The sequence below is a fragment of the Meriones unguiculatus genome, chromosome 10, assembly GCF_030254825.1.
Source record: "Meriones unguiculatus strain TT.TT164.6M chromosome 10, Bangor_MerUng_6.1, whole genome shotgun sequence".
Classification (NCBI taxonomy): domain Eukaryota; kingdom Metazoa; phylum Chordata; class Mammalia; order Rodentia; family Muridae; genus Meriones; species Meriones unguiculatus.
In genome coordinates, this window is record NC_083358.1 from 56,830,658 (window position 1) to 56,902,746 (window position 72,089).

The following is a 72,089-nucleotide window of genomic DNA, read 5'->3' on the forward strand; positions in this document are numbered from 1 at the left end:
GAGGCAGCCATGTACACATTAACAGAAATTATAATTGCCTGGTTTTTGATGATGTGTGTGAGTTTGACATTCCCACTACCTGTTTCAGTGAACAAGTATAAAATATTTACCACTTCTGGCATCTGACCAACTAATTACCTTCAAAAATTCAACTAGAGCCTGCATAAAATATAAAATTAAAACTTTCAAAATAGTTTTTCTTGCAATCTTTCACTCAGTATTCTCTTTTAGTTTTAAGAAATCCTTAGGGCTAAAAGTCTCAGGATGCTGAGAGACTTATCAAGTGATCCTGGAAAAATAAGTAAGGTTATGTTAGTGGCTTTTAAACACACTTTACATATTTAACTGAAAAATCACATTTCATTGCCTTCTTTCAGCATATATTGTATTTAATGCTATGAACATTAGCCCTTGGAATAAAGAAATGAATTATATATGAGTTGCTCTTTATTATGATTTTGAAGCCTGATTTAAAATTAATTTTCAAGACTGTTATGGAATACCAAATGTCGTATTCACTAGTACCTGCGAGCTGCTTCCCAATCTCAATGTGCTGTTTGCCACAGCCATCTGCTTCCATCCTCTCTTCCAACTTGAAGGAATATTGACAGGACCTATTTCAAAAAAGAAAGAATTAGGGATTTGAATCTCTCTTTTTTTTTCAGAAAGTTCACAAAAATTTGCACTCTGTAGACAGAAATTATACAAAAATATACAATTATAGCAACTAACATAAAATGCTTGGTGATATGCTTAGATGTGCCAGAAAAGTCTTCCATTAGAGTTAAGTAATATATCTGTTTTGCACACATTCTCATGAAGGTTGCAATATGGAGTCTACAGAAACAATAGCGAGTAGATAACACCCAGAGTGTTTTCAAGCCCCTTCATTTCACCGTAATTATATGCTTTCAGCAAGAACTATTCTTCCACGTGTAAATAAGGCCGTCTTGGTTGTTGGATCCATCAGTAACTGCAGAAGTGATGTCCTAGATAAGCATCTGACAACTTCAATGTGTGAAGTTGTGTCTGTCTGCACAGAATAGGTTTCTACAGTGAAAACTTTTGTAATCAATTTTTTATGGAGTAGTAATTTGAGGGAATGGAGAAAGTAGGAAAGAACACAAGAAGAAAATAATTGATAAAGTGCTTACCTTCGAATTTCCTTTATATCCAGTACGAAGAATATAGGCTAATTCACAGTTAGCAGAGAAAGAATAGAAAAATCATAAAGTCTAGTAACAAAATAACACAAGCATACCTCAGCTCTGCCAATTTGAAAAGCAATATATTTTATGCAGAAACTGTCCTTCTGTAAAGAAATTAATCTAAAAATAATAACCCAAGAAGATGTTTTCATGGAGTTTCCATATTCCCAGGGCAGATTAAGAAGATGACTTTGGCAAAGTTAAGTATATGACAACAGCATACACAGGAGGATTCTCCTTCCCTTGCTAATAAGTATAACAGGGCCAAGTTTCTTTCTTGAGACAATAGCTCACTGCTAGGGAAAGATTCCAGAAATGAGTGGAATCTGTTTGTGTTCTTAGGCCTATAGCTCACCCTATCAAGAGAGAGTATATCAGACTGGTTTTGTAGACATCAATTTTCTTAATACCTGTACATCACCTTAAAGCTGCATCTCTGTTAATCCTCGAATAAAAACAAACCATTCTTAATACAAAGCCCTGTGCAGTGAAGAAATGCCTTCTTTTTTTTTTTAAGCTCTGAACAAAATCTATTATTTCAAGATTTATAACCTGATTCACATTTTTGAAGGCTTTGCATTAGCTTTGTGCTTACTAATGTTTTGGCACTGGGTAAGATATCCATCTCTCTGATGGCACCAATCCTGAGTTAATGCGACTACGATCTTGAGCATTCCATGATATGCTCAGATAAAATAAGACTGGCTGAGTACTAATTTAATTTATTCTTCTTTCACACCTCATGATTTAAAAACTATGCTTTAATACAAATACCAGAATGACTTTAATGAAAACTCACTGTAGGGCATTCATATTATGGCCATGAAAACTTCTGGACAATCATTGCCTTTCCTTGTGGATATGGATACTGAACAAAAATGAGAACGATTTCAGAATAGCAGCAAGCATATATGGTTGTCAAAAATGACAATAGTCCATTCCTCCTGAGAGTGACCAGCATGCTATTTCATTAATTTACTAACACTGGGAATTGTTATCAAAGACAAAGATGATGTGCCGTGCACATACACACATGTGTATATTTAAAGTTATTTGGCCATTTACTGAAAAGAAATTACTCTAAATGGGACCCAAGAGAGCCAAAAGGGAGACACTAATGCCCATTTTTTCCTTCTCAGACCATCAAGTAAGCCAAAATAAAGAGCTTGATATATCAGACAGGGTTTTAGCTGAATGTGTCAGCATGAACCGCAGGCACTGTGGCAAAGGAGAATGGATTATATGTTTTCAAAAGCAGTGTACATTATGTGATCTACCCTGTGGGGACCGCAGAATGAGGCACATCAGGTGGGGATAATCAGACGAGCTTTGCCAGTAAACACTTCCATGTAGATTTTTTTTTCTGTTGAAACCACATTTCCAAGGATAGCTTTTATTCAACTCAACAAACTCCTGCTTTTAGAAAGCTTACTTAAACCTCTTTTTAAAAAACAATTCATTATAGACTGCAAAAGACTCTGCGAAGCATTTTGAAGTGGGCTTTGCACTAATGTGATAAGAGATAGCTTCTGAAAAATAAAATAAAATAAAGCCAGCAGAGAGGATGATGCTTACCAGTCAGACATTAATGTTTTTATACACTAAAACCCAGCAGAGAACACTGGATCTTCAAAGAAACAAACAAAAACCTTTATAAACTGAGATTGTTCCATCTTTAGGGAGCAACCTTAAAAGTTGAGTAGTCTATTAGGTCTCACCAATAGACTAGGATCAGAAGGAAGGAAAAGGAGATCTTCCCTATCAGTGGACTTGGGGAAGGGCATGTGTGGAAAAGGAGGAGGAAGGAAAGGATTGGGAGGGGAGGTGGGAGGGAGCTACAGGGGGATATAAAGTGAACAAAGTATAATTAATAATTTTTTTTAAAAGTTGCATAGTGAGAAACCTAATGTTAATGTCTGAACTTACTGTTTTATATTATTATTATTGCTTTCAGTGTTTTTTGAGACAGAATGTCATGTACCGGGCTGAACCTTGAACTTATGTAGCCAAAGATGACATTGAATTCCTGATCTTCCTGCCTCCCTCTGCAGTGTTGAGAATCCAGGTCCACTGATACCCCCTGCACGCACACACACACACACACACACACACACACACACACACACACACCTGCTTCCATTGTGTACCATACTGGCCACTTTGCATGTAATCTTCCACTGAGTGCTTGCCACAACTTTTCAGAGCGGGTACTATTATCCTCTTTTATGAAACATACTGGACGCTTTCTCAGCATCTTACAGCTTTTTAAAAGACAGGATCTATACTGTTGGAATCTTTATTTGTGGCCTCAAAACAAAAATTCTAAGCAAAATGCATGAGAGAAACCATCACCACTAAACCCAACAGACTCTCTATTCATAGACTTGATGGACAGGTCACTATGTACAGAACCGAACCTTGATGTACTTTGAATTTGTTCTGCTAAGCACATTAGGATATTCCTCCCCCCCCAAAAAAAAATAGCCCCAAAGAAAATCATCCTACCTGGAAACTAAAATGTTGAAAAGCCTAGAAAAATTCCATAACAGAAGGTATAGGAAACATTGCTTTACAACTTGGTTCTTCTTGAAATGGACATGCTACATGTGAGTAACAGAGAAACTAGTAAAGTGTAACGAGTGGATTTGAAGAAAAACACTTATTCAACTACATTCTTCAATGTGGATTATTCTACAGATTCCCATTTTAGCAAAATGCCTAAGCTAAGCGGAAGTAGTTGGGGAAAGCGATACTGTAGAAGATACTGCGAAAAAGAGAAATGGTGGACTTGCATTTGTGAACTGGGTGGATAACTTCATCTATGTGTGAACATACACATGGCAGAATACACATTTGGAAAGACAAGCCTTAGAGAAGAATACATGAGAAAGGGAACAAGGGCAACTCTCCGCTTCCCAGACTGTCTGCTTTCTCCTGTGTGTGTGTGTGTGTGTGTGTGTGTGTGTGTGTAGAATTACACAATAACTCCAGAAATAAAGTTTTCCATATGGGAAATCTAAATCCCAGAGTTTGAGCAACTACCCCAAGGCAGCATAGGTATCTTGACAGACATTTGATTTAGAAAACCTACCAAACAATGCTTCCTTCAGTACTTCATTCACAGCTCAGGAAATTAGTTTTTTGTTAAATGGATGCATGTACATGTTTCAGTCTATGTGTTCCACAGTTCTGAGACAGGTGCTTGCTGTTTAGCCAGGTGGCCTCAGAGCTGCTGCATTTTTCCTGTGATAGCATGCTGGGATCATAGCCCGGCACAGCCACACTCAGCCTATATGTGTCTTCCTTTAGCAGAAACCACAAGGACACTTAAAAATAATTGGGAATCTCAGGAAAATGTTTATCTACCCTCTTCCAGGCTTCCAACCATCTTCAACATTGACATTCCAGGCACAAGAGGGTCTCATATGGGATTAGCAAGACCAGATACACTATAGAATTAAAACACACTTACCTCTCAAGGCAGGTGGGATTTAAGACATATCTGAAACTTTCCTTCTGCGTAGGTAGAAAAATTCTAAATTCCTCTTACAATTGAGCCTTGGTTTCCCAAAGAGATACTTGCTCATTTATCTTTGCGACTTAATTTCATGTCCCTACTCGTTATTTTACCATTTTACAACTGATTCTAGACGTATGTCTCACACATACTACTGTCTCCATCTAATTTCAGGTCTGCCAATAAAGGAAACCTGACCTAACAGCCATCACAGGTGAGGCACATTCCATGCTTAACTTTGAAGAACACAAGCAGAATTACACAAAACTAAAGTCGAAGTGAATCAAGGACCTCAACATAAAACCAGATACTCTCAATCAGCTGGAAAAAAAAAGTAGGAAACAGCCTAGAACTCATTGGCACTACCTAGCAGTGTTTCAAAGCAGACACTAATCATAACCAAACCCTCGGCAGAGTGCAGGGAATTATATGAAAGAAGGGGAGTTAGTATGATATGGAAAGGATAGGAGCTCTACAAAAACCAAATATATCTGGGCACAGGGTCTTTTCTGAACACCAATAGCACAGGCTCTAAGAGCAACAATCAATAAATGGGACCTCGTGAAACTGAAAAGCTTCTGTAAAGCAAAAGACACTGTCATCAAAACAAAACTACTGCCTACAGATTGGGAAAGAATCTTCACCAACCCGTTATCTGACAGAGGGCTAATATCCAGTATATATAAAGAACTAAAGAAGCTGAAAAGCAACAAACCAAGTAATCCAATCAAAAAATGGGGAATGGAGCTAAACAGAGAATTATCCATAGAGGAACATCGAATGGCAGAGAAACACTTAAAGAAATGCTCAACCTCATTAGCTATTAGGGAAATGAAAAACAAAAGGACCCTGAGATTTCACCTTACACCCATCAGAATGGCCAAGATCAAAAACTCAAGTGACAACACATGCTGGAGAGTTTGTGGAGAAAGGGAAACATTCCTCCATTGCTGGTGGGAATATAAACTGGTACAACCACTTTTGAGAAAGCATCAATCTGGCGCTTTCTCAGACAATTAGGAGTAGTGCTACAACTCCTAGGTATATACCCAAATTTTGCTCAAGTACACAACAAGGACATTTGTTCAACCATGTTTGTAGCAGCTTTATTTGTAATAGCCAGAACCTGGAAACAACCCAGATGTGCATCAACGGAGGAATGGATACAGAAGTGTTGGTATTTTTACACAATGGAATACTACTCAGCAATCAAAACGGAGGAAATCATGAAATTTGCAGGCAAATGGTGGGATCTAGAAAAGATCATTCTGAGTGAAGTATCCCAGAAGGAGAAAGACAAACACCGTATATACTAGCTTATATAGACCTACAAGATATGATAAACATAATGAAATCTACACAACTAAAGAAGACAATCAAGAAAGCAGACATGGGTGAAGATGATCAATCCTCATTTAGAAAGACAAATGGGACATGCATTGAATGTATGAGAGGAGTCTACTGCAGAAGGCATCTGAAAGACTCTACCTAGCAGTGTTTCAAAGCAGACACTAAGACTCATAACCAAACCCTCGGCAGAGTGCAGGGAATTATATGAAAGAAGGGGAGTTAGTATGATATGGAAAGGATAGGAGCTCTACAAGGACCAAATATATCTGGGCACAGGGTCTTTTCTGAGACTGACACTCAATCAAGGACCATCTATGGATATAACCTAGAACTTCTGCTCGGATGTGGCCCATTGTAGCTCAGTAACTAAGTAGTTTTCCAAAGTAAGGGGAACAAGGACTATTTCTAACAGGATCTCAAGGGCAGGTTCTTTGACCTCCCCCACCCCAGGGGAGGAGCAGTCCTGTTAGGCCACAGAGGAGGACTTTGCAGCCAGCCCTAAAGATACCTGATAAAACAGGGTCAAATGAAAGGGGAGGAGGTCCTCCCCTATCAGTGGACTTGGAAAGGGGCAGGGAGGAAACCAGGGAGGAAGTGTGGGGTTAGGGAGGGAATGAGGGAGCGGGATACAGCTGGGACACAGAGTTAACAAAATGTAACTAATAAGAAAAATAAAATTTAAAAAATGTGAGCTATCTTCAATGAATAGAAACAAGATCTAGAAAGGTGTGGACAGGAATCAGCCGCGAACCAGAGCAAGCTGCAAAATGTCATGTATATTCTTAGCTAATTTTCTTCTTCCGGACAAGAATCTAAAACAAGTCATATATTCTCTCTGCCTTTATTGGTTGCACAGGGAAATACAACTGTTCTGTAGTTAACCCCTTCATTATGCCTTATATTATTCCAAAGTGGATGGGAGAAAGCCAAAAAGCAGATGTAAACCAACAGCCTAGAAATTTGAAGTTTCTGAAACAATCTTGTGGATATAGTTCTGCATAACAAAACTCTTGAAAAGGAGCAAGAGGAGAAAGGTATAGTGACATTTTGGTGTGTTGACTGATAAAATGCCATTTTAAGCCTCCTGACCATTTAGGATTTCAAGACAATCTTGTAGAGTGATCATTGATACTACTGCCTTATGGAGGTATTATTGCATATATTGGAGAAGAAGATTCCTTTAAAAAAAAAACCTAAAATGCAATCATAAGAGTTTTTCAACTGTGTGTTTTGATGACATGAAGATTTGGAGTTGAAATAATTTAAACTTTAGTAGAAAACAAAAATATTTTTAATATGTCCTTCTTAACTGTTAAAGTGAATGTGCTATTTTGTAGTTTGGAACAAAGAGTAATTAAAACTACAGCTTTAAAAGAATATTTGACAAAGGATTGATGGGGCTCATTTTATGTTTTTTTTTTCTTATGTTTTCAATTTATTTAGAGTCACCAGCCTTTACCCTGATTTAAGAATCTCAAAATATTGTCCAGCAACAAACTACAAGCATGTCAAACTGCAAGAGAGAGTACACAAAGCATGTGGTTTCCTGGGGCTCATGGCCAGGGCATCATGGAGCTCCGTGTCAGGTACCTGCATTAGTTACCTTCCTCATTGTTCTGAGAGAATACAGGACAAGCAGTAACTTAAGAGGGGTGGTGCTCATTTTGATTGATAGTTTGACCAGATAGAGTCCCTCATGGCAGGGGAAGCATAGAGGAAGTTCAGGGAGGCTTCTGGTCATTCTGTATCTGTGTCAGAGAATGAACAAGAAGTGGTGTGGGCTGTTGAACCCCCAGTGTTGCCCTGGCAGCTTAGGCAAGGCTTCATTTCTTAAAAGGTTCCACAGCCTCCCACACAGCAGTTAGGAACCAAGTGTGAAAAACATGAGCTTCTGGGAGATATGAAACATTCAAACCACAACAGGGAAATTTGAAGTTTAGAAAATAATCAGGTTTTCTCTCTTCTTGCTTCATGAGATAATTGGATACAGAGAAAAAACTTTCATCCTGTGCATACCATCCTTGTTCTGAATGACTATAGATCCAGTGACTTTGGGAGTCCTTGAAATTTGGAGATCATTAAATAATGAATGCAGCATGAGTTCATGCTGTTCACAGTGTTACCTTGAGGAAAGTATCCAAGCTTCCAAATGGTGCTTTAAGTGAAAACCTCACTGTACCATGATGCAAAAGAAGCAGAGAATCTTGAAAAAATATGGGCTGAAAAAAAGAGGTATTTTGTATTTTAGTCCAGTGGAACCAAAGAGACAAGGAGATGCTTTATTTTGTGCACAACACTGTCTGAGTAAATCCCGTTCCTCAATGGCATTTGGTGTAATGAAGTAAGTTTTGTTCCTAAAGTAACAGAAGCAAAGTTGAAATCTGCATTTTTATGAAGATGAATCTAGTCACTGTAAGATTTCACGTTAAATAAATAGATGATAGTCTACATTTCCTCTTCTCATTGTGAATAACTAGTTAATCTACACTCAAATTATAATTATATTTCTTATCTTAATAATGTCTCTAAAAATAGCTACGTCTTTAATAGCAATAGGTATTTTATTAACTCTTAATATAAACAGAAATTCCAAAGCCACATAAGGGAAAGACTATGGAAAATAAAACCAACTCCTTTAAAAATACCTTTGAACTCCAACACTACCCCAAACAAAAACTTGAGTCAATATGACTTTTATTATGCTTTTCACAAAATATTCAAATAATTGTCTTTTAATTCTCTTTGTCAAGTAACTAGGGTATTTTTTGTTGGCTCGTTTATTCGAATGAGTATGCATATGTCATTTGTCTGTATGTCTGAGCATTACATATATAAAGTGCTCAAGGAAACAGAAGACGGCATCAGATTCCCCAGGACTGATGGTTGTGAGTTGCAGATGGTTGTGAGCCTGGAAAGAACAAGTGAGAGCTGAACTTGCTTTCTCTGCAAGAGCAGCCTGTGCTCTTCACCATGGAGCCATCCCTTCAGCTCCTCAGGGGATTGTTTTCTGATATGCTGACACTCATATGCCTCATTCCATTACATAGCAAATATATATACATACACGGAAACACAGAGAGGCTTATTCCAAATGACTTATTTAAGGTGTCAAAAGAGGTTAAAATGAGATTATTGTATGGGTGAAATTTGTATTCTGTGTTCATCAAAAATCTAACAAAATTTACTTAGGTCTTCTGGGAAATGTGAAGACATTTTATATAAGATAGATATCCTAAGGAAAATTATTTCCATAGGTATTTTAAAGAAAGGGAGAACTATCTATAGAATACATGAATTACATTTAAAATAAGGTAATGGGGGTGAAAACATAGCTCATTTGTAAAGTCTTTCCTTCTCAAACATGAGGTCCTGAATTCAAACACCAGAACTCATCTAAAATGCATCTAAATGTGTCAAGCCCACTTGCAATCCCAGTGCTGGGAGGGTAGAAAGAGAGATATCCCTGAGGCTTGCTGGAACTTGAGATGTTTCTAATTTACTCTGATGTAATGCAAGGTAAGCTAAAGATGGTTTAATGTGAATCCTTAGAATCTGTGATGTATTATGTTGCATGGAAAGAAGAAAGAACGCTGTGCATGAATTGAAGGCGGTACTTCAGGAGACCTTTACTTAAGGAGAGGATCCTCCATAGTCGCCAATGAAGCCCTAGGTACCCAGGAGTTCTTCAAAAAATGCAACAATAAAGGAGGACTAGACATCAGTCTTGGAAAGATATTTTAAAAGGGTATGTTGTTGAGTTTGAAGACTGAACAGGAGAACCAGAGTGCAGGTTGTATAATCTAGAAGAGTCAAAAAAGTCTGCATCCTTCCAGAGAAAGAATCTTATTATTTTAAGGCAGAAATGCATATTTCAACATTACTTTGGTGAGTAACAGATTAAGTCCTGAGCGAATGTGCATTATAGAGATGAGCATGGCCTCAGATTCATGAGGATAATAAGGCATCCCTGAGTAAGGATGTTATCAGACCATTGACCTTCAGCTGACAACAGTAAGTGTAAAGAGTCCTGACTGCAGCTCCTTCACCCCAGGTGACTGAAAGATCACAACCCTCTGAAACCAAACCCCAGTAGGACTTCCTACGGAGAGTGGTTAAGGCATCTTCTTACTCACGCAGTATAGAGTAAACTCACTGAATATCTGCACTTCTGGCATCTCCATCCAATTGCACTACACACCGATCCCAACTTTACATTCCTTACGTCTGTCTTTCTTTGTCTCCCATAACCCACAGCCAGATTTTTTGAGACAGAGTTTTGCAGGCTGTAACACTCTACCTTTACAATTCCTCAATAATAAATCTGTGTTGTTTATGGCTAGTTAAATTATGCAAATGCATTGCAACCACGATAGGAAATTAACACAAGTACTCATCCACAGTGAATCTACTTTATCAGTGTGGCAGGTGGTCTAAAACATCTTGGAAGCATGGATGAAAGTGTGTGCATTACTGGAAAAATGACCTAGACTGTGCAGGTCCACAGGGCCCCTTGCTGCTCATTCGGTGAAAGCAACCTTGCAACTCCAAGGTCAAATAAGCAAATTCAAGATAGTTTATTGTCTCTTCTCTGTCCAGTACAGGTTCAGTTAATTTTCTTCTGCTTCAATTTATACATGCAGTACAATATTCCTAGTCTAGAAATGTATTTGTTCTTTGGCTTCTGCTTTGAATTGTCTGTACCGCCTCAGCAGCTTTCTTGTTAATGAGTTAAATAAAATCTTTCATCCATGCTTATTTTTACATGTCTTAGCTAGTTGTGATAATTTTTATTTTTTTAAAGTTTTTTTTCTTTCAATATAAGTGATGGAAGTTCTATGTCCATGTAAAAGAAGACCAGAAAGCTAAGAAGGACAGCAAAGAAATAGCAGTTTCTGAATGTCTCTTGTCTCAGTGTGCCCTTTAGATCCTGGCTTTTGGTATAAATGAATGGCTGCCCTCAGGATGGGGAAGTGCTTCTGGTTCTGTTTTATCCCATGGTGGCCAACTCTCAGAGAAATTCTGCATGAGCGAGCACAAAGATGATTTTTACATTACTGTACCACTGGGTCTCAACATATGTCTCTCAAATGCAAATACTCCATCCCTCTGGACTAGTTAAGTCCACAACTCATTCACACAAGTATAGATTCAATATCTACAATGTATTGTGATACTTTATCAAGAAACTTAGGGTATATCAACTCTCAAGACACCTTCAGCGTATGGATTGTATGTTTTATCGCTAATCAAAATAAATAATAAATCATGTAGCATGTGAGAAAAATGACAAGTCCTATGTTAAAAGGTGAGGTAGAAGGATCAAGAATATCAGGAGTAGGAAGCATCCTGTAGCATCTGTGAAGTGAGCTCCCTCAGGAAAATTAGATTTGAACAAAAATTAGAAAGAGATAAAGGAGAGAACCATTTGAGGCATGGATGGAAGAAAAATCCACAGGAACAGCCAACACAAATGCACTGCTACAGGTAAACTGAAGAAATCACCCAGGACTCTCAGTCACATCATTGTAGACGGAAAAGAGTGAGACAGTATAAAGGAATGTTTCAAGGAGAAAGACAAAGGGGGAATTCAAAGCAAATTATTTCACGTCTTTTGCAGAGTAGGAACAAAACAAAGGGTTCTATAATGATTCCACAATACTTGCTAAATAGAAAAGAAAAAGACTGAGTTGAGAATTGTGAGTGTGAGAATGAGACATAGAGTTTGTGTCTGATGTTCCTGAATTTGAGTAGCTCTGAGAAAACCAGATAGTGAAGTCAAGCAGACAGTTGCGGTAAGAGTGTGAGGTTTAGGACAGAGTTCTGGGCTAGAGATGTATACATAGGCATGATCAATAGAAATGTTTGTATTTTTTGTTTTGTTTTGTTTTTTGTTATGGAAAGAAGTAGAAGATGATACCAATCCTTTTTTAACTTTTATTTTATTTTATTAATTACAGTTTGTTCACTTTGTATCCCAGCTATAGCCCCTTCCTCCAACCCCTCCCAATCTCATGCTCATCTCTCTTTTCCTCTACCCCTCCCCCAGTCCTCCCCTTCCATCTGACCATAATCTATCAGGTCTCATCAGGACTGGCTTCATTGTCTTCCTCTGTGGACTAGTAAGGCTGATGCCCACTCAGCTCAACCCTGTTCATAGCAGCTTTATTTGTAATAGCCAGAAGCTGGAAACAACCCAGATGTCCCTCAGTTGAGGAATGGATACAGAAATTGTGGTACATTTACACAATGGAATGCTACCCAGCAATTAAAAACAAACAAAAAAAAATCATAAAATTTTCAGGCAAACAGTGGGATCTAGAAAAGATCATCCTGAGTGAGGTATCCCAAAAGCAGAAAGACACAAATGGTACATACTAATTTATTAGTGGATATTAGACATATAATCTGGGATAATCATACTAAAATATCTACACATAAGAAAGCTAATTAAGAAGAAGGACCCTGGGTAATATGCTCAAACTTCATTCAGAAAAGCAAATTGGACAGACATTGGAAGAGGAAGAAATCAGGGAACAGTACAGGAGCCTACCATAGAGGGCCTCTGAAAGACTATACATAGCAGGGTACCATAATATATGCTGAGACACACAGCCAAACTTTGGGCAGAGCGCAGGAAATCTTGTGAAAGAAGGGGGAGATAAAAAGACCTGGAGAGGACAGAAGCTTCACAAGGAGAGTAACAGAACCAAAAATTCTGGGCACAGGGGTCTTTTGTGAGACTGATACTCCAACCAAGGGCTGTGCATGGAGACAACCTAGAACCCCTGCACAGATGTAGATGATGGCAGTTCAATGTCCAAGAGGTTTCCCCAGTAATAGGAACAAGGACTGTCTCCGACATCAATGCATATTTTACTTGAAAAAGAGACAACATCAGCAGATAAGTGAGTATTTGTATTGAAGATAATCACTCTCACTCCGTATCAAGAAACTAAGGAAAAGAACTAGCTATATAAAGAAAAGAGAGACTGTTGCAAATTCAGAGTGGTTTAGCAACCTCAATGATGACTGTACCATGGAGGAAATGATCAGCTGGGTCAAAGAGTGCCGAGAGTCAAAGATGTGTTTAGACTAGAAATTAGCTATTGGGCTAATTGCAAAGAGACAGCGTATTGGAGTAATAAAATATGATATATTATTAGATCAAGTAAAAATGAGGAAAGCAGGTCTGGATTGTAGTGGCTTGATAAATGATTTTTATTGTTACTACAAAATAAGCCTGGGCAGTAATGGTACCAAAGAAATGTTTTGAGCATTTTTATAGCTTAAATACATATATATGATTATCTGTCTAGACTTGGTCAGATATACATATAAAATTATAGGCATTCAGAAGAGACTGTGTCAGACTGGATAATATATAATGGATAGATTTTTCTTTTTGCAGTTCTGAGGGCTAGAATATGCAGTATTTAAAGATCTACATCTGGCACATACTTCCATCCTCTTGTGGAAGGCAGAAAAACATGAGAGATAACAAAAGGCCATATTGTGGTCGAAAGCCCTCTTATAACTAGCTTTAACCCACTTAGGAGGTATACTATTCTAATTTCAGTTCTCCCCACCTGGTCAGCCTCCCAGTATTGTCACATTAGATGTTAGTTTCTGCTGCCTGCTTTTAGGCGTTCAAACCATAGCAATATCCTAAGTACAGTTTCCAGAGCTTGTATGATATGAATATTGATGTAGAAGCTGGAAGGACAGAAGAGTAAGGCTATTTCTTAGAGTGTGTTGGAAGATCACGAAACTATTACAGTTGCACTCAGTATACATCAGTTCTGTATTATGGGTTCAACAAACCACAAAAAGAAAATATGATTTCAAAACATGGGTGGGTTGAATAAATGTACACTTTTTCTTAACATTATTACCTATGCAATCCAGTATAATAATTTCATACACAGCATTTATATTAAATGAAGAGTTACAAGTAATCCAGAAATAATTTAAAAATAGGAGGATATGTGAAGATTACATGCAATCACAATACCCACAATACCATCTTATATAAATGGCTGTAGCATCCACAAATTTTGGTCCTAGTGATGGTTTGCTTTAACTGTCAACTTGGCAAAGCCTGAAACCATCTAGGAAAAGAGCTGCAAGAACAGATTTTTTCCATTAGATTGTCCTTATATATATTTGGGGAATCTTTTTTTTTTTTTTTTTGCATTAACAATCCAAAATAAGTCTTTTCTTATTTTTTTATAATTTTTATTTTTTATATTAATCACAGGTTTTTTACTTTGTATCACAGTCATAGGCCCCTCCCTCATTCCCTCAAAATCCCACCCTCCCTCCCTCATCCCCTCCCTGCCCTTTTCCAAGTCCACTGATAAGGGAGGTCCTCCTCCCCTTCCATCTGACCCTAGCTTATCAGGTATCTTCAGGACTTGGTGCAATGTCCTCCTCTGTGACCTCGCAAAGCTGCTCCCCCTCAGGGTGGGGAGGAGGGCAAAGAGCCAGCTATTGAAATCATGTCAGAAATAGTCCTTGTTCCCCTTACTAGGATACCCACTTGGATACTGAGCTATCATGGGCTATATCTGAGCGGGGGTTCTGGGTTATATCCGTACATGGTCCTTATTTTTTTTTTATTTTTAAATTACAGTTTAGTCACATTGTATCCCAGCTGTAGCCCCCTCCCTCATTTTCTCCCAATACTGGCCTCCCTCTCTCATCTCTTCCCGTGCCCCTCTCCAAGTCCACTGATAGGGGAGGTCCTCCTTCCCTTCCTTCTGACTATAGTCTATCAGGTCTCATCAGGACTGGCTGCAATGTCCTTCTCTGTGCCCTGATAAAGCTGCTCCCCCCTCAGAAGGAGGTGATCAAAGAGCCAGATACTGAGTTCATTTCAGAGACAGTCCCTGTTCCCCTTTTGAGAGAACCCATTTGGACACTGAGCTGCCATGGGCTACATCTGTACAGAGGTTCTAGGTTGGCTAACTATGTTAACTTATTAACTTTTGTGTGGTTCATAGTTATGGATTTGCAATTAGACAGGTTAGTACCATTGTAGGTTTATTTTGTTTATTTTTTTTTATTAATTACACTTCATTCGTTTTGTATCCCCCCATAAGCCCCTCCCATCTCCCCTGCAGATCCATTGTAGGTTTATATCCCTGATAAAATGTATTAGTTCTACGGACAGAGTAAGGTGGGTTGAATTTATCTACAGTTTTAGTGTAATTTATTTAGGGTTTAAATGAGTTTAAATTTCAGGCCACAAAATATATGTTTAACAAGTTTGTCCCAAGCATATAATGCTAAAGAAATTATAAGTATCTTGTGTATCATGCAGAAACTAAATGCCTTATCCCAAGAGCTTATGTACCCAGGGTTTGTAAGGTTCCCACATATCTGGCAAGATTCAGTAGCATGTGATAAACGTAATGTGGCACTTTAAAAGCTCACATATTAGTTAATTACTTGGAAGTAGTATGTATTTTAGCACAAGAAAAAGAAACTGTATAGAGATTGAGGATTTTAAAAGGAAAACTAGTTAGCATTGTATTGCCTCACTGACACCCGCTGTAGATACACACAGCTGTCATTTTTATTTAGTGCTACAAGTGCCTGTGTTTTATTTCCCAACTAGAGTGGCTGCTTATTTGAGGCAGCTACTCAGTTCTAGTCTTTTTATTCCCTGATGAATTTAGCATATGACAAAGCACACAGAAAAACTCTTCAAATACAATAAGAAAATGTTTGTTGATTATAACCATCAATTTTTTTTCTTTTCCAAATACTGTATTTGTGTCTCCAAATAAGGCCTCCACACAGTCAACCTAATAGTATGAAAACATCCCAATTTATTGTGCAGATTGTAAATGATCTTTAAAGGACATTCTTTAGTTGGTGGCATTTCTAAGTATTGGCTACACAAAACCATTTAAATTTGATCTCCATTAACACCTAGTATCAGTATATTAAATATAAGTCAAAGTATTTGTCATGCACACAAAAAACTTAATCTAGAAATAAGATCTATCACTAAGCAGTGGTCCTATCTACAATAAACTTTTGAAAACCATCCGAAGTAGATTTTAGGCTTTTACTTGTGGAAATGCTGACAGGAAGACTCGTATCAGCAGCAACGTGGGCAGGCAAAGCTGCAGCAAGGAACGTCATCAGCCAATTTACTTCCTCATTCATGTCTGTTGCTTAAGTGTCTAGTTACTGTAAATGCTTTGGATTTTGCATAATTTATGTAAATTATTAAACACCTGTTCTCTTCCTAGAAAACAAAGATCTGCATCAATCTCCTTAGGTTAATTGATTCCTGGCTGGAGTTCTGTTGTTGTTTCCCCAGCAACTACAAGGGTGTTGTTTCTCCCTAATAGTCACATACTGTTGAAAAATCAGAGAATTTAAGACTTGATCTTTCGACACACATATATGAAATGCGGTTGGGTGGACACGGAAATGAATGAGGGAAAATAGCAATGTCTCCTGAATCCATTGATAATATATGTATACTGTCAATAATACTTATTCTAAAGTACTTCTGCTGTTTGGGGTTGTTTTCTGCATTGACTTTTTGTACTTTCTGCATCAGGCTGAAATTTCAGAAGAAAAAAAAAACTAGCCATTTTCTTTAATAAGGCAATTTGTATTCATTTCTAAACATCCAATTCAAATTATTTTGAGTAAAGATTTCCAAGCATGAAATTTAAGAGAACTGAGCTTAAAGTCTAGAGTGAACTCAACATAGGCGAATGTGGTTAGGGAAGCGGCATTTACTTAAGGACTCTTTAGCTCTTATCATCATTAGTCTCTTTATTCCAATGCCAAAAGATTCTCGGAGCAAAATAATATTAGAATTACTTACCCACCATACACAATATACTAAGATACTTTTTCTCTCTGTGACGTAAATAGTAGAGCACTATAGACTATGATTAACTTAATTATATAGTTAGTTAGGGCGGGCTTGCATTTGTATATGTAAAATATTCCCGTAAGTTTGTTTTCTTTAACAGTTGATTTTAGAAGTTGTTTTCATTAGCAAGTTGTGTTTAAAATTGTTTGTAAGTGAGTAGTGAGGAGTAGAAAAGATGACTCTGCAGCTAAGAATATGCACCACTCTCGGAAACACGCAGGTGTGCTTCCCAAAACTAACATGGCAGCTCACACCTATCTGCGACTCTAAGAGACCCAAGGCTCACTTCTGACTGCCACAAGCATTACCGTCATATGCACACACATACATGCTCACGAACACTCAAACGCATAAATTAAAATAAATAAAAATTTATCTTAAAAAGCATAGCGGGTCAACCATTCTACCATTGGCAAGGGCTCAGTGGTCAGGGTGCTTGTGAACAGGCCTGACCAACCGAGATCAATGCCGCAAAATTAGGGTGGATGAAGAGAAAATGACTCCTATGACTTGTTCTCTAATTTCCACATGTGCACACGGCCTACACACACACAGACACACTTGAAATGAGCATCCTGAGGGAGGTAATCCAAACCCAGAAAGACACATATGGTATATACTCATTTATAAGCAGATTTTAGACATATACTTCAGGACAGAAATACTACAGTTCACAGACCCAAAGAAGATAAGTAAGAAGGAGGACCCAAAGGAGGATGCTTAAATCTCACTCAGAAAGGAAAATAGAATAGACAGCAGCAGTGCCTGAAGAGAGGGAGCAAGACAGGAGCTCAGCATAGGTGTCTTCTGAGAGGCTCCACCCAGCAGGGGATCAAAACAGATGCTGAGACTCACAGCCAAATAATGTGCCTCTTTATTGATGTTTTTTGATGTTACATTGCTGCCCCATACATCCTAGCTACAGCCCAAGACCAGCAGAGTCAAATCATGGCCCATATTATGGGTTTCCAACCAACACAACATGAGTTTAAGAAGACATGAAATAGAATATAACTGTCCCTTTTGTGTTCTCATGGTGAGCAATAGGATCTTGATGTGCATATATGTTCCTTTGGTGAACATTGTAGATAATTTCAGAAGACATGTTTCATATAAGCTGGGGGAAAAAAAAACCTCAGTATTTTCACCACATTCTTCCTGAGAATCTAAATACAGAAGGACTCTAAATTCCAGAAGCTTCCTCAAAAGAGGAAGTTTTCTGTGCTCACCTACTCCCAGTCCTAGGTTCTGTTCCTCTCACAGGTGCATGAATCTTCTCCAAGGACTCTCTGATCCAGACCATTCACTCTAACTAAACCCTGAAAACCTTTAGTCTCTCCATAGTAAAAAAAAAATTCACTACAGAATTATTAAGTATTTGTCCCAATATCCTTTGGCTTTTAGTAGATCAGCAAAAATAAGATTAAAATAAATCACTTAATACAGTATTTGTCCACAGTGAGTGTTCAATAGACAGCATCAGCATCATCCTCACCATCATCATCATCACAACTGTCATAACTACTTCATAATTGTACTATAACAAAATTAAATGCATTGACAGGCTATCACTTCAGAGAATATCCTGGCTTTGTCCTGAAGTAGCCATTTTTATCTATTTAACTTGTCTGTGCCATGTCTTTTTAATTTCTGAAGTGAAGATAGTAATAGTGCCTATATAAGTGGATCCTTTTAAAGATTAAAGGGCTTGCTCTTTACAAATCTGTAAAACGTTTCTGCCATGTAGCAGGAACTTATGATAATCCACAGACACCAATCCACAGGAAATCGTGTAAACGTAAGCATCTTCTCAGATTTGCCAAATCACAATGAAATCTGTCACTATTTAGTGTCAAAGTTAGACTAGGAACGTGTACCTGACACACAAAAGGAAGCGAAGCTTACAATTAGCATTTCCTGAGAAAGGTTCTTACCAATGTGGCTCTGCTATGTTCCTTTCTTTAACAATGAAACCATTAAAATAAGCATATCTGTCAGGGTAGATATTAAGGATTATTTTTTCAAATGTTATCTAAATTCATACTGAGAAAGGGAAAACATTTTTCCACCAATTAGCAAGGAGCCTGTCTGCTCTTTGAGTAAATGGACCTTAATTAATGTGTGGTATGGAGAAGTATTTGATTTTTTTCCTGCCCCACCCAATGGTCCTACCTGAGTCATTAAAAGGATATATTAGTTTTTAGTGTGGACACCTCTGGTACAGACTAATAGAAAATAGAATGAGTAAAAAGAAATTGCCATTCCTCCACCAGCATGTCTAGAAAACACATCAACAGTAAGGACTTCCCAGTATTCCAAACTTCCAAGGATGGCTTTGTGCTTCTCCCCAGAGGACATGCCCACCTCCCTCAATCAGATTGTCCTGGAATGAACCTTTCTTTCCTTTACATCCCTTAAACTGGGATAGAGGTCTCCTTAATGAGTTCTTTTCATAATCGCTGACTAGATCTTTTTATACATAAAACTAGGTGCTTTAGTTCATTTTTAAGAACACATAGAAAAAAAAAAAAGAACACATAGGGACACCACGCTGTGTTTGTCTATTTATCTGCTGCCAATTTTTCTCTTCTGCTCAGCATATACTTATAAATTAAAACACAGAGAAATGTGTGGAAACTTACATATCATTCTGCATTGCTGAAAACAGGCAATGTGAAGGCTTTATTATTTAATTCAATGTAGCCTTTTCCAATGGATTTTTTTAATATAAAATGTAGAATTCTATACTAATTTGTGTTCCAGGAAATTAAGTAAAAATTTGCATGTGCAAATTTTAAATATGAATTATAATCTTTTCCTAAATTTCTGTTCTCTACCTCTACTGTCATTAACATTCTGAGGTTTAATTTAGTTCTACTTAGGCAAATTGCAATAGAAATTATTCAGTCAACCAAAAAAATGCATTTTGTAGAATAGAAGCTCACCGATAATTGTTTAAGCAATAAAAGTGTGTCTTCCAGCAATAGTCATAACCTATTTGGGTTTGCCATGTGGCCTAACTGAGATTTGCTCTTGACTAACATGGCATTTCAGCACACTGCCAAATGGGGACTCTTCTAGTCCCAGCTCTCCGTGGCGCACTGCAGCATCACGTGAGAAGTTGAATGTGAAAAGAAAATGGAACATTTGCACATGACTTCAGAATGTTAGACTGTTGTTTCCAAACCTTATTTTCAACAAAATAAGCAGATACAATGCAAACGTAGTGGAAATTTTAGAAACTATATTTTCCAATATTTTTCTAATAATATATCTTTCTAGGTATATCACAACTTTTGGGTATATATCTACCTTTCCTGTTTTGTTTACCATCCATTAATCATGTATGCTAGTAATAGATTCAAGTACCAAAACTTTGACAAGACAAGAAGCTGCATAAATCTTTTTTTAGAAATCCACTTGTTAAAACCGCATGGTTTCATGTGGTATTTATTATCAGTGGGGGAAAAAATCTCTCATTAGTAGTGCTGTTAGAAATTTTGTTCTGCTAGCAGCATTGATTCTTCTGTAGGATGTGGGCAATTCTTTCTCTGCACTAGTTCCATTCTTCAAAAAAAAGAGCAATGTAATAAAAAAAAAACTCCATAAAACTCCATGCTTATAACCTGTAAGTATTAAAATATGACGAATGGGCTCGTTGTTTCTGATACACACTGCGTACTTGCTAGTGGACTCCTGCCTTGGCTTTCAATGTGTCCACAGGCATGAAAGAGGGAGACACCAGGATCCTGAAACATAATCTTTACGGTAAACACAGAGAACTGTGCATTCCCAAGTGAGCCCAAACCAAAGAGAAATAAGTGATGGAGCACATTCCCAGTAATTAGTTTGCTTTGGGGACCAAATGTTGTTAGTGAAGATATCATTTCCCCAAGACTCCCTCTTAACCTTTTTCCACAGTGTCAGAATGGGGATGATAGTTCTGCTGCTCCAATTCTACATTTTCCCATGAGTATTTTATGGTGATTTATTTATGAATGAAATGGGGCTTTGTTGATTTTTTGTTTGCCTTGCTTGTACCATAGAAAAATAAGCACAAAAATTTATTTTGTAAGTTTTCATTAATGTAGCTCATTTTGAGAAAATGGTGTATGTGTGGTTTTGACTTCTTGATAAAATAATACATCAGCAACTTTAGACACCAATATGTAAATTCTCAGGATCTCATTGGTAGTCTGCCAATCTAAATAAATTGAACTGCAACACTTTCAACATTCATGGCTTCATAACTGCACACAAATTTAAACTTGCCTTACAAATCAGTAGTTTTGGCCATATTTGACTGCAGGCCTCCAGCACTTACATGAAGAAGGGGTTGGCCTAAAAATAAAATAAAATAATAATAATAATAATAATAATAGTTAAAGTGTTTCTGGTCTCTTCCTGACCTGATAACTTGATCATTCCCAAGTACAGGCTTCAGAAACAGATTTTAGGCTTTATGCAACTGCTGTCTATGAGATAATGTTTGCACAATATCATGTAACTCTCCAACTGAAGCAAATGGATGTTCTTGTTTGTTTGTTTGCGTTTTTGTTTTGTTTTAATTTGTGGGGTGTTTGTTTTTCAATACACAGTTTCCTTTTGTAGCATTACCTGTGTTGGAATTCACTCTGTAGACCAGGCTGGCCTCGGACTCAGAAATCCACCTGCCTCTGCCTCCCAAGTGCTGGGATTAAAGGCATGCACCACCACTGCCTGGCACAAATGGAGTTTTATAAATTAAAAGGAAGAAAGAGCTATCAATCTTCGTGGTTTGGCATAGTTTTCTGTCTTGTTTCCAAAATTTGTGATTACAACAGCTGGAAATTGTTCTGATTTTTCCTTCCTTTTACTCAGTCCAACTGCTGAAATCCCACCCCACTAATGGCTAGAGTCATTTGTTTTAAAGCTGTTATATTTACAGGACATACAGGGCTGATGCCTACTCCAGGTTCACACAGAAAGCAAGAGGCATGGACAAAAGGCAAGGATCAAGTCACTTTCTCATTTTCCTTTATCTTCTTTTTTAGTTTTTCTTAAGACTCTTGATTCTTTGCAAATCATTGAATGATTTGTGTCTTTAAAAAATATTATAGTTCAATGAAAGAATATGGTTGTTATAAAATCCAAAATTCTTCCTGCAATAGTGAATTTAACAGTCCCTCCCCACAGTGCTTCATGAACCACTTACCAGTGAGGATGCCTGTTTGCACTGGTCATAACTTTCTCGGTACTGATGCCCCAGCTCTTACGAGTATAGACGAAGGGACTAGATCTTCAACAGGATGATGGCAATGCACAGCAGAACAAGCAAACCAACTCTGAAAAACATTTCTTCCAAAAACATGGGAGAAACTGCTTCCCTCTCTGCTTTTGGTAAATTGCATTACTTGAATAGATTTGAATTCTCATATGGTTTCAATAAATCCAAATGAAATGTTCTCATTAGTGACTTGGGAATAAATCTCTTGTAATTTAACAGGAAACAAGTTCTTGGTAATACCCATTTTTGCTCTCTGGCACTCAAAGGACAATTTTATTATCTACATGGTAACACACTGTTTTAATTTACAAACAACATGCTCTTGTAGCCATCTACTTTATGTCCCACCTGTCTTTCAGCCAATTTAAACATCTTGACTTTAAGTCTGATTTTTTTTTCCTATATGACCAGTAGACACTCATTCTGTTGCTTCCAGAAGAGACTAATGTTCATCTATCTGTTCACAGAATGCTGCCTTAGAATACAATATTGTCACTTCATTTTTGCAAGATGAAAATATGGTAGAAACATTTGGAAATTTTGTAACTTTTTAACCAACTATCTTTTCTTCATATCATATTTTTTCTGAATATGACATTAATTATTTTGTAATGTGTTAACTGATTAACTACAGAAATGGTTTTAACTCTATTCTTATTTGGACTAACTAAACTTTGAACCAGAACATCTCTGGGGCACTTACTATTACAGAAAATGGATGAAAACGATGGTAATTTAGCACTATGTGCCTTATAATTAACTTAATCGTTGTCAGCATGTAGCTATAAAGCAAATACCAATTAGTCCTATTTGTATATCCATGGGCTTTTCTGGTTTTCTCTGAGTTAAAGTTTCTTATTTGTGAAAATTTGAGCCCCCCGGTGTGCAAGGGAAAATGCTTTTTCATACATTTTAAATGTGCAAATTAACTGCATATTTAGTTTCCCTATGCAAATGAGCTAAGCTGATAAGTTCTTATTAGCAAAAGACAGGTTCTGCATTGCTTAAGATTCAACAAATGTAGGAAAGCAATCTGTGAAATGCTTCAATAGTCCAGGAATGTATGTCAGGTATTATCAGAGACTCAGGCGCTCTGCAACAATTGCTTAATCCCTGTAGCTTCCTCTATTTAACAAAAAGTCTATTTTCCAAATTAGAAATCTATCTATCTATCTGTCTATCTACATTTATATGAGTAATCAAAATGCTGTGCTAATACATTAAAGCAATACATATGCCCTGAGAAAAGTACATTCTCCTGAGAAGAATTGACATACATAGGGAATGATACTCTCAGGAAGCAAGCCAGGTGCATACATGAGAGCCGCAGGTACTCAGAAGAGCTGCATCCGTAAAGAATAGCACAAATGAAAACTTAGGTCCAAAGCCCTTCAGAATCATGATTAATGTTGTCCTAAAGTTGCTTCATTGTTTTCAAGAAAGACACTGCCTTTTTCACAGGATCAGCCATAGGAATGCTCTACATAAGATGATGAAGAAAAGCCCACAATCACTTCCTGTGTAGCTGGCTGAATGGAGACGGGATGAGCTCCATGGTGACCTTAGAACCTCTGCTAAGATGAGAGCTGGACTCCTTCTTTCCCTACTATCTCACCATCCACATTGAACTGAGATTAAAAAAAAAAAATCTACGTTGCCTAAACTATTTCAAATATTCGTGCATTACCTTGATCTAGAATATTTGGTATATTTTTTCTAAATTTCTCCTCAAAGTTTCTATTTTCTTTCAAGAATTGTTAAAACTTGCTGAGTGGAAGAAAATGTTTAAATAGATATGTGTTCAATTTCCAAGAAATCTTTACATTCCAGCCAAGTAGCAGGAATTAATGAAGAGAGAGAGTAGACTACCTTTGCCTGGGGCAAGAAATTAACAATATTATTATGTGTGAGCAACTTCCTGACAAATTACCCAGGAACTCCTTCCTCTGTTTCCACCCCTGAACTGATAAGCAGTTCAAACATATCTAAGGCAACAAATTCATGGCAAAGCCAGTCACAGAAATACACAAGATACCAAGAAATAGAGATGGAAAAATTATCATTAAATTGCTATTACACAATATCTCTAATTATGTAACTGCATTTTCAGGAGAGTTCACAATATTAAAAAGATTCTTCTCACAAAAAAGATGGAAAAAATTTAATAGTTTTTTATTAATTACAGTTTATTCACTTTGCATCCCAGCTGTGGCTTACCTACCCTCATCCCCTCCCAATTCCACTCTTCCTCCTTCTTCTCCCCCATGCACCTTCCCTAGTCCACTGATAGGGGAGGTCCTCCTCTTCCATCTGACCCTAATCTATCAGGTCTCATCAGGACTGTCTTCCATAGTCTTCCTCTGTTGCCTAGTCAGGCTGCCTCCCACCCTCCCTTTCAGAAAAAAACTTGAAGAGTGAAGATTGTGCTATGTGCTTTGTTTTCATCTATCCTTTTTCTTTTCTCAGTTTCATGAGACTTAAGCACTCAACCTGAGTTAATCTTGACTTAGTACTTATCAGTGACCTCAGTTACTACAGTTTCAAAAGACACTGTGAAATGGACAATTGCTAAAATTACTTCTAACACCTACGCACCAAGAGACCAGAAACAGCAAATCCTGGTACACCAGCAAGTCTCATACTGGAAGTTTTAGTAACTATGCCCTACTTCAGTAAACAAGGGAAAATTTTAGGAAACTATGTGGGTATTGAAATAGGATCTATGAAGTAATCAAGAGGTATTTAAACCTCTCTAAAATTCTTTTTTTTTTTCTGATAATCATCACTGCTGTTTTCACAGGGCTGAAATGAGACTTGAAGGGTGACACTCTCTAGATTAGCCAAACCAAGTCCTTCCCATCATGTTATGGCTTTACCAGTTCTTTGTCAGGTGGAGAAATGGAAGGATGAACAGCAGAGCTGAAACTAGCCAAAGCCTGTGAGTTCTGAAGTATTTGGGACAGTTAACATCAACTTACATAACAAGAAGCATGCAAGCAGCAACAGAAAGAGTATCGTTTTAAGAAAATGTGGTATTGATTGATGATACTTTCATAGAGTTAGATAATTTAAACATGTAGGTGAAGTAAGATAATGAATTTAATAATTGCTTTGTTGTTGTTATTAAATACAAAATAACTCTTTTTCTTTCAACATTATAATGGTGAATGGCATTTCCTGATCACATTTTAAATAAATGAGATATGTTTATGTTTTTTTCTTCCATATAGGATTTAATCTTCCCAATCCCACTTTCAAAGTTGGCGCATCTATTCATATCCTATGGTTTAGGTAAAATAAATAAAATAAAATGTCAGAGATACTCCATTCTCTGCTTTGACTTCATATTGAGTGAAAACCTACACAGTTAAACTCAAGTTGCCTGTCTCAATAGGTTACTTTTTTTTTTAACGCTGTAGCACATTGACTTTGCACAATGAAGCCAACAATACCCCCAAATCACTGAGCTTTTACTCCCAATGACTGTTCACTCACCATTCCTAGGAAGTGAGTTCATATATATATACTAAAATTCACAAAAGTAGACCCCAGAGCAGGGTGTGGGGGATGCTAGGAACTTCTGGCTAACGCTGTGCTGTGCACTGTAAGGAGAACATCCTCCAAAAATGGTTTAAATGTTTTTATTTATGGGCAGGCAGAAAACGAGCATGTCAGGGGATCATTCTGCTGTGTGGTCAAGTCAAAGATAACATGGTTGGCACAGCCAGACAAAAGAAAAACCAAAAAAAAAAAACCAAAAAAAAAAACAACTGGGCAATAGTTTCTTCATATGATGTCATTTGGTTTTTGCTCAGAAAAAAAATCTACAAATTACATCTGTTTATCCATTTCTGAAAAAGACAAAGCAAGCTTTTACACCAGACTCCTCTCAGTCCCTGGAAGGAAGGCTTCCTAAGTGATGATGTGTCAAAAGTCACAAAAAACTGTTAAAAACCTACTTCTGCTGAGAAAATAGTGTACTTGACGAGATGTGTGTGAAATGTATTAAATCCAGATGAACGTGGTATTTCTGTCTCCATTAGCAACAAACACCCAAGAGAATGAAATGTTTAACTTAAAGAAAAAAAATGTTTGTGATCAGAATGGCAGGTTCCTCTAGAGAGACCAAGATGCAGACAACTTCGCCAGCTGGGTATGCCTCCACATCTCTGTTCCCACCATTCTGCAAAATATCACCTGCGTACCGAACTACACCCTCAGTAGAAAGTTCTACTGTTTTATATGGAAAGAAATTCCTTCATTCTTAGCAATGCTTTTTCAAAGACTGTTATTCATAAAACATGCAGGAATTACTTGCAACAACTCTACAAATGAACCTTTCTCATTCCATGTAGTTTCTAAAATGTTTCTATATTCTTTGTTCATCTCAGTCACTTGCTACCTATACACCATCTGTGGACCAGAGAACTGCGTTCTTGAATCAGGAAAGAGCCTGTGCCAACCACTGTCTGTTACAATTAGAAGACACAGTTCCATGACGCACAGTGAAATGGCTGGACGCAACTACACTGACACTAAATAATGGGAGGAGGATTGTTGCACATGGTACTTATCTGTGCCTGCAAAAGTAGAGGTCAGAGATCAGCATCTGCTGGCTCTATCATTCTCTGCCTTACTTTATTGTAAATGAAGTTTCTCCCTGAATCTAGAGCTCATCATTTCAGGTAGGTAAGTTAACCCTCGAGCACCATGGATTCTGTCTCCAAAGCTCCAGCTGTGAGAATACAAGTACATGCTTAATATACTTAATTTGGGTGCTAGGATTCCAAATTCAGGTTCTATGAGATTTGTAGTTTACACCTTACTGAAACAGAAATATAAAAAGAACATAAGATGATAGCTAAGATTAATACATGCTAGAGTTTATTTTTGTTTATCCCTTACTGTTAAATTAGAAAAGAGCCCAGTGGCTAACAGCAGAAGTTTTCCATGGTCCCGGTTCCACACATAAGCAAGCTAGGGGGAGTGCAGTTTCAGGGTTCTTCTGCCCTTTCTCCCTGAGATGTTCCCATGAGCACTGTCATCATTCAGATCAGCTGGAATGATCTCGGGTCAACTTACTCACCTGCGTAGGGTTTAGTGCAGGTTGATGGCCAGAGTACATCTCATGGCTGAGTGTTGTTTCTTCGTGGAGGACAGGCAAGACTCATTATAAAGCAATGGATATGCATGGGCATATAGTTTGCCCTCTAGCCTTATACCGTTTGCTGTTCTCCTGCGTGTGTGGTTGATGCACATCCCACAGAGTGACATTAAAATAGTCTCTCTCCTTGGAATTAATCATTTCTTCTCTATTTCATTCACTTTTTTTCTTTTGTTTTGTCTCATTCACAAAAAAATGACTTTTTAAAAGTATTCTTTCTCTTACATTACATTCCTTCCTTCTATCTGCAGTATTCCCTCTCCATTACTCCCAGTCCCTTCCCCCCACCTCCATCTCCCACACACCCACTTGTTCTCCCAGCGATGTCAACTGAGCACAGTGTATTCAGTTACAATAAGATAAGGCACAAACCCTGTATCAAGGCTAGATAAGGCAACCCAGGAAGAGGAAAACGGTCTCAACAGGGCAAAGAGTCGGAGGCTTCCTCACAGCAGCTGCAATGCAGCTAAGTGTTACGGAGTGTCAACCACTGTGCCCTGGCCAGAACCAATTCCCACAGCTGTGTCCGCAGCACTCACATAGTTGCTGCTGGCTGTGACGGAGGCCTGCTCAACGCCAGCATCTTTCTGCTCAGTGATTGCGGTTTACCTTTCTCACTGATGGTTTATTCAGATTTAGAACCATAACCCTCTTATTTCTCTTCGGGATTTACAAATCTTTGAAAAAGAGAATGGCTGCCTTGCCATTTTCAAGCAGGGCTTGTGTGTAACATTTAAATTCCACAATCCCAACCTAGAAAAATATTTTTTTTCAAAAGCTACAGGTACTTTTTTATGTAAGTATAAAATTCTTACACATTAAGAAATAACAAATTTTTCAATTGGACACAAATACCCCTGCTTGATGCCACAGACGCAATCAGTCCCTAGCATGTTTGAAAACTAAACTGCGTGCAAACATCCAGAGAAGTGTGAAGTTTCCAGGCCCTTTTACATCTCCACAGTATATTCACCATTGGCCCCCTACTAACCCCGCTTATTTAATTTTGTGTGCCATGTTTGTATGGTGTCCTCAACCCCTCTGACTTCTACAATCCTTCCTTTCCTTCTTCAAAGGGGTTTTCCGAGCTCTAACTTAATGTTAGACCCTGAGTCTTTGTATCTGCTCCCAGCAGTTGCTAGATGAAGCTTCTCTGATGAAGATTGGGCTAGGCATTGATCTATGAGTATAGCAGAATATCTGTAGGAATCATTTTATTGTTTTTTCTTTGCAGTCATGTTTGGTTATGTCTTAGGTCTCTGGGCTATCCAGACTCTGGTTCCTGGTCATGCAGGCTGCGACACACATGAGCTGTATCTCATGATGTGGGCCACAAGTTGGACCAGTCATTGCTTGGCCACTCCCCCAGGTTCTGCAACGTATTGGAGGCAAGACAATTTAGGGGGAAGGCTTTGTGGTGGGGTTGATGCCACAGTCCTACCACTGGAAACCTTGGCTGCTTACAGAAGATGGCTGCTTCAGACCCCATGTGCCCCAAGACTTTGCTAGGGTAACCCTCATCGATTCCAGAAGTTTGGATCTTCCTGAGAAGGAGAAGTAATATAGATGTCAAGAGTAGTCCAGAGACAGGTGGGTATGGAAACAGAAAGGAGGGGTGGGGGAGAGAGTAGGGGAAAGACAACTGGAATTGAGGTACACTTGGGGAACTACGGCAAAAATTGACATCTCAGATGAACATTTTTTACGTTTTTCTTTGTCATTCCATCTCACCTTCTACCCATAAAGGGCTTTCTTTCTTTCTTTGTTTTTTTCTTTGTTTCTTTCTTTGTTTCTTTGTTTGTTTCTTTCTTTCGTTCCTTCTTTCTTTCACCACATTTAGCAAGAGGAAGGCACCTTATGTGAGAAAGTGCCTCTGTAAGATTGGATTGTAAGGCAGGTTTTTGTGGATGTTGTCTTAATTAATGAGAGAGGATTAAACTCACTCTGAGCAGGTGGTCCTGAGGTGTAAAAAGAAGCAGGCTGAATGAGCCAGTAGGCAGCGTTTCTCCTTGTCCTCTGTCTCAGTCCCTGCCACCAGGGTTCTATTTTGAGTTCCTGCCCTGATTTCCCTCAGTGATAAAGTATGACCCAGGAGTTGTAAAATAAAGCAGAACTTTCATCATCAGATAAGAAGAAGAAAGCCCTAAGTGTGACATTCTCCAAAAATGGAGAATTAATTAATTAAATAATCAATTAAATCCATTAATTAAATTCAAAAGATCATCTCTGGTGATAGAGAAATGGCTAAGTGTATAAAGTGCTTCTCACTTAAGCATTAGGACCACATTTAAAATCCACAGAACCCACGTAAATGTCCTGCAGCCACACACTAGTTACTCTTCTTCCTGCTGACAACATACCTATCAAAAGCAACTTCAGGAAGAAAGGCTTTGGGTTTGGCCACACTGTGAGAGTACAGTCTACTGTGGACATGCAGGTAGGGGACCAAATGTTTGATGTACCTGGCCACAGAACATCCAGTCAGAGATGTGACATTAATGATGAACGCTGGTGCTCTGATTTAGTTCATGTCCCAGCCATAGAATGGTGACCCACATGTAGACTGGCCATCCAGTCTTCCTAATCAACTAACCCCATTTAGAAAATCCTCTGCAGACTCATTCAGATATTTGTATCCTAGGTGATTCCAGACCTGTCAGCTTGTCAATGTCAGCCATCACACTCGCGATGCCCTGTGAACTGTGCTTGAATATTTGGAAAACAAAACACACACCTTTAGGATAGCAGCTGCCCCTTGTAGAGGAATTTTCATCCCCAACATGGCTGATCTGATCACATCCAAAGACCACTAGGTCTGTGTGATCTGGCTCGAATGCAGATGTGCACTAGTACATACACAGCTTTGATTCCCAACAACAAAGGTGATGTTAGTTGGCAGAAGGAAGTACCCATATTTGAAACTGATGGCTGATTGAGTGACAAGGTGATGAAGCAGAGAAAGATTGACAGAGTAGGTGATGCACAGCTCTAACTAGGATAGAGGAGAAAGAAGTAACTTAAGAGAGAGCAATGCAGATAGAGAGTGAAAGGAGGCAGTTTTACTAGGACAGTTGTACAGAGATAGGTGGCAGAGAAAGGACAAGCTAGACACAGGTGAAGACTGGACAATCCAGAGAATGAGAAAGAGCCAGAAGGTTAGAACATATCACCAAAGTTAGTATACGGCTAAGTACAACAATTCAGTCAGAAGATAAGAGAAGCTAGATTGAAACAGTCAGCTTAGAGAGGAGTTTGAGGCACAACAACTGATTGAACTAGCTAGCTAGAGTTCAGAAAGAACTAGAACCGGTGAGCTTATTCAGCAGTAAGGCTCAGAGGTCGAAAGCATTCTAGGCCTAGACTAGATTGTACTGAGGCTAGCCTCTTTCAGAACATGCCTACGTTACATACAGTCAGCCTCTGAGACAACAATTTCCTCTAGAGAATAAAAGATACTTTTACAGCCCCTTCTGGGGAGAACTTTAATGCCGTTCTGTGGTTTCCCAGCTCCTGGCTAATCGGATTTGTGTGGGAGCACCTCTTCTGCACCCCTAAAGAAGGGAGATGAGAGCCATCTGTATTCTGAATGGTAAGAGCGTATTGAACAGCCCACTGTCTCAGCACTTGTTCAGCAGTTCGCCCTGTGCACTTAAGTTCAGTTTTAAATGTAGCTGGCTTTCCGAAGTAGCTGCCACTGCTGTTTCACATTTAGCATCTGTGTCCTGTGAGTTCATAGTCTGTGTGTGCACACCCATGCCAAATGAACTTCCCCAGCCTAATCAGGAAGGCCTATCATTCTTCCTTTTATTTTGTTGTGGTTTGTGATTGTCATGCCACTGTTACCCTTTGTAGTACCTCGATTTTCTTTGCTGCATTAAGCAAAGTTCTAGACTCATAGTGATTTCTAGCTATTATTCTCTTTGTTTAATTCCTCCTGAGAATGCTCTTCTTCTGAAACCACAACCAGGATGGACTGCATCCCTTGGAGCTGGAAGCCAATAGCAACCCTCCCATCCCCGAGTAACTTTCTTCAGCGATGAGGCAATAATTCATGCATGGATATATTTCAGAAGCCAGTAAAAAGGTATCCAAAAATGCCACCAGTTCACATCCAACAGAAGGGAAAAACACTTCAAGGTTAGAGATCAGACAGTATCTGAATGTACCAGGACTAGTGCCATCAGCACTGAAGAGCCCCAAGTACAATTGGTCCAGAAAATATTCAGCACTATTAGTGGGCAAAGTACCTTGTGTTTCGTAGCTCATACATAAAAGAATCTTCAGGACTATTGTTCCAAATTTGACAACAATCCTAAGAAATACATTTACTAGTACTAATAATAAGATGTAAAGCTGAGAAATATTTTCTAAATCTCTCCAAAATACCTGAAATAATATTTACCTGAGAAAATGTTTAGTTCCTAGTCTAAGGAACTAGAATAGTCACATATGAGTACATGATGAGAATAAGTTTCAAAGGTTTAAAAAAATATGTAATAAAATGTGTAACAAGGATATTGCAGGTGAATTATATGTTTTAAAATGTTTTATTTACACTTTATGATATTGTGAGTGCTTCTTAAAATGTAGAAATATTATAATTGCTTTCTCAAATTACATGGTTGTAAACATATGTTTGTTTTTAAGAAGGCCTAGCAAATTACACAAACTTCAAGTCCCTTCCATATCTCTAGGATATACAGGACAATAGAAATGAAGATGATAGAAAACAAATGACTGACATATGATATGTAGATAAATGAAAGAGTGAAGTTTCTTAGTTCAGTTTCTAGAAAGTAGGATTGGTGAATGCAGACAGTGCCCAAACCATCAGGACTTTATGGACTTAAATCAATATTTAAGTGCAACCAGCTTGTGCTTAGAGGCTAAGTAGGAGCCATTGCAAAACACATAGATGACTCTCGTAAATAAAGCAAACCTCTTAATGGAGAACATGTGAAAATTAAGACGACAACAACATCCCATTTAGGAAAATTATCTGAAGAAGCCAATCCCCTTTACAGAGATGGGATATTCTCAGCAAAACCCAGGGACACATTAGTGGAATGGCTTATCTTCTCTGTGCCTAATGGACTTTGAGTTAGTGAAAGTGAGATTAATTTACAGGCTATTTGGATTTGGGGAAGATTTCATTCAAAGATAGATTTATTTATGAGTTAGGTAGAGCTTTAGAATCCGAATGTTTTACTATTTGACACTCAATAAAATTAAATATTTAGAAACAGGGATTCAAACTCTTTTAAGAAAACAATGTCCCTTAAGACTGTTGTGAGTTGTGGATTATGGTGTTGGAATGAGGTGACTCCATTGCCCCTAGCCGCTCAGAAGTGAACGGCCTTTGAGACAACATGCTTTAGGTAAATTCCAATTTTCAAAGCTATGCCTGAGGAGCTTTCCTTTAATATTCTTGGACAGGAAGGATTCAATTGTTAATAAGTTCTGGGCAATATGTTTTTGCATAAAACATGAACTTGCATTTTCTGTTTTAATAAACAAATCTAAGACTACCCTTCCAGAAACCACAACCACATAGCAGGAGACTTACCATGCCTCTGAAAGGAGGCAAATATGCTTCCACACAGCAGCACTTCTTCCTCAGAGAGAGGCCCCTAGCAGAGCCCTTAGCACACTGAGCCTCATCACCACCCACTGCAAGAAAAAATAACTCTGTTAAATGTGATCCCTGGTGGAGTATTTTCAATGGGGCCTTTATAAAGTTATTAAAGGAATTATAAGTTCTTTTCAACTTTCTATTTTCAAATCTAACTACATCTAACATGCTACTAAGTGGCACCCAAAAACATCAGGAAAAAGTTCTCAAATGAAATGAGATACAGGAACAACAGAATAAGAAATGTGGCCAGCAGAAAAAAGGGTCACAAAAGTTAACTCAGAGTGGTACTTTTGCACACACAAAAATTCACGAATCAGAAAGAGAGGATGTCAAACAGGAGAGGTTTTCTCCTGAGAGTCTACTTTCTTCCTATGATGTGTTTGGGGCAGCCAGAGTAAAGGGAGGGACTGCTTCACACGTGGACTTTAATGAATTAAACAAACAAAGGGACACTGCACCCTATTACTATTCAGTTTGGGTACCTACAATTTGGACTTTGCAATAAGGAAACAAAGTAATGAGTCCCAAAGTAAAGAATTCTTTCACAAAAAAATAGTAAACACACACACACACAGGATATTTGAATAATTTTTATTATTCATTTTGAAGATTCTTAGTTCACATATATGCTTTCCATTAAAGGAAGTAACATGAAGTTTGTACCTAAAAATTCAGTCTGATTATTTCACACATCAGAGAACTTGTAAGCAAAAATAAAAATTTAAATCCTAGTTCCGAAGCCCCGATTTTGTTCAAAATCTATAGCCTCGCCCAATAACAGCAATGGCTATAAAGTGACTGAAAAAAAGTGTTCATTTGTTTACAAGCACTAGATTAATAGTCTGTTATACTTACTTCATTTCCTTTTCATTTGTTTTGTTTTGTTTTGCTTGTGGTTGGTTTTGAGACAGGGTTTCTCTATGTAGCTTTGGCTGTCCTGGACTAGCTTTGTAGAACAGGCTGGCTTTGAACTCATAGAGATCAGCCTGTCTCAGCCTCCTCCAGTGCAGGGATTACAGGCGTGTGCCACTGAGCCCTGCTGCTATTTTATTTCTTAAAGAAGCATTTAAGATGCAGTTTTCCCACATTTCAAAGACAAGAAACTAAAATTAAGGTGAACAAATCCCTTGCTATAGGGAATGTCAAGGAGTTACCTGATAAAAGGAAATTTGTATTTGAATCTAAAGACCCATTATATTTCATCCTCCTCAAGGTTATTCAGAGAGAGACTTAGACCAGGCCCTTGTTTATGATGGTGACAATGTAGATATTCTTAGATCAAATTCTGAAACCTCCCTAAACCCAGAACTCTACTAAAAACCTTACTCACATACACTTTAAAATCAGCAAAAATCAGCTTCCTGTCTCCTTGTAAACTGGGTTGCAGATGTTGAAACTTCTGCCTATCAAAGCCTACATTATACGTTATTACACAAATTACCTTTTTTTTGAAAATGAGCTGAGAACTAAGATAGAAAATTGAAACATGGCACAGCTTGTCCCTCAGTTGCTCTACTTCAGCAGTCTGTGAGGTAAACCCAGTGTTTACACAAAGCACAGGCTGTTTTATCAATCGGAACTGATGCACAAGGAAGCTAGGGCCAGCCTAGAGGTCTCATATGAGACTCAGAGACCTGCAAGGTGGGGCTAGTGAGGAAGAAAGGCTCTTACATGAAAGAATAATTCACCTGAAGTGAAGTGACCAAGCGATGGCAAACTATGTTAAAAAGAAAAACATAAAAGAACAAGCTTAAGCTACGTTTAAGGAAAGCTAAGCTAAACATCCCCAGCAAAACCTGGTGACAGGACCTTAGCTTTAGACATGTCAATTAAGTACACCTGATTTATTTGTGTGAGTTAAGAACAATATCATAAGACCTCTGCTTCCAGTTTTTCAGGTGGCAAGAAGATCCATGTTACTCTAAGACTGCTGCTCCTATCCACATAATGGAAGTTTGGAGATAGATTTGGTATTTTGTTCCAAAAATCTCATCTATTTAGCTTTATCCCAACCAGATGCTTAACGTGCAGTGTGCAGATCTCTTCCCGTGCAAAACAATGAGCACCAGAAAGGTAGTTCCCAGCAATGATCATGCACTAAACGGTAAACAACATAGAGGCAGAAAGCATCTTAATCCCTCAGAAATGTTCAATGAAAATTTTTATGAAGGAAGTTTAAGAAGGAATCAAATTAGCTATCTCAAAATAAGCACTGTGTGGGTTACATCATTTGTTTATGGTGGAAACTTCAAAGAGGTATAGCAAGTTTTATTCTCATGGCAACACAAACATCCTTCTGCCCTAGTAAGAAAACACCTTGCCTCTTGTCTTCCCATTTACTTTACTGGTTCTCAGAGTCAATCCAGTAAATCTGCAGTTCCCATTCTAACCTCTGCACTGATATTTCTGTTACAGCCATAAATACAGGAATAGGGTTGATGAGACACTGTGTACTAAAGGCAGGGTATAACCTTATTAAAAAGAATAAATAAATTAATGAATGAGTAAATGAATAAATAAAATGGTTGACAGAATAACTAAAGGAAGAAGTTACCATACTGTAATATGAGCCATCAGTATTCGTTGACCTCAAATCTCCAGCTTCCCTAGTAGCTCTTTATATAGGCAAAGCAAAAAACCAGAGGCTACCTTGATAGTTGAAAATAAGGTGGATGAATGCAGTTACCAGACATTCATTTTATACTTAAAATTAATGTGGTGGGGGAAAATGTATACAGTATATGAAGAGAATAAGATAGGTTGGATACTATCCATAACAAGAATGTCTTACAACTGATGTGTCCAAACAGCTTAGTCTTCAAGATGAATTCAATCTCAAAGCCGTTGCATCATTAACAAACTATCCGTGTCTTCCTCAAAAGGCTTATGGCCTCCCCAGAGACCTTCTGCACCTTTACTCGCACAGTAAAGATTCATTAGCTTCTTTATCCTGCTTTGTTATTTCTTGACCCCTGATTTAATCTGTCTTGGTAGAATTTCTATCACTATTGCTTTTTCCCAGGTCAGCTTATGGAAGAGTAAACCTAATTTGAGTAAAAAATTTGCCCAACCTCACACTAGCTCTAGTATCATTTACAGTTGCTTATATGAGAGCAAAAAGCAGCAAAAAATAAATCCTTCCTTTGCATCTGCGGTTCTCAAGTTCCTGAGGAGGGTGAGGAACAGTAATCCTACTAGGACAAGAGGAATAATCCAATTGCTGATCAACCATTTCAAAGTTCTATAAAGCTGAAGTAAGTACAATTGTTAAATGGAGAAATAGAACAATCTCATTTTTCTTCAAGAAAGGCATAGGGCTCTCTCTAATTTTTGGACCACTTACAGCAACTCTGAAGAAAAGGTATAAAAGCTCATTTTCTTAATTTAGTTTGAATCAGATTCATTTTTTTTTTTTTTGAGCTAAGTGTGAGGAATCAGGTTTATGGATGTGTGAAGTGAGTCAGAAGCACTCATGGGCCATGCATATCTTCCAGTGTGTGATTAAGTTGGCAAGGTTTCCAAGTGTGAGGAGATTAAGTTTATGGTGACAGTCAGCATATGAAATACTTCAGATAAGGTACTGAGAACCATTCTGAGGGCTGCGTGACACTCGTGTGTGTGGTGGAAGTGTGTCCATGCTGCTCATGTGTGTGAGTGCAGGTGCCTGTGCACATGTGTGAGTATGTGCTTAAAGACCAGAGATTGGCACCAGGCATTTCTTGCAATTTCTCGCCAGCTTATCTATTGAATCACTGCCTCTCATGTGAATGCATAGCTCACTTTAGGCATCAACCTTAGCCTTGGGGGGAATCAACTCCTGTCCCTAGTTTCTTTGTGCTAGAATTCTAGGCGGGTTGCCCAGTTTTTATGTGGGTGATAGGTTACCAGCAGTGAACTCCAGTCTTTATGCTTACACAGCAACCCTTTATCCACTGAGCCATTTCTGGAAATGTCCACAAAACAAACAAACAAACAAAAAAACCTTGAATCAGGTCACCTATTTAAAGTTAAATCTGTGTATGTGCCTATTTGAAAATATATTCTGTGATAAATTATACAGCAATCTGGTTTATGAGATTCTCGTTAGAATGTATGTCATTTGCTCCCCACCTAACAATCTGCTTTAAATACAGTTTTTCCCTTAGCGTGTTCTCTGTGGTGTCTGTTCAAGCCAGACAATAAAGGCATTATTCTGTTAATACCTGCATTCACTGTTAATACAATATTATTTCTTATTTTTCTTATCATTTTTTAAAATAATATCTTATAAAGTACCTTGATTCTGGATTCATTCTAAAGGACTCAAAATTGCTCCATAAACCCGTGTAAGAGATGTTCCAGGACACTGCCTTTCACACTCGTGCTCTTCTGTCTTTGTCTCTCTGTTCTCTACAGGATCTCACTATGTAGTTCTGGCTGATCAATAATGCACATCTCTACTCCTAGCATTTGTTCATTCTTGATTTACCCTATTCTGATTGCCTAACCCTGAAGTCAGAATCTGCCCTATCTTTATAGTATTTAATAGAGCAATCACTGCCATTATGATAAGCTCTCAGACTTCATTTCTGAGTCTAACTAAGCCAGATGATTTCTTCTGATTTCCCTGAGATATATTGCGAAGATTGTGGAAAGTATGTGGAGTTGGCAAGGGCCTCCAAAGATAATTTCTGAGCAAAAAACAATGTCATTCATGATAACCTGATATGAACAATTATTGCCTTTGTGTTCTTGTGTTTTGGAGTTCTCTGTGAAGATGATTAGGACTTTCAGTATTATTTTGAGTTACTCCATTGTATTCAATTGTCTTGCAAAACACAATCTGGTTAAGTTCATGCGGCAGCCTGAACATGCCAGAATTACCTCTTACAGTTCTCTATCCAAAGCTTTGAAAGTAACCTTCCCAGCTCTGGCCCTAACAGGCTACTCTCCTGGACATTTTTGGAATGACCAATACATAGAACATAGACTACGTTAACCTACAGCCCCTGAGCCCCTTTTGCATGCTATTCATGCATTCAGTTATGATATATCTATCAAACAAAAAAAAGTCATATTCACTGCAAAAATACAGATATGCCACAATACCAATAAGTAGTCAGCAAGATGAAAAAAGATTCCCTCTTTTGGGAAAAGTGAGAACAAGATTCTCTATACAATTCTAATATTAGATATTAGATATATTAAATGTCTTTGAGTTGTAAGAATATCTACCTTAATAGATATTAGATTGTAGTTTCAAATAGATGAAATGCATTATGACCTAGATATAAAAACTCATATTTTTTTTTTTTATCTCCAAAACAAGTTCTGCTAGGCAGGCTGCTGTGATCTCTACAACACTCCAGTTACTGTAGTAATAGAGATTGTATTATCCTCTACTTGTGATTTTCAAAGCTACCCTGCAAAATAGAGGAAGAAATGGCTGGTCTTGAGGGTTAAGTTCTTACAGCCAAATCTAAAATCTGTGTCTCGATTCTGTTCACAATCTACTAAATGTTACTCAGTTTTGATGTCTAACCGGGACATGCCATTCTTTTTTTATTTTATTCTCTCTTTTTTATTTTTTTATTAACTATACTTTATTCACTTTTTATCCCCCTGTAGCTCCCTCTCTTTTCCCCTCCGAATCTCTCTCTTCCTCCCTCTTCACGCATGCCCCTCCCGAAGTCCACTGATAGGGGAGGACTTCTTTTCCTTCCTTCTGATCCTAGTCTATCAAGTCTCATCAGGAGTGGCTGCATTTGTTTTCCTCTGTGGCCTGGTAAGGCTGCTCCCCCCTCAGGGGGAGGTGATCAAAGAGCAGGCCAATCAGTTCATGTCAGAAGTAGTCCCTGTTCCCATTACTATGGGACCCACTTGGACACTGAACAGTTGCTTACGAGCAGCAAAGTCCAGCCACAAATAAGTTCACTAAGCAGAAAAAGACAGTGGTAAGCAAGGAGTTTGGCAATTCAGGTCTCCTGAATAAGGGAATAAACACAATCCTGTCCCCACTTGCTATGTTTCTTGACAAAGCACTGCCTTAGAATGAAACTACATTTATTCAAGCTCTTCCCATCCAGGCCTGAGCAGGGCAGGATGTTCAGTGCTCAATCTCCCAGTGGCTTTGCTTCTATGCTTCCCAGTGGCTTTGCTTCTATGCTCTCCAGTGATGTGGCTGAACATTTCTGGAGCTTTACAGTGTTTTAAGCATCTTCCTACCCTGCCCTGCTGCCTTCTTCCTCCTGCCATTTAGTAGGGAGCAAAGTGTTGTGCCAGTCTGCAATCATTACCTTATTCCTTTGTTTCTTTCATGTTACCAAAGATGGGTATTTTTCTGAGCTAAATCCTCTGCATATATGTTCTCTTCTCAGTGTCTTTCCAGACAAACCTAACTAGCACAACGATTCTAGTGTAACCAACTAAACAATGCTCATCTGAGCAATATTGTGTTCTTCTCTGTGAGAGAACAAGCAAGACCCTCTTCCCTGAGGGACAGTATCCAAGTTCTGATAAAGTTCTGATACCCTGCTACATCCATCTTAAAAAATCATTCTCTAAGTGGTGGTGAGCCCTCAAAGCCTTGGGTGGCACCACACTGTGCTAGAATCTAAAACCTGCACAGAGTCCTATGCATCTGGCCTACGATGCAACATGAAAAGTATATAAACATATTACCATTACTATTTATTAATGGAAAGAAGGATAAATGTGCATCACTGGGTGAAGGGACACCAAAGATATTATACGCCCTCTTTCCTTACAAAGGAAAGAAAATCCATAAACTTTGTTGGTAACTTTGACATAGCATCTGTCTGCCCTCTTGAGATGATCCTTTGTACTCATCTTTCCTAGTTTCTTCTAAGATGGATTTTGACAGCACAGACTGGAGAGATAAAGGTCTGGATGGCCATCGACAGTTCATTAAATGCTGTGCCTGTTTTTATCTGAGAAACAGAGCAAGTAGACTCTGCTCTGCACTGTTGTTGGTGGGAACCCAAAAGGCAAGCCACAGGCAACACTGAGAAGACCTTGTGGTCTTTTTACCCATCACTGTGTAAATATCACCTAGTATTATTAGCACACTAAGGTCAACAAGATCCTACTGTTTTTTTTTGTTTGTTTGTTTGTTTGTTTGTTTCATTTTGTTTCATTTTGTTTTGTTTTGTTTTTTGAGCAATACAGCTGGCTGTCAATGCAAGGAATCATATCTTTGGTAGAGAATGGGTCAAGAACAATTTTTCACTGTTTGCTTCAGTTGTTAAGAAATACTTTGGCCAAAGTCATAGCCTTACTTAGTTAAGTAAGCGTGGGAATAGCTTAGCAGCTTCTCATTCCACATGGTTTGACTGTACACCCATTGTTTCTCATCTAACAATGCACTTAGCAAATTAGGAGTGTAACCTGCATTTACTGTGAATACACATACACCTCCCCAGTCCATCCAAGATGTTAGCAACTTAGAAATCCCTTCACCACACTGAAAATATATCCGACTCTAAACAGTCCAATGAGTTTCTCCACTGTTGACAACCATCCAATACACACACTTTCTATTTAAATGTATTCCTAATTATACCTGAGTACAAGGGAACTGACACCACTACCAGCTTTGTCAGTATTGGGTGCATGTGTTACAAGGAAAGCTGTTTCCGATGAGTAACCTTTTAGAGAGAAAACAATTTTGTCCATATATTACATCCATACAGAATTTGATATGCATATGATTAAGTCAGTTAGATCATGGGAATGGATATCTACATGAACATGCTTACACATCCCTGCCTGTCCTTCAAAACAGAGAACCAGTTGTTCTGCCCCTCTTAGAAACTCAACTCTTTCTCTTGAACCCCATAAACGAAAGTCCCTAGTAATCACCAGGCACCTGAGCACCATCATTCACTCACGAGGCCAGTGTCACTCTTGACGGCATTTTATTTTCCTGATCTAAACATCACCTTGCTTTGAATAAACTTCTTTTGCTACTTTGCCATTATCTGTGTTTTTATTTAACTCTTAAGGACCTGTAAGCACTGGCCCAAACCTTAGTCATTCTACACACTTCCCGGAATCAACACAGTGACTATTCAGGGGCACAAAGAGCCATTCTTTTAAGCTACTGCTGACAGTTCAAAACAGCTGAATCTGGCAGATTCCAGAGGAAGGCTTCAGGATTTGTCAGCCCTACCTACAAGTGAGCTACATCTTTGCCAAATTTTTCCCAACTTTCTCCTTCATGGAGTGGTTGATCCCCACTAAAGAAGATACATGCCATAGCTTCCTATCAACGTTCAGAATCTGCTCCTAGACAGCCCTATCTATAAAAAAATGCTACACCAGATTCTTAAAACAACAACAACAAAAAAGCATTCATAGGGCTTTCTACATCTATTCTATAATGGATTTTGTAAGTGTAGGATTTTAGAACAATTATAGTATAAGCTTCTTAAAAACAAGGGTTTTATTATATAAATAAAAAGGCTTTTCAATATTTAACTGAATAACTCTAATGTTTGAATCATTAATAGTTTTAGGATTCACTGTTAATTCCAAAGCATGTAGAGAACAAAAATTAACATTTCTCACTGTAATGTAGGTTCCGAGACTATACAACCAACATGTACACAATTTTTCAAAATATAAAAGGAAAGAAGAATGTTGAAGTAAAAAAATAATAATCTATTACTGTTACAGCTTTTAATAAGTATTTACCAACTGGCCTAAATTCCTTGCCTTTGTCTGTTTTAGCTGGACAGATAATAATCCCCTTAACATAGCCTCCTATGTCAATGTTTGCCTCTGCCTTTGAGCATTCAGCCCAAACCTGGCAATGGCCCCAGGAGTCTGGGAAGCCTATAGTAACAGGATCTGCCTTCCAGAGACTTTCGTGATCACTCTAACAATTGAATCCTCTTAAAAGTAAACTGAAATCTTAGAAAAAAATAAAACCTCTAAAAAATTTCTTTATTTTTTTCTATTTTGAAGGAAAAATAAAAGGACTGTGGTCATTAGGTAACAAACTTCCAAATATATTATGATATCTCTTGAGCTCCCTTCATAGCGTTTTCTAAGAGAGCAATCCCTCACTCCTTTGAAATATACAACTTGTTTTTCAAAGTATTTGCTATCCTGGCTTTTGCAACATAGTGTTTAATCAGAATCTATCCAAGTTGTGTCAGTTAAAACTCAGAACAACCCTGTCCAGTTCCCTGGGGCTACCAATCTTTCGGCCCTTTTCACTGTGTATGTATAACTGTTTTCACTGACTTTTTGCCATGACATTGTTAGCCTGTGTGCCCACTATAATGGCTTATTCTACTAGATCCTTATAAATTAATTTCTCCATAACTTAATTGTAACTTTACACCCTAAAATTACGCTCTACACCAGCATAGATGAAATTTAATATCATGAGCATACATGGATTGGTAGGAGTAACATAATGAAAATTGCCATTTTACCAAAAGAAATCTACAGATTAAATGTAATCTCCATCAACACAGCTCTTTACAGACCTTAAAAGGACAATTCTTTACTCCATATGGACAAACAAAAGACTCAGGATAACTGAAATGATCCTGAACAATGGAAGAACTGTTGGAGCTCTTATGAATCCTGATTTCAAGTTGCCCTGGAGATCTATAGTAATTAAAACAGCATGGTATTGGTGTAAAAACAGACACATTGATCCATGAAGTCAAATGAAAACTCAGATATAAATCCAAACACATAGGGACACCTGTTTTTTACTAAAGAAGCCAGAAATGCACATTGGAAAAAGACAGCATCTTCAACAAATGAAGCTCATCAAACAGGATGTCTGCATGTAGAGGAATGCAAACAGATCCATATCTACCACCTTGCACAAACCTCACGTCCAAGGGGATCAAAGACCTCAAAATAAAATCAGATACCCTGGATCTGATAGAAAAAGATGTGGAAAGTAGCTCTGAATGCATGGGCATAAGAAATGACTTTCTGAACAGAACACTAATAGTGAGAGACTAACAATTAATAAATGGAACCTCATGGAAATGCTTCTGTAAAGCAAAGGACACTGTCAATAGGACATAGCAGGAGCTTAAAAAATGGGAAAAGATTTTTTTACCAACTCCACAGTGGAGGACTAATAGCTAAAATACATAAAGAACTCAAACTACATATTTAAAAAACCAATAGGCCAATTAAAAACTCAGTTATAGATCTAAACAGAAAATTCTCAATAAAGGAATTTCAAATGGTTGAGAAACGCACCTAAAGAAATGTTCAGCATCTGCTTTGATAGTCTGCAAGGCAGAACCTTTCAGAGGCCCTCTGTGGCTGGTTCCTAGGTTATTTCCTGTTTTCTTCTTCTTCTGATGTCCTTCCTCTTTGCCTCTCGGGATGGGGATTAAGCGTTTTAGCCAGGGTCCTCTCTCTTGATTAGTTTCTTTAGATGTACAGATTTTAGTAGGTTTATCCCATGTTATATGAAGCAGATGCTGAGACTTATGGCCAACTGTTGGGCAGAGTGCATGGAATCTTATGTAAGAAGTGGGAAATAGTAAGATCTGGAGAGGACAGGAACACTAAAAGGAGAGCAACAGAACCAGAAAATTTGAATACAGGGGGCTTCCCAGAGGCTCATACTCCAACCAAGTACCAGGCATGGAGAGAACCTAGAACCCCTGCACAGATGTAGCCCATGGCAGTTTAGTGTCCAAGTGGATTACATAGTAATGGGAAGAGGAACTGCCTCTGACATAATCTGATTGGCCTGCTCTTTGATTACCTCCCCCTGATGGGGGAGCAGCCTTACCAGGCCACAGAAGATGACAATGCAGCCACTCCTGATGTGATCTGATAGACTAAGATCAGAAGGAATGAGAGAAGAACCTCCCCTATCAGTGGATTTGGGGAAGGGCATGCCTGAAGAAGGGAGAGGGAGGATGGGACTAGGAGGGGAGGAGGGAGGGGCTTATAGGAGGATACAAAGTGAATAAAGTGTAATTAATAAAACAAAATAAAATTCAAAAAAAAGAAAAAGAGAGACAAAAAAGAATTCTCAATATCCTTTGCCATCAGGAAAAGTCAAATCAAAACTTTTTTGAAATTCCATTTTATATCTGTTAGAATGGCTAATGTGAATAGCGGAGGTGGCAAGGATATGGAGAAAGGAAACTACCACTGCAAAATTGAATAGCAACTATGGAGACCAATATACCAATTCCTCAGTATGTTGAGAATCTGTCTACCTCAAGAGCCAGCTATACCACTTTTAGACATATACCCAAAGGATACCCTATCCTAACACAAGGATACTTACTCAATCATGTTCATTGGGGCTTTATCCATAATAGAACAAAACTGGATGCCATCTATGTACACCTCAACAGAAGACTTGATAAATGAAATGTAGTACATTTATACAGTGGAATATTACTCAGATATTTTTTAATTACATGAAACCTGTAGGTAAATCAATAGAATTAAAAGAAATCAACCTGAATGAGGTAACTCAGATGGAGAAAGACAAATATGGTATGTATTCACTTATAAATAGACATTAACCTTTAAGTAAATGATAACCAAGCTACAAATCCACAGACCCAGACACATTACATAAAGAGCAGGACTCAGCATAGGCAGGGAGAACAGACACATGGATCTCCTTGAGAAGGGGAAATAGAATAGATTTTATGAGTAGACAGAGGGCAAGAGGGGACAGGAATGAGAGGGATAATGAGATTGAGGGAAAGATAGCTGAAACTGGGGAGCCTTTGGCGAGGCGGGTTGTTGCAGAAACACAGTGTAGTAGAAACTTTCTAGGATCTGTGAAGGTCATTCCAATGAGGACTCCTTGCCGTGGAGAATATGTAGTCTCAAGCAGTCCTCTCTCATAGCCAAGCAAGCCTTCCAGTGATGGGCTGGGTTGCATTCAGTTGAGCTGTAGGCCAAGGATTGGCCCCATGGAAATCCCAAAACAACCCAGGCTGTTGTTAAAACAAAAGCTTGCTTTTCCCAAACTAACAGTGGAGCCCTGTTGCCAAAGACATAATCCACCCTACTCACTGAGCATGAAAAGTCAAGCTGGTGCCTACATGAAGCCTTCACCCCTACACTCTAGTCCTTTTGGTGTGGGAAGGTACTCTGCAGGTTACCAAAAGAGAAAGGTGGACACCAACCCAGCCACAAAACCTTTGACCTACAATCTGTCCTGCCTACAGAATATTCTAGGGCAATGGTGGCACAATGTCTAAGTTGACTTAAGGTCTACTTCACAAGAAAAATCAGAAACAGATTTGCTGCTATTGTTTTTGGGTTGTTTAGTTTAAGTTTTGTATTTTGTTTATTTATGGCTGAGTCTATACATCTTTACAGTGTTAGCATCCAGACTCCTCAGTAATTGCCTCAGAAATGCTGTCTTGTGGGACTCTCTACACAAAAAAAAAATTTGCAAGCTTTCAGAAAAACTCTGAGTGTTATACCATTTTTCAGTCAGGCGGGCAGCAGGTAAAGCTGAGAACTAAGTTTTTTAAGTTGCTCCACAGTCCTAATATAAACTCTGCTTTTTTATTGACTGCACAAATTTGATTATTGCTTTCATTATTTGTGAAGAACTGATAGTGTTCAACATAAAAACAATCACCAGAGTTCTCTCGCAGATGGTTATAGAATTGTCAAACAGCCCTGATCTGGAGTTTTATGAGTTTCTGTCCCTCACCATGACAAGAATTCTGTCATTTTTTTTTCATTTGGGAATTTGAAAAGGAAGGTAAGTTTTATAATGTACTCCACAGAAAATGTTACTTATGGTTTGAAATTTGGTAAAATGAAAGCCATGATTGGGGCCATAGGGTTCTGGTATCTCCCATCTAGAAGGTAGAACTTGAGGTTTCTGAAAATAGCTTTGTCACTGCTTAATAGTCCTCAACACTATGGGACAATCAGTAAGCCTTTAATAAGCACATATGGCCATGTGAATAAAGATGAATGAATGAATGAATGAATGACAAGCTGTGCTAAGGCAAGAGTGAACATCTTGTCAGTCACAGACATTCAAGGGGGACAGCAGGAAGACACAGTGTAGAGAGCAGCTTTGAGGCTGATGAGGTAACGTGACTGGAGTGCTGTTTGGGAGACCAGAGGACAGGGTATGGCAGGAGGATGGAAATGAAAAGCCACCAAGGACTATTGTTGATGACAGAAATGGGAGGCCATCAGGCACATGGGCAGAATGAGTGCTGCCTGGGAGGCAGTATGGAAAAGAGATATACCCCTTGTGTGAGGCAGTGCTGTGCAGAGACAGGCAGAACATATGTAGCTTGTTAATTTGGGGGCCTAAAATTATATTTGATATATAAAATTAATAAAGATAATGAAAAATTAAAACTAAGAACAAGGAAATGAATGCAAAGAAGTCTTTAACTACATGTGTTTAATGATCATAACCATTTATTATAAAATGCTTAGAGCTACAGTCATGCTCATGGGAAGGATGATTTTCATGGAATAAAAACAGCTGTGGGGAAATCACAAACTGTAGCAGTATCAATAAAACCAATAAAATTAAAAGATGTACCTTGAATTATTATTCACATAGACAGTGCTTTTGCCGCTACCTTGTATGCTGTATATGGCCCAATTAAAATGTAACGTAAAACAAGAAGGTAGGCAAATTTTGTTAGCATTCCATGTTAGCCAAAACACCTTAGCACAGGAAGACTTTTACTTGCAGGTATGTCGTGATAACTGTGTGCTTATAGAAGGACTGAATTCTGCATTACAATGTGCTGAAGAATAAGAATAGAAAATGCCAAGTAGAGGGGTGAATGATTACAGACTTTCACATGACAGCAACTGTGTGTTGGGTGATTAAAAAGAATAAAATCAGTGTTTGCTAGGGGAGAAATCCAGTGCTGAAAAAAGCCAGACACAAGGCATGTCCACACAGAAAAGTCGAAATGCAAATTTATTATTATTATTTGCTGCAATGGAGGAGGATTCCCTTTCTTCACAACCTTTCCAGCATGTGTTGTCATTTGAGTTTTTCATCTTAGCCATTCTGATGGGTATAAGGTGAAATCTCAGGGTTGTTTTGATTTTTATCTCTCTGATGGCTAAGGACTTTGTACATTTCTTTAAGTGTTTCTATGCCATTTGATACTCCTCTATTGAGAATTCTCTGTTTAACTTTGTACCACATCTTTTAATTGGATTACTTGGTTCGTAATAGCCAGAATCTGGAAAAAAACAGATGTCCTTCAACTGAAGGAATACAGAAATTGTGGTACATTTACACAGTGGAATACTACTCAGGTATTAAAAAAAAAAGGAAATCATGAAATTCGCAGGCATACTAAAATCTATACTCCTGGAGGGAACAGAAGCTCCAAAAGGAAACCAACAGAGCCAAACAAAACTGAGCCCTGGGAGACCTGTAGAGACTGATACCCCAACCAAGGATAATTCATGGAGAGGACCTAAAACCCCAGTGCAGTAATAGACCATAGACTCAGTATCCAAGTGGATTCCCTAGTAAGAGGAACAGGGGCTTTCTCTGGCATGAACTCAGTGACAGACTCTCTTATCACCTCCCCCTGGGGGATGCAGCCTTGCTAGTCCACAGAGGAAGACAATGCAACCAGTCCTGATGCGACCTGATAGGCTAGGGTCAAATAGAAGGGGAGGAGGACCTTCCATATCAGTGGACTAGGAGAGGAGCACAAGGAGAAAGGATCAAGGGAGGGTGGGATTGGGAGGAGATGAGGGAGGAGGCCACATCTGGGATACAAATTCTAATAAGTGATAATAGTAAAAAAAAAAAAAAAAAAAAAAAAAAAAAAATCTGTCAGATATGTGTCTTGAATCCCAGGAAGAAAATGTCTCACATTCCCAAAACTGAACATAAGTCTTGTGTTCACTTCCCTCTCAGGAAGCTCCACTGTGAGCTGGGAATGCAGTGGGGCTGCCAGGGTGCATGCCCAGAGCACAGGAAGTACTGTGTTAGCTTCCTCAAAAGCAGAGCTAGGTGTGGCAGCGACGAACAAGCACATAATCCAGCACTGGAAAGTACAGGCAGAGGATCAGAACGTAAAGGTATTCCTTGACAATACAAAGACTTTGAGTTCATCCTGGGCTGTCTAAACCCTTGTCTCAAAACAAAACAAAACAAAAAACCAAAAACAAACAAAAAGGAACCTTTTAAGAAAAGCAAGCAATCATTATTTAGAGAAGTGATAAACATATTTTCCTTAGAGGTAATACTATTTTCTCACAGGAAAATATTGAACAGTGAAACAGTGAGTTTGTGATACTGTCATACTCATGTGGAGACCCTGTCTAATGTGTGTATAGATTCTAGGAACACAGGAGGTGCCCTGTCCTGGACAAAAGGCCACAGGCCATTCCCGTAATCCTGGCCATTTAGCACACAGACACTCTCCTTTCCTAAAGGCTCCAGCTCATGCATTTTTCAACATCCCTCTTTTTCATAATAGTTTTGATTTTTTCTTTGACTCTCCATTATGCCATTAATATAATCCCACAGAGGCCTTTTCAAGTCGAACAAGCAGCACTTAATTACGGGAATTAGACATGACAAACATCACAGTTTTTACCTAGCTGATCTCCTCTAAGCAGCTCTGTGTAAATTTAAATAATCTTGAATCTGTGACACTTAACATTTGAGAAAGAATTTGGAAATTATATTTTTAATGTACTCTTACTTTAAGTTTCTCGCAGAGTCATGCAACTGCTTTTTTTTCCTTTGCTAATATAGGTACATGGATTAGATTTGTTTTCCACTCAAACGTTGCCTCTTTTTCCTGTTGTTTCTAATACATTAATATCAATTATAATTTCAAATAAACAGGTCTACCTAGAAGGGAAGCTAACACTGGTCCTCAGCTATAGAAACCAACCATGGCTTGTGTAAGTAAGAAGGCTTGTTGGGAAGAGAGGTAGTTCCGAGAATCAATGGAAAGGCAAGGCCAGTTGTGAAAAAAATGGATAGGATGGAGGTCAACTCTGATGGATGAAGTGTCAGGAACCACTCAGCCTTCTCATCAAAGATCCCCACGAGAATGAACACACATCATTTTTACCACCAATATGTTCAAGATTCAAAGTTCCAACAGTAAACATCTTTTTGTCAAGACAGAGAGACACTGACCATGATAACTAATTTTAGGTAGTGACTTGACAGAATTCACAGAGAAATAAAGAGCAAGCAAAGCTGGGCAAGCCTGGGATGGTGCTTCTGGAGCCCAGAGCTCTGATGGGGGAATACCCACACTTAGTGTGGAGAACACTCAGCTGCTCACAGGACAAACAGAGGAAGAAATTGCATCCTCCAGACGGGACATGGACTTCTGCTACTGGACCTTGGAATTCCATGGTCTTTGGATTCAGGACCTAGAACTTTCTTCCTCGAACTCCTGCCCAGAGCTGAGCGTTCTGTGTCTTTCTTGTTCTGAGACCTTTGGGTTTGGATAATTACCCTCGATTGCCAGCTTGCAGGTTGTGCATTCACAGTTTCTAAGGCTCTATAGTCAAATGATGGATTTTTCCCAGTGATTTCCAATGGAGTTTGCTTTCTTTCAAAGTGTTCACACTTTCTATTTTGGTTAAAATTGTGGCCTTAGATTATGGAGCACAGGACAAGCATACATGTGTAGGAGATAAGCCTCCTGGGAACAAAAAGATGGTAATCCTGGCAGAGAAGACAATAAGAAGAACCAGGACATAGAAGAGTGGGAAAAATCACAGCACTGTTTCAGGCCCTGAACATAGGTATCTATGCAAACAGGTTCTTGATGATAAAGTCATAATATGGTTGATGAGGAAATCAAACTTTGGCCTATAGGCAAAGGCAAGTTGTTTAGGAATAAAAAAAAAAAAAAAAACAAAACAACCGAGAAGCTTTTGGTTGTAGAAACATTAACCTGGTAACTGCACAGAGGGGGCTAGAGAGGAGTGGAAGAAAAGAGGCAGCTTGGCACTTTTACAGTAATACTAGCTCACCCCCCCAAAAAAAAACACCGCAATTATATTGATCTACTGCAATTGCTATAACAAATCACCACACAATTATTGACACAAAACTATAGGATTCATTCACTTGGTTGTGGAGACCCTGTGTCTAAATTCAGGGTATATTCAGAGTAAATGGAGCCTCTCAAAATAAGCTCTTCACCACCCTTGTCCTTTATTGGCCCCTGTGCCTCCAGAGCTGTGAGCTCACCAGGCTGATTTCTGTCTTCATTCCTTCCCGACCTGTTTCTGAGTTGTATTTTCTCATGAGACCCTTATAAGAATACTGGATCATTGGATTTAGGGTCCAACAGGATAATCCAGGATAATCTTTGCTTCTCAACATCCTTAACTTAATTACATCAGCAAAAATCCTTTCTAAATAAGGTAACTTGCACAGATTCTGGGAATAGAAATGTGGACTTGGCTTTTAGGAGGACTATGGGTCAACACACTGCCCCAGTGCAATGGAAAGAGGCGCAGAGAATGGCAAATTTGATGGGAATTGATAAAACTTATTGTCTGGTTAAAGTACAAGAAGCAGCCCCAGTGATTTAAAGGAAATAGAAAATTTGAGAGTGACTCTTGCTATTTCTACAATGAGGAACATGAGGGAAACTGATGCTTTGTGGCACTGCAATCTTTTTTCAGTTTTCCCGTGGAACTGCAATTTGGAACAGATGATTTTGTATTCAGATGTGATAGCTTTACTTCTGAGGGCTTTCATAGCTGGGGTGATCCTAAAGGCCAAATTCTGTAAACAGGAGTCTCCTGCCTGAGACATATGGCTTAAACATGTTCTCTTTCTCTCTTTCTCTCTCTCTCTCTCTTGCTCTCCCTCCTTCCTTCTGTCCCTCTCTCCCTTCCTCTCCCCTCTCCTCCCCCATATTTGCCCTTCACATTCACCTTCCACCTTCTTCCTGGCAGGAACAGTGATGCGATCAAGCTGCTAAATGAAGTCATCCTGTGACCATGATGCTCAGAGCCAAATGTAAAAGATTGGACAAAGGATCTTTACAGTACAGCAGGAAGGTCGAAGGGCACTGAGTCCTTGCTGGTGACATTGCTCAGTTTCTGCTTCTTTCAGTTACAACCTCCATGCTTTTTGTTAGATGAGAAGAAAAGAAATTAAACAAAACCCTTCTTTCCAGCCTGCAGTTTTAATGTTATTTTCACATATGGTTGGATTTTCTGTTGCTGACAATTAAAGGAAGACACAAAAAGACAGAGGGTTTAATTTTGTTATATGATTAGTCAGCAGAGCATATTACAGGAAAAAAGTAGCTAGCTTTGGTTTCAATCTGTTAAGAATAAAATCCTTTATTGTAAGAGCTTGGGATTAGGGAACTATTGCCAGAAATAGAACTATATAAATTTTTAGGCATCAATAAAGTGATTGTATAGGTAAGACCTTATAGAAAGAATGCAGTTAGGGAGAGAAAAGACACAGGAAAGGACAGGAAAAAAAGAAGAAAATCAGCCAAGAGAAACAAGAAAATACAGTAAGATGTGGGGTAAGTATGAAGGATCTTATAAAGCAAAGATGGAACCTGCTTTCTAAGCTCTCCCTTCATTCCAAGTCTGTTTTGACCAATAAGAACTTAATGACAATCATATATGTTTATTCATAACAAATTACCATGTATTTCCACTTACTTAGTTGTAAACTTCATTCACTCTTTAATTTTACAGAATTGCATTGTTATTCGGCTCAGTGTTCAGCTCCTTATAAATCTTTCATTTCTGAAGTTCCTCTCTCAGATCTGCAAAGAAAATTGCAACACCCTTCACCTAATTTGTAATATTTGTACTCAACTTTGCTTTTTTCCAGTTTCTTAAATTAGAAAAACTATCAGAAACTTCCAAACAACATATATTCATTTACTATAATAATAGAAAATATCTTCTTAATGGGAGTATATAGTGATACTTGACCAATCTTACCTCACACAGGGTGCTACTCAAAAGAGAAAATCATAAATATTTTCTTAGTACTATGTCACAATTGCTTTGAAGATTTGATGCTCTCCTGAATTTATTAATGATTAAACTGCAGTCTTGTGAGGTGTCTTTGTTTAGTAAAAAGTCTATATTTGGAAATATCTGCATCACAATTTGTCTTTCTTACAAACGGTGATCTCAAATAACTGAGCTTCCTAATAGTGTCCTTGCAAAGGAGATTAAAGTAATTACTCCAGGGCTAGCCTCTGAAGACAGGCATTTGCGTGGACTCTTGAGATATTATTGGTCAGGAACTGGAAGGGATTGGCCTGGAAATTATCATCTGAATTCCTTAGGGTGGTGATAGAGGCCATCAGCTCTTGCCCTTGAATCTCACTTGTGTGGCTGGTTCTCAAGGATAGCCAGAGTGTCACTTGTGACCCTTCATCATGGCAGTCTCTAGATAGGTGAACTTTTTACAGGACAGATGACTTTCCCCAAGGGCAGCACCGCAAGAAAACCAAACAGATAGAACATGACCTTTCATGCTCTTACTTTGAAAGTATCCAACTTTGTGTTTGCAATATTCTTTGACTTGCAGTCACTGGGGGCAAAATAGACTTAAAGGAGGGTCATTTCTATAAATTTATGTTAATTCATTCTAGTGTTTATCATTATAAAAGTAATTTAGTTTAGCGTTCTTAATGAGAAAAATCTAGAAATTTCTACAACCAATTAATATAAGATATTAACTAGCTTCTCCTTTGTATGACATTGTTTATTATGGTAATTTTCATTAGTGTAATATATGATTGTAATGATCAGTTTCTTAGAAAAAAGACATAATATAGCCTGTTGGGTTTTGCCTTTCTATCCTTCACCCCTGAACCAAACTTAAAAAAAAATAGGGTTAAATTCCCAATGTATTAAGCAAAGAGGCTACCTCTCTGGAGGAAAGAGTTAAGAAGCAGTGAAGGTCTTGTTCTTTCAAGCTGTGCACAGCAATTACTCTAAGTTCTGTCTCGGCAGGGAGAAAAAAACAAACTTGCTTTTTCAGAGTTAAGAGGGAGGATGTGAGAGCCCCTTCATGTTTGAACCAAGGGGGATTAAAAGAACTCTTCAGTCTGGTTTAGACTTCATGGAATCTTCATCTTGCTCTACATGGGGAGAAAATGTAAATGTTTGAAAATTAAATCAATCAAACATTTCTAGTGATTCATTTTAAATGACTGAAATTAGTAGCTTTCTGTTTGGATGTGTGTGTGTGTGTGTGTGTGTGATTTTAAGTGAAGAAAAGTTATTAATTTTTAGAAAATTTTATTGTAGCAAATTTTCTATTACATTTGTCATAAAACCAAAAGCAGGCCAGTGCTTTCTGGGCAAGCCTGAGGAAATAAATAAATTCAATCTCTGTAACTCAAATAAAGATGGAAGGAGAAAATCAACTCCACAAAGTTGTTCTGTGAGCTCCACATATGCATGATGGCATGTGTGACATCCTCATATCACAATGACACACACACACTAATTGTTATTATGATCATCATTATTATTATATACAAGCAACTCAGAATTAACCATTGCTTCATGAATAATATATTCCCTGGTAAGCTTAGATACATTTAAAAATTAGATGACTGCTTGTCTTTATAAGTATGGTAAACATTAATTTTCATGTTTGCAAAATAACTGATGTAAATCTTTTTATCATATATGCACCCACTTTAGGGTACATGAGGGCTGTAAATGAAAGCTAGGATTCCTGTGTCTTATTCTACAATCACCATAATAAAAAAATTCCCTTTTACAAAATATGCCCTATCTCTCTGTTAAAGGTTACTCTATGTTTTTAGAAGTTCCCTATAGATGCTGATGGTGAAATTTCATATATCCAGCAACATCAAGTGAGTTTTATTTCAAATATTAATACACAAGCAGTTCATTTTTTCTGATCTTTCATAGTCATGATGTTTGAAGAAGCTTTATGAGGTTCCTCCATATCATGGTGAAAAGGAAACTTCCAGAAAATAACCAAGACAAGTAGGGACCAGGCTCAGTTCTTAACACCTTTAATGAATGCAATGCTTATCCACTTTCAAATTTCTTCATTTGTGACATGAATTCTTAGTCTGTGAAGGGACTTTCAGTAGATAATATGCAGCAGGAAGCAAAGGACACCATTTAGTTCTAGAGTTTTGAGAACTCATGCAAATCTATCACTTGTCTGTAAAGGCAGATGTGGGATGCTGAGTCCAGTCACATTGTCTGCTCCCAAAGCATTGTGTCACCACAGCCAATACATAGTAATTGGATCCAGTGAATCTTAGAAGAGACTTGGAGAGTTGGAGATACATCGGGATAAAGAAAAATGAATGGGCAAAAACGATGAGTATACTTGTTTTTGAAATTTGCTGTATTTTAATAAGGCCTGAGGTTCAAGGGCACATGATCAGCTCATGATCCCATTCATGTCGCAGACAAGGATGTGTACTTCTTACCTGAGAGGATACGTTTCTTCTGACTTCTAACTGCATGAATCAGCAAACACCTACAGAAAGCACACCGTACCATCATGCTCCTAAAGATTTTTCTGTGTGTGAGATGAGGCTTCAGCAACTGTATTCATTCTTTCATGTAGTACATGTGTGTGTTTTCCTGCTCAGGTGTGTATGTGTGTTTGTTTGTGCATGTGGAAGTTAGAGGAGAATCTTGAATATCATTAATGGGAAGCTGTTCTCTTCCTCTGGGTAACAGGAACTCTTCTTTGACCCAGAGCTTGTCAATTAGGCTAGGCTGGCTGGCCAGCAAGAACCAGCAAACCATCTGTCTCCATCTCCCTATCTCTGGGAATATAGCCCATGCTGTCCTGCCTAGATTTCTGTGCCAGTTTGGGGGATATAATTAGAGTCCTCATGCTTGCACAGAAAGCATTTTAACAACTGAGCTGTTTCCCAGCCCTATTCATTCATTCTTAAAACACTCATTTGCTATGTCTTGTAAGTCCACCATTGACATGGCGTCTGTTCTCCCAGGCAGAGCTGGAATCCTTAACAGAAGCTCTACCCATGAGGACAGAAATATCAGCACACAGGAGAAAGACTCTTCTGAGGGAGAGACGCTTCCACAGCAATGGAATGAGTTTCCAGAACGTGTCACTGGGCCTAAAAGGAGAGAGAGGATGTTTGAAACAGGAAAGCTTGTACCTCAAGCCACTGAAACATGGAAATATTTAACATCAAATCTCAATAAAAAGTCTAATGTGCAGGAATGATGTACTGACAGTTGCAAATATGTGACAATGGAAAAATGAAATCTTTATATTAGGGGAAAATGACAGTGAGATGATTCCATGAGTAAAGGTGCTGGCCAACAAGCTGGAGGACCTGATTTCAAGCTCTCCTGTTGTAATGAGAGTACCCCAATTCTCCTGATCTCCACATGTGAACCTTGCATGGTGCACAAACACACATACAAATACACTCACACACTCACGCACGTGTGCACACTTCAACAAATAGATGTAATTTTTTTTTGAAAGAACATTGAAAAACGTAGGGGCTGGCTTACAAGGAAATCTTCCTGTAAACATCATTATTCCCTGTGAGCTGGATGGAGCATCTCTAAAGTCCTTCCTTTAGAGATTTCCCAAACTGCTGTTCTTCTCTCATTTCTAAATGTGGTTTTTGATTACTAAGTAAAAGTCCCTACTGGCTCAAGTATGCCAGGAAGTGTCTGATCGCCCTTCATCACCAAGAAATTCTCTTCCTGGCATTTCCTTCTTTAATCCTCATTTTTCCTGAAGGAAGTAAGAACTTCTTGACTTTTTCTGAGTACGTGAGGCATTAACAAATTGAACCTGAAACTGATACTAACAACAGATATTTAGTAGCTAAAGCTACAGATTTTATGTTTGTACATTCTGATTACATTTTGAGGCCATTTTGAGTGATTACAGCATGGCATTTACTAAAGGGCTTTGGGCCACCTGCTCTTGTTACTGGAATCTTATCACATGCGACTTTCCTTTGCCTCTGACCTGCTTAAGAACTTCTGTTCCCACTTTATTGTGATGCTCAGGATAGTCACCTCTCACCTTCACCATTTCATTCACTCCAGATAATCACCAGGAAGGACTGATTTCATGTAGAATACAGCATCTCTTTAACTTATGTCTCATTTTTTTCCTCATTTGGTCTTCCCTGAATCCTGAAGAGTCCTGGACTCCTGATAATAGGAATAGCATAAAGAGAAAAAAAGATTCCACAGAGCAGGATAAGTTTTCCATAAATGGGCAAATTTATGTGAACAAAATCCTAGGGGGGATTCCTTCAGCGGTGTGTCACCTCGGTTTTACGGGAATTAGCATAACTCAGTGGATTGTGCTTGGGTTGACTGACAGTCAATGCGCCTGTGCCTGAATCTCTCTGACAGATCATCACATCAGAGTATAATCTAATGGAAGGAGTCGTCACCCAGGAGTCAGAAGGCCTTTGTTCCATCCGGAGCAGAAACAAAATTTGTAAAAAAGAAAGAAAAAAAGAAAAAAAGAAATGAAAACTACATTACATACAGTCCAGTGGGTGAGTTCAAAACCAGTCCCTTCAACCCCTAAAATCCAATTACTCACTGAGTGCACTAAAATTTAATATGAAACTTTTTTTGTTTCAGTTCAATTTTGATTTTAAGTCATAGTAACTTGTTATTTAAGTTAAAAATCAGTCACTAAGACAACTATGGTATAAGGTGGACTCATTTAAACCTGCAAAACTCCTCTGGAAACAGCTAGTTCATAAGTCGGCTCCCTGTGGGCACCTTGCTACCCACACACCTCTCAATACACTGTTATTCTCAAAACTGCATCCACAGAGCGAGAGATGCACAGAAAAGTCCCACATGTAAAGCAAGCAGCATTCTTTTCTAGTCACATCAAGTTGAGTCTTTCTGAATAGCTTTTGAGATTGGTGGAGAAGGGCCAGACCTCACACCTAAGGTGATGAGGAGTAACCTCTGTCTCCAGGGAGTCCCACAGAGCTTCGCATCCTTCCCTGTAACTGGAGACAAAGAACAAACTCTGAGGACCTCAAAGCAGGCTTCCCTCACTTTTTTCCCCCCATGGGATAATTAAAATTATTTATCATCATCATCCAAGCTGGGTGTAGGCTCAGTGCATTTGCCTTGTGACCTAAAATATTAAAATATTGTGACCTATAAAATTCTATTAGGTAATAGAGGGAGGGAGGATGCAGGAGGGTGAGTGAAACTGGGAGAAGAGGATGGAAGGAACTATGACCGAGATGTAAACTGAATTAATTAATTAAAAATGATTTAAAACAAAGAAATATCTATAGACTATCCTAGTCAACAGCTGCAAAATACACCTTCTTTCCCCTCACTCCTTAACTATAGACGTCTTTGTAAAAGTAAAACTTGTCTGTTGTCCTTGCAAGACCCAAGTAAACTGAAACTTACTAGGACCCAGGTGTTGTTGAAGTGAGATGCACATTCCAAGGCTTGCATTCCATCAGCTTTCTGGACTAGACAACAGATAATCAACTTAGTGAATCACTGGTCACACATGGTGGTAGATAAAGCAGAGTGATTTTTTTTAAATAATAAGATGCATTTTTATTCCCAAGAAAAGACAACAAAACAACAAATCCAGATTTATTTTCAGATATAAATTCGATTTAACAATAATCATGGTTTAATCATCATTTCTTCTGTTTTTTTGTTTATTTCTATTCCTGAGTTTGTTGGTGTGTATGCATATATGCATTAAATGGAATTGATAACAATTCTTTTTATGTGTGCCCTTGCTTAATATAATTCTGTTTCAGTGTTTACCAATGAACTTATGTGTAACTCAGTTATGGAGATGCATTCTGGGAACCGTGTCACTAGACATTGTGTGAACAAAAAAGCATTTACTTACATATGCTAAGATACCTACCATGTCACTGGGAGACAAAATGTAATGAGATCTCACATCTTTAAATATGTGATCTATACTTGTTCAAAATAGCTCATTCATTTTAAAGTATTCACTACAGACAATTTTAAGCGTCTGCTACATAGTCTACCAGATAATTCCATTGTGTTCTCAGAATCTTTTGCAATTAGTAGGATAAATTATAAAATACTTAATAGAATTTCAAAATAAGTTCTTCCCATTGTTCTGTGAGATTATGTGTTCAAACAAGATATAAGACAAAAAAATTGAGAATGATTACAACTCCTATATTTTAAATAGAATCAGAAAAACCCATATTGAATAGACCATGAGGATAACTTTTGGGGAATAGAGTATCACAGACTGGGAAACTGAAGGAAAAAAAAAAACTAAATTAAAGTTCTAAAATTAGAAGTCTGAAATTGAGAGAATAATATTCTGAGAACAAAGTACCATAAACTGGGGAACTGAGAAGACACTAAGTTAGAGTTCCGGGGCCTCAGAGCCTGACCTTGAGGTGTGGTGAGGGTGTGTCACCTTTAAACGGTGCAGAGGAGAGGCATCGCTGTCCCTCCTGGCTGCTAGAGCTGCCCCGAATCCTTGCCGGCCATTCTCTTTCCATGTCATGACTGACTGCTCAACCTTTTCTCTGTGCAGCCGTCTATTTTATCATGAGGACTCCAGTCATGGTAGCTTCAGGGTCCACACCAGCTGACCTGATGGCTTCAGTAGTATCCCTCTTTTTTTATAAGAACACTGTTTTAGGTACAACATTTAGGGTTTGGCATGTCCTTTGGAGGGAACCCAGTTCAGTTCCCAGCATTCGAGGGCTAGTTTTTCCAATCTCAAAGCCAAAGCTCTACCCTGTTCTGAAAGACACTTGCCCATCCCTCATATGTCCACATTATCTCCCTCTTCAAGGGTGAAATCCATGAATTCTCTGTAAAAGTGACTGGTGTCTGTTCATTAAATATCTATGACCATCCACGACACCTTTACCTGTGCTCTGGCTCCGTTATGCAAATGCTTCTTCTGCCTTCTGATAGCTCGCTGTGCAACTCACACTTACCATGGACAGTTAGGCATTTTTTACTCTACATCTCCTCTTACAAATCAGGTTGTGAATGTGCCTAATGAATTCAGCATTAAGTTTTTTTCCATGATTACCAGTGTATATCTGAGTAAACTAATATTGATTAATAATTATAAATATATTATAGAATAGATTAATAAAAATGTACAGAACTGAAACAATTCCCAAGCATGACTATACCTTCAGACGCCTTCTAAGGGGATATGGCTTTTCAGGAATCATTTCTGTTTGACCTTACCTTCAATTTTTCCCTTCACTCCTAGTCACATGCAAATATGTCTGGAGATTTTTTTCATGCTTTAAATATTTTACGTTCCATATATGCTGCATATCTCTCCATCACAGTGTTCCACTTCACAATCAAGCAATTTAAGGTGTTAGATACAAATTACTTCCACTTTCGTATTTCCCGTTTTTGTCTAGAGTGGGAGTCATTCTGTGTGATATTCAAGCTTACCGAAGAGAGGAAGAGGATAGCCAAGGAGGCTGCTTAGGCTTGATGGGAGACATTTCTACATGATATCATGTGTTTGGAGTCTTGCTCCTAGACAGTGGTGCTGCTCTGAAAGACTGTGGGATTGTCAGGCAGTTGAACCTCTGCTGGGGATGAGGCCACTGTCAGTGGCCAGAATGCCTTGCTGGACACATTACTTGTGCACTGTTTCCTGACTGTAGCTGCTCTGTGAATGGTGTCCTCACACGCCTGCCACCATGGCCTGCTGCAATGTCGTCCTGTTCCTGTGTACAAGCTGAGACACAAGCCTTCCCCCCTCTCTGAATTTGCTTCCAATCAGGTATTGATCACAGTCACAAAACAAAAGTCCATAACTATATGCCATAACATACTTGCATTTATTCATTTTTATACCCTATAATACATACTTATTTGTTTACATTTAATGCTTCCAACTAAGCAAATACACCACAAATCCAGGACTTGACTTGACTTGTACAACAGAACTATGACAAATACAATAAACATTAACTAAAAAATAAAGGTGAATAAGCTAAGGCCGAGGATCTGGCTTGCTTCCATGTATGTGGACCTATCTGCATTGCCCACGTGGCATGCTGGGGTTGGCTACCCAGAGGCTATTTAAGCTGTGGGCTGGCTTTCCCCAGGGTCAGATGATTGTTCAAAGTTCCTGAATAAACTACATTGAAAAAAAAAAAAAAGGTGAATAAAAATTCCCCTTTAGACAGTAAACTTTTGACAGAGGAAACTGTTTCGCTTTTACTAGTATGCATCCATTACCTAGCAAGAGGTAAGAGAGAAATACAAATTTATTGAGTAAATGAACATGTGGCAAATATATAACATATATCATAATTTACAAAAATTTTGATAGATAAGAAAAAACATTATGGAAAATAAACTGAAGTGTCATTTTCACATGAAATTTATATAAATGTGTCTCTTTGCAGATTATTAAGTTCCATGCTGAAATCAAACAAAAACAAAGAGTCTTTATACAATGAATCAAAATAATGGATCTGTTTTTTTCATTCATTTGTACTTCAGAAATTTAGGTTTAAAAAAATCAGTTCTGTAAGTATGGAAGAAGTTTCATCCATTCAAAGGGATTTTACACCATGGAACATTTTACTATCCTTCAGGTATTACCAGAGTTAAAATTTGTGGTCGCTTTTAAGAACAAATCAGCCTCCACTTTTAATGACTGTCTATAGACCAGTTCATCGTGTAAGGTGTTAAATTTTATCACCGATGGTCAAGTCTCCTGTGAAATAAAATTACCTGTGTGCTCTCTAGGTTCCTTGTCTTTGTCTGTGCCCTGAGGTACTGGTCACGGCTAGGATGTTATCCTTCGGAGATCCAATCTAGAATGATAAATGAATGGAAAGAGGACATAATAAACAGCCTAGAAAAATCAAGTCCACCGGTGCTGCTGTAATAAGCAAATAACCCCAGGCTTCCTAATTGCTTTACAACTTCAGGGACACCTGCCAATTATAATTAAAGAATCAAAGACTAAATATTCCATAAATCTTATTAAGGTGCCATGGAAAACATAAGTCAGCAGGAAACGTAAGTTACGGTCTCTCCCAAGAGCTCAATGAGATCTCCCTGTCCGGGGCACTTAATATTATGTACTAACCATAAATCCATACAAGTGTATTACCCAGAGTAAAAGGCAATATCTCTTTGTCAACATATATTTTAATTCATGGTGTTAGAGATGTACTATATTTTAGGGTGAATTATTATCTGATAAAAAGACTTTCTAATTTCACATTACCGTACCATCTAGAATAAGTCCTATAAAACTTGCTCTGAGGGAAAAATATATTCCTAGTAGCTGATATTTCTATGGAAGGAAGGAAAGGAATAATTGTTAATATTTTGTGCATTATTTTTTTTTCATGACTGCTGTGGAAATGTGTTTCCTGACTGCACCTCCATTGCTGTCACAGATTTGTAGACATGTCTCTGTACCCTGAGCCCTGAGCCCTGAGCCCTGAGCCCTGAGCCATAGATGTGGTTTGGCCCCTCCTTCTGAAGGGCTCCTATTTCCTCTCTGGCCTAGGTAAACTGCACTTCTCTTGATGTAAGTTGAATAAATAGTCATTTAAGAAACCCAAGGAGAGGGGTTTGTGGAGATTACTTAGTAGGTAGAGTAATCAAACATGAAAACAACAATTTGGATCCCCAGAAGGTAAGTAAATGAGAGGTAGGTGGAAGCTACATGAACCAACATGACTTCTACACATACCCATACACAGGACTCCCTGCAGATACATGTGGCACACACACAAACACATCCACATGTACATACATGCATGTACAGTACACATACACAAATCACGCATATATACATACATGCATGCACACCACACATACATGCACATTTAAAAGAAAGAAAGGAAAAGAGAAAGAAAGAAAAGAGAGAGAGAGAGAAAGCAAGAGAGAAAGAAAGAGCAAGAAGCCTCGAGTTTGGAGCAGGCAGATGCAAAAGCATCCCTGGGCTACATGACCATAATTAAATGAAGAAAACTGTATTGGCCTGCTGTCATCTCTCTACCATCTCCTGTAACTTTCAGTCTCATTATTGTGTGTCTCCTATATGAAATCACATTATTTATTTGTCTACTAATTCAGTCTGTCATTCCCACTATTATTAATAAATCACTTCTAACTGGGGACATTTAAGTTTCTAACATTTTGACAATGTCTGTGGACAAGCTTCCATAGTCCTAGTGTAGAAGAAATGTAAACAAAATCTAGTGAGTAGAAGACATCAATGCATTGACCATCCTACAGAGGGGCCAGATTGTACCCATGGCTAAGAGTTATCTAGCTTAGGAGTCAATAACACTAATAGAAGCCCTCCTATAAATCCATGAAAGTGTGAAAGTGTGTGTTCAGTCTCCAAGGGTGGGAACACGGTGTGCAGGGAAGTGGCTTGCTGTCTGCATCCGCCATTGAAACATGCATTGATGGGGGAGTCGGCAGGAAGCCCAGCAGGGCTGTGTAAGTGAGTTCCTCCTTCCCAGGCAGCGTGTCTTGGATACGTAGTGGAGGCCTCCAGCACGGTTGTTACACAGAACCTGACTGCATTCTTTCTTTCTGCTAAAACCTCTCTATCAGCATCTCAACAACAGGCAACGGGATACTCTAGTTGATTTTCAGATATGACAATCTACTTTCACACTCCTTTGCCTTTGTGTCTGCTAATAGCAAATACATTACCCTACTTCCAGCAGTCTATAAATCACTATCAATTTTCGGCATTCCTGATCATTACGTCTGTTTCAACATTCAGTGTCATTTTTATCATCTTCATCTACATCATCACCTCTTATATGAGATGATGTAACTCGTGGTACCTCACACTCATGACTTCTATCCTCCTCCCTCAGCCTCTCAATTACAAGAATGCATAGCACGACATTCTTATTGCAATTTCTTCTAAGAGCAATAAAAAGTTCACCATTGCATAGATATTTGCCTATGTTCTGAAAAAGTGGTAGGTACTATCTGTGTTTAACAGTCCTATCTCTACAGTCAGTGAACACTCAGCTGTCAATTTACTGAGTCCAATTGGATGTTTATTTTCCAGACATTTGTACTGGCCAAGTATGCTAATACTAGCTGTGTCTTTGGCATAGTAAGTCAGTAAATTATTTTCAATTTAAGCTATCATCTGCTGCCATTAGAAACTGCCTGAGTTGAAGGTAAAAACTAGGACTTATTATATGTATAACATTAGACTTTCCATAGTAAGGTCAACCAAGTTAATATACACACCTATGTATACCTATTATGTTCTAATTAAATTGTTTGTCTTATAAATACACATTTAGTAAGTATTCAAGAGTGTTTTTGCACAACTTACTAGATTTGAATCTCTGAGTTAAATCACCTACCATGTAATACATGTGTCTCTAGCTGTAAGGGTTGTTCAGCAGAAAGCACATATTGTATAATATTTTAAGTGTACATATTTTCATAATCACTCAATCTATAATTGACAGAAATATAAAGTGCTGCTTACTTTCTTTAAGAAACATATGTAATGTTTTGGGTAGAAGAATTATTGTCTTATAAAATGGTTATAAGTAATTTTAACAACTAATTTTTGATCAAAATATAAAGCTGAGTATACTTCTAACTTCTTGCCTTCCTAGCCATAAGTTTATTCCAGTTCAGGAGTTATCCCAGTGTCTTTGATAGAACACCAGATCCCAACACCTTTTTACAGCTAGCCTAGGTTGTTCTTGCTTGTAGATTAGATTTTAGAATTGACCACAATACCCTGGGAACTAATGGATGTCTGAAGGATTTGGATACTTCATGTATGTTTTGCTTTAAAACTGAAATCTAAGCAGAGAAATTGAGTAAATAACACAGCTAGTTTTCCCACGTGTCTTAAACAAGTGTTTCTAGCGTTCAGGAGAGAAGTATTCAAAACTCTACTGCATTATGCTATGGTCTCCTGAAAGCAGCTTCCTGCAGGCATAAATAGTGTTCAGAACAGCAAGTTTCGATAGTTTTGCTTGAAAGGGGCTCATAATGTATACCTCATGCACAGTTATTGTGGACAAGCAGCAGCAATAAATGGAGTTATTAAAACAAAGGAAAAACCCTTTAAAGTATCTCATGGAAAAGAGGAATAAATACTCAGAAATGGCAGAAACTAAGGAAAACAAAAGCCTTTTGAACTGCACATGGGAGGTGCACTTACCTCTTTTATTATGAATTTCTACCCATCTTCTTCTAGGTTTATACCCATGTTTCCTTTATCTTCACTGTAAATGATTCGTTTTCATGAGAAAAATAATCAGTGATACACAGAGATATAGGTAAATGATTATAGATAGATGATTGATAGATAGAAGATAGATAGATGATAAATTGATAGATGATAGATAGATAGATAGATAGATAGATAGATAGATAGATAGATAGATAGATAGACATTGATGTCTATAAAAGTGGGATTAAAGGATATTCCAAGTGACATTGACTATGAAGATTTATACAGCTTATGAGAAACTGTGGCGACTTAGGAATCACTGACAAAATGGAGAGCTTCACAATTGACATTGTAAACTATCCCATTCCATTGGCCACAGAAGCATGTCAAGCTTTTTAGTTTTCTCAGAAAGGGATTTTTTTTTTTTTTGTCAATGGAGCATGGGGATGGTAGAGTGCTTTCCCAGCATGCTTGAAGCCCTGGGATGGATCCCCAGCAAGCTTAGAGCTAGGAGTAGCTATCTAAGCCTCTAATCCCAGCACTTGGAAAGAGGCTGTTTAGAGGCGTGTTTAGAAGCTCAAGGTCATCTTTGGTTTTTTTATAGTAACCTGAGATGGATGAGACTTCTGAAGGCATTGAGAGAGAGACAGAGAGACAAAGACAGAGAGAGAGACAGCAAATTTGTCCTTGCTTGTCTTTATAGATACAGCACTGTGGTACCATTTTATACGTGCAATGATTTTTAATTAAACAGAGGCAGCTGCAGCAAACTCTAAAAGAAAATCAATAATCAATGTGGGTGCAGAGACATGTAAACTGAGCAAAGATCTAGGTGTAAGCCTGATAAAAGGCCAAGAGCTCTCTGGTGACTGAAGACAGAAGAGAGTGGATTACAGAGAAAAAGCAGTATGAGGATCAATAGCAGCTTGAACAAATTCAAAACATAAAATAGAGAGAGAGAGAGATTTAGCTCCCGTGGTCACCATACCCTCCATCCATGTCCCATTGTATATGAGGTAATGAGGGAGCTCATGGGATTACACGGTAAATTGAGCGATAGCTGCTTAACTCAGTAGAAAAGGGCACTTTTATTACATGATATCGCCAGGCTTTTTATGGTGAGCTTTATGAGATCTCACATGGTGATTTACAATTACCCCTTGTCACCATTGTGGCACTACTCTTGCATTGTTTTGGCTATTAAAGTAACTGCCTCCTGAGCCAATTTGTGAACAAGACAACCCACAAAGCGGCAGTGCTTTGTACTGTAAAAATAGATGCTAGAGATAATTGGGCAAGGTGGTGTCATGTCACTTGTGTGCAGTTCATTAATTAACTGCTGGAAACTGCTATAAAATAATAGCCTTGTCATCAGGATGAAAGTACAAGAGTGCAAAGGAAATAAAACTTGGTCCGAAGGCAGACAGAAGTAGCTGGTAGGAAAAGAATGCAAATGTTCCCTTCCCCTTTAGTGCCCGTCTCATTTCCCTGTAGTTACAATCCTGCACTTCAGCTTCCCTTATCACGACTTGTTAGTATTTATTGGGTGGTAGATGATGTGTGCAATTACGTTCCCTCTGATCTGAGGATAGGGCTGGAGAGCTCGCTTCCAGAGCTCTGGGATCGCTGCCACAGACTGAGCAAAACCCTGCAATTTTCCTTCCACAGTTTAGAAACAAGGTCCATCTTAAAGACTTTCCTGAGTGAGTCACTAATGGGATTTCTCACTTAGGCAATGACTGGATCTGCAACAAGCTTAGCCCCGAGTCGGCGCATGACCTTAGGCTAGGGGACAGTGCTGCTGATATTGAAGGCCAATGAAACCACCATGCACCCTTCATAAAACTGCATGGGTTCGGTGGTTACCACTGTCACTTCATAACTAGATTAGTTAGCTGGCACGTGCATTAAAAAAAAAACATTTAAAAATGTAATGAGAGAAGAATATTAGAATAAGTGATCCCTGCACCCCAATAACTATTTTTATCTGCCTCCCACTTGTCGGTTCCATAGTGACCCGAAACTTGAAGCTGTGAGAAGTGCTTAACAGTTGGGGAAGGAGAATTGGGGAAGTTACCTAAAGATGCCCCTGGCTGAAAGAATATGCAATAGCATTATACACTAGACATTGCCCAGAAAAACATAAACACGAGTACTAAAAAGTGTTGAGTTTATGTCTCTATGAGGACTCCTTCACTGTGGCAACAAGAAGAAAACTAGGTCACCTCACAATGGCAATTTCTCAGAATTATGGTGTGCTTGAGTCAATTTGATCTCCTTGTAGCTGAACATTTAGCTAAGGAGGGCACTACTAAAAGAAGTGACCTATCATCCTTATCACAAGGAAGGGAGAAGGATGCCTGCAGAATGGACTCCCAGGTCCTGTCAGTGATTGTTCAAGGCTTAGGCTGATGAAATATTTTCTGTCAAGGCTTACTCCACACCTGACATTTCTCATATTTGATCTGTTAATGGTTATTGCCTACTCCGCTGGTTTCAAAGGTCAGATTCATAAAAATGGTTGTATCTCCACCAATTCAGCCCTTCTGTGGAAACTTTGTTCTGGTCTGTGCCGTGAGCCATGGTGGCAAGCACCCGACTTTTCCCAGGAGTGCACAGTGAGATGCCATCTCCAAATCATCACTTGCTCCCTCAGATGTTGGTGAAATCATTCTTTTTTTTTTTTGTAGAAGTGTTAACAGTTAATTTTTTTAACATATAGATTATCTCCTTCCAAATGACTTTCTTATTGTCCTTGGCAGATATAAGAAATTGTTTAAACTACATCAACCCTATATTATAACAACAATGTGGGTCAATATTGCTATAGATATTACATTCATCTGAAACTGGGTTTGCTATACAAAAACCCACAGCAAACTACAATTGGCAAGAAGAATCTTGCCCAGAGTGCAAAAAAAAATGAAGGAACAGTCCAGGTGTGGGAAGGACATGGCTATTAAAGGAGTCACGCAAGTATGACTACATCACCTTCTATGCAGATCTGCCTCATTCTGAAAACACCTGGTCATATTTTCTTTTAAGCACTGAAAGACTAAGAATGCATCCTGCAGCAAAAGTCACTGACGCTGTCCAGCCTTGCCCTGGATTTTTCACATTCCCTTCTAACTATATGGAAGTTTGTTGAGATGTGTGGACTTTGGATCTGGGTAATTTCACTGTGTGATGTTCAGTATTTACGAGGCTTTTAAGTTAAAGTTTCACCACAAAAGAAATGACTGACTTTTCAAGGTTTTTTTGTTTGTTTGTTTGTTTGTTTTTTGGCACAATGTTACTCTTTTCCTCCTTGCCAACAAGCTAGATGATCAACTTGTAAGAACATGAGAAACCTGAGACAAGGAAAATGGAAGGTGATTGCAGTTTCTAAAACAAGTTGGGTGAGAGGGAAAGCCAGAGTATCTGTGTCCAGAAGGAGAAAAAGGTTGTTGACTGTAACCTTAATGGTTTAACTGGAAACATCATTTGAGAACTGGAACATTTCAGAACATCCAAAATCCCAAATGTGATATACATTATTTTCTAAAATCTACTTCCTTTACATAAAAATGTTTAAGATAGGACCTACTGCTAAACATGTAGATTGATAAGATGACAGTTAGGCAATTACATTAATATTTGTAACCAGTAATAAATATGATCTTCACATTGCAGAGTTTGTATTCTAAAGATGATATAAGGAATATGAACAATAAGCACATAAATTAAGACTGCATAATGTCCCAGGAGCCAGACCTGGAGGCAAAAGCTTTCATCATAGCTAATTTGGAAGTCAAGAAAGACCGATCACAAGCTCAAAACCTCCCTGGTCTTGAATTGTGTTCAAGTCCAGGTACTGTATCTCAGAAAAACACTTTATCAAAATCAAAAGGTAAAAAAACAACGATGAGGGTTCCTTAGAGGAACACCTATTCATGTGTGAGGCCAGTATGAGCGAGGCAGAAGAGCATGAGAAGAAGAAAAAATAGGAAAAAGAGGAAAAGGTGAAAGAGTTGGAGGAAACGGAGAAAATGAGGGGGAGAAGAAAAAGAAGGAAGAGGAGGTTGGCATATCACTAGAAGCTACCAGAACTGTGAAGAAAAATATAAGGGTGGTAAAGGCGTATGAAGAAAGGAGTGGTTGAGTTAGTCACCCCCTTTAGAAACTTCCCTTCAAAACTAAGCTTCATCTGAGCAGGGGGTCTAGGTCCTCTGCATACATGTATCTTGGTTAGAGTATCGGTCTCCGCTGGACCTCGTGGGCCCAGGTATTTTGGCAATGTTGGTCTCCTTGTGGTGCTCCTGTACCCTCCAGGTCTTTCTACCTCTTCCTTCTTCCATAAGGTTCCCTGAACTCTGCCCAAAGTTTGGTTATGATTCTCAGCCTCCTTTGATACCCTGCTCAGTTTCCAAGTGGGTTCCCTAGTAAGGGATCAGGGATTTTCTCTGACATGTACTCAGTGGCTGGCTTTTTGATCACCTCTCCCTGGGTGGCGCAGACTTGCCAGGCCGCAAAGGAAGATAATGCATCCAGTCCTGATGAGACCTGATAGGCTAGGGTCACATAGAAGGGGCGGAGGGCCTCCCTTATCAGTGAACTAGGTGAAGGGCATAGCGGAGAAGATGAATGGAGGGTGGGACTGGGAGAAGATGAGCGGGGACTACAGCCGGGATGCAAATTGAATAAGTTGTAAAAATAAATAAATAAATTTTTACAAAAGAAACTGCCCTTCAACGGAAGCCCTCTTCTCAGTGTCTGCAGTCGTTCTCCACCTCCTGTTTCTTATGGACCTCCACCTTCGGTGTTTTGCCTGCTCGTTTATCCACCTAAAACGCTCAGTTCCGTACTTTGTCCAAACGTTCCCCACAGGCCGCCACCAAGAACATCTTTTTCCTCTTGTCTCCTTCAACCTCTTTCACCGTGTTTCCTTCACACTGCAGCACAGCAGCCTTGACTAGGTAGCTGGTTTCCTTGTGTTCACTGCGGCCTGTCGCTTTCACTAGAAGGCAAACTCCATGAGGACTGGACGACTGTGTAGGCTAGACCCAAGGAGGGGATGTTCAAGAAACACACATTGAGGTAAAATAAACGAAAATAAAATACAAGACAATGTTTTCATGAATACTTAGTCTCATTCTGTTTGTTAAATCAAATTTGCATTGTTATTTCTTCAAGAAGAAAAACATTTGTGATTATCTGCAGACATTAAAAATCAATCTTTATTAAATAAATACGAAATTTTCATTAAGATTAAAATCTAAAACATGACATTTGCTTACCTACAGGCAATACATAAACATAGTTATTTACAATTCTGACATGTATATTCTTTTGATTGATTAGTTTTTATAATTGTATATATGTATTTATGTGTGTGAGCATATGTAAGTGCGGGTGTCATACAAGACAAAAGAGAACTTCCAATCCCTGGAACTGGAGGTACAGACAGTTAAGAGCTGCCTAACACGGGTGCTGCGTACCGAACTCAGGTCCACTGGCAGAAGTGAGTATTAGGTCCTATCTGTATGACTAAAATTATACAGCATGACAAAGACGTGATGGATGCAGATATTTGGGAATAGTAGCTAGCCTTAGAATTTAACTACACATCTAGACATGAGAGACTAGAGTGAAGCCAGTCCGCTGGTACAGTACCAACTAGCAAAAAGAACAATTGAGTTACTGTATTGCACGAGCTGTTAGCGTAAAGGGCAGAGAGCAGGAAAGGTTTCCTATATGTGCAACTTTCACATTTCCAGTCAGCTTTATTTTTGGTGTAAATTACCAAATATTAAATAAGTTTATTTACATGTTCACTTAAAAATTGCCTGCAAAGGTGATATATTAGATATATAACCAATGCCAGTTTTACCTGAACTTTTGCTATGTGTGTAAACCTTGAATAAAAATATTGGCACTGAAATACTCAGAGTATGAAAATATAAATATATACTTAACTTATTTTGCTTTTCTATATTTTTGAGATACTTATCAGTATTGTCAGTGTTTGCATTTATTAAAAACGAAGTTTAAAATGTTCAATAGTAATAAGGTAAAGTAATATTTTTAAATTATTTTAAGTAATAATTTTAAATTACCTGTGTATTTCTATGATAAAGAAGTCAAAAGGGATGTGAGAAGCCATTTATTTATTTATTTATAAATGTTATAGGAACACTTGATTAATACTTATTATTTGTCACATACATATCAGCTCTTATAATTTGTACAGTACTTAAATTTGAGGAACAGGACAGGATATACCAAATTTCTAATGTAAATGCCAAATCTATATGGCACTTTCAATTGCACATCTTCACAATGATAAGCACAGAGCTCTGATTGGAGTGGAATTGATTTTTCGGGACATAGGATTCTTCCTTGATCCAACACAGAGAAACTACACATAAAGATTATACACATTGTACTTGCTGTCATCTCCACTTTCATGATTTTTAAAGGAGATAGCTTGAATTCATAGATATGAGTGAGGTATGAAAAATAACATCTTGTTTTCTATGACATCCCACTTCATAAAACATCACGGAGCTTGCTGTGTAATTCAGGGGTACAGAGTGTGTGAAATCTTGGATTCAGTATCCATTAACAAAAGAAGGGAAGGAAGAAGAGAAAGAGAAGGAGAAAGACTAGGGGAAAGGATGAAGGAAAGAAGAGGAGGGGGGAGAGTAAACATAAAACAAACAAGACAAGCAAAATAAAAATGAGTATACCTACAAAAATGCCAAATGACAGACATGGCCATGGGTAGACAATAATTAAAACATTATTTTGATCAATAAATATAGGTTTTTAGCAGTGAGTATGAACTAGTATTTCAAAGTTGTCCTTAAACATCTGAATTTATTTTTAAATATAGCTGGAAGAGAAAATTTGAATTCAGAATACATCTATACATAATTCACCCATTTATTTTTCCTCTGGGTTTTTTCACTGTCAATTAAAGCTCAAACTGAGGTCACCTGCCTGGTGCATAATACATATAATAATATAATAATAATATAAATGTTAGCATCATATACTCACATTGACACTCATACAGGTGTAAATGAATGTGAGCCACATACATGCAAATGCATGTAGTTCATATCATATGAAATAATTTAAAGTCTGGTTTTCCAGTACATGTGACACAATTTTAAAACTCAAGGATGTTCTATGTTTAAAGGTGAAGACAGAGCAACTTAAAGTCTGTTTTCTTTATGTGTTTTCAATTTGATACATGACTACATCATCACAGATGGTACATCCTGGAAGCCAACATCTCAGACTCTGCTTGATAATTTATGCTTGAAGAAATCACTTTTAGCCAAATAATAACTATTGAGAAAACACTGCAATTATATACACTTGTTACATATGAATTGATTAGCATAAAATTAAAATTTTTACTTATAAACATATTATATATAGGAACCAAGGGTCACAATAAGTGAACATTGAGTTTATGCTAAACCTACTTTACATGAGTACCTTTATACATATAAACAGAAATAAAATCCAAATAAGACATGAGCATGCCAAAAGAAGAATAGCCCGTATTCTAAAATAATTAGGATGCCACAACTGTGGGCTGGAGCCAAATGGAAAGTAATGTTTATTTCTTCATAACAGTAATAACTTATTTTAATTGCGCATTCTGTTCCCACATTTATTGTGTCCTGATGAATAATTTTTGTTAAATATTGCGTGCTGAAAAACAAGCCTTCATTTTATCTGGCCATATTACTACTGTACCTACACTAGAATCTGATGCTTTTTTCACAGCTAATGAAATGGAGAGGAGCATACCAAGCTGTGCATTTTTTTGTTTTGTTTTGTGAGACGAGAGAAAAT